This window comes from Podarcis vaucheri (assembly GCF_965113315.1).
Source record: "Podarcis vaucheri genome assembly, chromosome: 8".
In the NCBI taxonomy this organism is placed as follows: domain Eukaryota; kingdom Metazoa; phylum Chordata; class Lepidosauria; order Squamata; family Lacertidae; genus Podarcis; species Podarcis vaucheri.
Genome location: NC_138766.1, coordinates 43,503,168 through 43,570,509, shown reverse-complemented (window position 1 = coordinate 43,570,509; position 67,342 = coordinate 43,503,168). Strand labels below are relative to the sequence as shown.

Here is a 67,342-nt window from a genome sequence, read left to right as displayed (position 1 = left end):
CTCAATTGTTGCTAAGTAACAGCAGATTTTGTGCCCTCCCTTTTTTTGCACAGCAGCAACCAACAGCAACCAACAGCAAACAGAACAGGATAATGAACTGTTTAAATGATATTTCTTCATCAGCTGGCAGTAGTATAAAGGAATAAAAATGAAATACATTACATTAGATACAGTACAATAATTGAAAGGACATGCCTGTATATTCACTACCAAATTATGATACATTAATTATGACATTACCAAGTTAATAGTCCCCAAAGGTACATAAAGTGATCGTGGATCAATTCTCACTCAAAAGTGTAGTAGGCTGATACTGTTAACAGAACCCTCGTAGTATCATTAAGGCTACCAGCAGGTACAATGAATAAGGTAAAACCACAAGGAATTTTAAAGGTACAAATCCAGAACGTACAAACAGCAGCCATCTTCCCAAGAAGCTTAAGCAAAATGAAGGCTATCCACAGGTAATATAATTGTACAATATCCAGAGAATTCAAACAACAGCCATCTTACCAGAAAAAATATTGAACAATTTTTAAAACAATTTTTAAACAAAACAGTTATAATCTACTTTGGTATTCAAATGCCCAGGGTGCAGTGATTTAAACAGGTAAATTAATCTGGTTTCTTGTTGGTGCAATAATTTGATATAGTTTCTCCTCTTCCCAGGTGTTCCCAGACTCACCCATAGGACTGTGTAGAGCAGATCTGTGTCCGAGTGATGATGTTTTACAAAGTGCTCAACCAAAGGAGCCTCCATAACTCAATTCCTAATATGGGATCGATGCTCCCCTATACAGTGGTACCTCTGGATGCGAATGGGATCCATTCCAGAGCCCCGTTCGCATCCTGAGTAGAACGTAACACGCGACTGCGCATGTGCGGGTCACGTCTCACCGCTTCCGCGCATGCGCGTGACATCATTTTGAGCGTTTGTGCATGCACATGCTCCGTTACTTCCGGGTTGCCGCGGAGCATAACCAGAAAATGCTCAACCTGAAGCACATTTATCCCGAGGTATGACTGTACTGACACTGACAGCCCATGTGGTGGATCCAATGTAAAATAAATTACAAGGGCATCTTATTAAGTACACCACATCTTTGGTCTGACATGTACTAAAATTACAGATGGTGAATCTGAAGTTAGAATGAGCATCATAGATCTCTTTCGTCTGTAACACGAAAGGGCAGGAAACACGTCTGCTTACAGCACCACCCAGCTCCAGATCATTCTCAACCAACCTTTATATAGATATGAACTGTGGAAAGGCTTCAGTGTTTCTTTGTTACACACCATTCTAAGCATTTCTGTTGATGGAATATTTATTTGACTTCTATTAGTTCATGACTTCTTGCATGTATTATATGGCTTTTGTTTATGAATTAAGAAGCAATTGATAGTGTTTCATAAATATTGCCAATACAGTGGTACCTTGAGTTACATACACCTTGGGTTACAAACACTTTGGGTTACAGACTTCGCTAACCTGGAAGTAGTACCTTGGGTTAGTACCCAAGATGAGAACAGAAATCGTGTGCTGGTGGCGCAGTGGCAGCAGGAGGCCCCATTAGCTAAAATGGTTCCTCAGGTTAAGAACAGTTTCAGGTTAAGAACGGACCTCCAGAACAAATTAAGTTCGTAACCAGAGGTACCACTGTATATTATTAGCCCATGTGTTGCCTTTTGTTGATCAAAGTAACAACAGAGGTCAAGAGTACTGGTAGCTGGACCTGATCCAGGTCTGGCCATCGAGACAACCACTGCACTGTTTCTCATCTACATTCTGCAGTTACACTGTGGAAGGGCCTTTAAAATGCCTTAGGGGCAACCAATATAAAATCTTCAATTTTTGAAATATTTCAGAAAGGGAGGCAATCTATTACTATGGGTTCACTAGAACTTGATAAAAAGCATATCTTGCTGAAGTCTATATTGTAGTAGACTTGGAACAAGGACTGAACAGTTAGCTGCTGGGAGTTCTGCTGCTGTTGGTACATGAAACATTATTCCAGTATGTCCTAAGATACTTGAAAAGTATGGCTGTGTTTCTGGCTGACTACTTGGTCGACAGTTTGATATATAGATGTAACAGCTGAGCTATAGCTCACCTTCCACCAGATCATTCCTTCTTTCCCCACCTTAGACATTATTAGTTAGAGTTGTAGTTTTCTCTAGTTTGAGAATAGGGAACCTATGGCCCTCCAGATGAACCCAGAGGTGCTTATGTCTAAATAAATATGCATAGGATTGCACTGTTACTCACTGAAACTGAAATGGTGAAAGTGTGAGCTTCCAGATCTTGTTTTACTGCAATTCCCATAATCCCTTGCCATTGGTCATACAGGTTGGGGTTGATGGGAGTTGGAACCAGCAACATCAGGAAAGCTACAAGTTCCCTATCCCTGCTCTAGTTTTTCCATGGAGGCCTAATGACATAGCACTGTTGGTTTCATAATACAGAGAATTGTTTTATTCATTCATCGTTATCACTCATTTTAAAATGGGCGATGGTTTTCTAGGTGACCAGTTTAGAAATGACATAATGTTTGTTGTGATGCCCTTATCGTCAGGCTTACTCTGTTTTCCACTGCTCACGTTGCCTCTCTCTATTAAGATATGGACAGGATGAAATCTTGTTGTCAGCTTTTATTGTACCATGGCTGCACCGCAGTGTCTCTGGATACAGCAAAAGGGATACTGAAGTTATTAATTAAGCTAAGCTGAGCTGTAAGGGAATAAACAAATTGTGGAGAAGAATTTATAAAATTGGTAAGATTATGGGAGTTAAACAAGAAAAAGTAAAAAAAAAAACCTATTAGAGAACCACCCCAGCCCTCCTGATCTGTACTTAAAAGAATACATTGTCTACCATGCTAAAATACTTTGTGCATAATGGGAAAACAGTGTTGCCTGAAGGGGGCTTATTTTCTAGGGCTGCGGATAAGAAAATATGGAGAAACACAGAACAAAAAAAGTACCTGCATTGTACATGAAGAGTTCGAAAGAAACTTCAGGTGGTGGACTTTGTTGTTCTCTGCAGGTGAGAGAATGTGAACTGAAAGTACTGCCCAGTGAAACAAATAATGCTTTCAAAAATCCTTGTTATGCAGCAGTGAAGCTGTGCTAGGTGTATAAGACCATGAGAACTGTGCTTCATTGTGGCTGCAACCAAGAGGGGCTAGGAGCACAGCTGGATGGATTGCTATTTTGCTTCAGTGCACTTTTCATAATACCAGTTACATCTAAAAAGATGTATAAAGAAAGGATTCCCATTGTGCTATGTCCTCATCTACCAGGCATGAATGACATATGTGCTGAGGGATATGTTCTGCCTGCCTGTTAGCCACTAAACTAGCTTTAAGGTCTTGTTAATTATGTAGGCTTGGGGAGTCAGGCTGCATGATGCCCTGAGCCCTGTCAAATTCTTGGGTTCCTGTATCTGTGTGGGGTAGAAGGTATGAGAGCAAGCTTGCTGAATCAGTCTCTTTGTCTAGCTAATGGTTGTGGCCAGCACCATGATAAGCATCAGAATGAACTAGACTGCAAGAGCTACAACTAAGTGATGGTGCTGTCTGGGCAAATGAGTGTGTCTTCCCCACTCCTCATCTGGCTGGTAGGTGAAGAACAATAGGAGTGTCGTTGTGTATGAGCTGAGCTGGAAGAACAAGTTGAAGCTAGAGAGCCAGACACATGTTTGCTCTATGCTGGGCTCTGGGGCTCTTAACGGGGAAGCAAGATCTGTTGAGCTTGTAATGCCGTGAGCCCCTCCACTTTCGGCTCAGGTTGCATATATGTGTAAATAAACCATATATCCTAACACACCAGAGTCTCCACATAGGAAACTAAACCCTGTGCAAGTGCCCGGAACCCCTGGAGTCTCTCACCACTCTGAGATTGGGCTAGCGTGTAACAATGCAAAGCCTGGCACAGGTTACCTGAAAGACTGATCAACAAATGGAACACAGTTTTTCCACAAACCAGGTGATTATCAGTTTATGGTCACATGGCTGGGGCTTTTTCATTGGTGGTACTGGTGTGATGGAATGCACTTCCTGCTGATATATGATCTCATTTGTTTTGGCATCTCACTGGCTTTTGACGATGCAACTATTTGCATAGGCCTTCTACTGTAATCCTAGTCTCCTCTTTTAACTGCTGTGTTTTAATGGGATTGTTTTATTGCATATTCTAATTGTGGGTGTTTATTTCAATGTTTGCTTTTTATATTATGTAAACCTCTTAGAAGCCTATTTTGGCATTAAGTGGCAAAAGAACGAATAAACAAACAAACAAACAAAAGGTGGAGGTAATTTGTTCTCAGCAAGTCAGTTTATTAATGCTTGGGCCATAAGCCATTCACGTATAAGATAAATAAATACAATACAAAACCCAATACTGCATAAAATCACATTGCTGCCTAGAGTCATATATCAAATCTACATCTCTGAAATACTACATAAATTTGTTCTGCCCCCAAAGCTGTGGGAGTAACTATTGCCATTCTACAAATACACTCCAAGGAGCAGAGATTTTCTTTTTTGGCCATTGTATGTGGAAGTAGTTACATTTTACATAATAAGGATCCCAGTGGCTGATGAAGGCAAAGAGCATGGCATTTCTAAAACTGGTAATTAAATCCACTCTTTCTTTAAACTTCAGGCTATATAGTTCATCCTCTCTGGAACCACTTTTAATATAATGGCCGGGCCATTTTCCTCTCTAAATTGCTTCTGATTAGCAAGTCATTTTTATATTTCTTAACCTTTAATGTCTTGATATTAATATTCTCCTTTAATAGTTCTTATTTTAAAGAAAGAGAACTTGCTAGGAAATTGAGAGTGTTCACAGTATCCCCACCTTTAAGAGAGACAGCTGGCCTGCATGACCCTTGCTATGGTGTTTTACCATGTGGCCTTTTCTACCTCCATCAATGATTTTGCATGTGTACAAAAGTAAGACATATTTCTGTCTTTAAGCGAAAGTCAAAGTGCATCAGGACAGTAACTGGGGAACCTAGGTGGGGCTATAGTGCAGACTCAGTAGCTGAAGATAGGAGACTTACAGTCCACAGTCTATTAAAGAAACAGGAGGATTACAGGAAAAGATCATCTCATCCTCTGCATATCCAACCAATCGCTGTGCTCTGTAGGAGAGGGCATCCTGCAGACGCCATCCCGTCAGGAGGTCCATTCTGCACATTGCCAGAATCAGGTCTTTAGTGTGACAGCACTATCAGACAGGTGGTTTATTGATTGTCCTTTGCCTGTTGAATATGTTCCTCTTTCAACAAGCTTTCTCAGTGGAGACTTTTATTCCAGCTGGTAACTCTCTCTCTCTCTCATTGTGTGTGTATGCGTGCGTTGCTTTTATATACAGTATGCAGTTGTTCTGCGCATGCTTTTATTGTATTGTAAAACACTTTGGGATGCCTCATGGGAAGTGATTCATTCATGAAATAAATAAGAACAAAATAGCATTCAAATGAGATCTCCAGTAACTTGAGTTAATCTTTAGAGGAGGGTTAGGATGGAGGAAAATGCTAAATGAGAGGGAGTGATGTGCATAGGTTTTGGACGGATGGAAGAGGAGGAGGAGGAGGAGGACTGATATCTTAAAAGGACATGGGAGAGTGGTAATTTGTTAAGAGTTCTGATCTACAGAGCTACAGTTCCCAGCACCCTTAACAAACTACAGTTCCCAGGATTTTCCATGACTGGAGAATCCCCACAGAGTGATATAATAGTGCTTCAAATGTATGGTGTGGATGTGACATTAGTTCTGTGGTGTCCTGCTCACTCCCACATGTTGTAAACAGTTACAGAACAAGCTAGCTTCTTTTCAGCAGATGGCAATACCCAGCCAGCTTTTTTATAGTGTGCTGTCCAAGGTCCTGACAGACTCTACCATGTCTAAGCCAGGCTCTGCCATACCTGCTTTGGGGTTGGGGTTCAGTCCTCAGTTATGCCTCCTGTGGATGGAGGAAGAATTGAAACAGAGAAGAAATCTGTGACTTTTGAAAGATAGCTTGTGAAGCCCTATTGGCATTTCAACAGCTTATTTGTTTCTTTATTATAAAATAGTCACCTAGAAGGGATAAGTGACCAGAGACCAAATTGCAAACATGCGCTGGATTATGGAGAAAGCTAGAGAGTTCCAGAAAGACATCTACTTCTGCTTCATTGACTATGCAAAAGCCTTTGACTGTGTCGACCACAGCAAACTATGGCAAGTTCTTAAAGAAATGGGAGTGCCTGATCACCTCATCTGTCTCCTGAGAAATCTCTATGTGGGACAAGAAGCTACAGTTAGAACTGGATATGGAACAACTGATTGGTTCAAAATTGGAAAAGGAGTACGGTAAGGCTGTATATTGTCTCCCTGCTTATTTAACTTATATGCAGAATCCATCATGCAAAAGGCTGGGCTGGATGAATCCCAAGCCGGAATTAAGATCGCCGGAAGAAATATCAATAACCTCAGATATGCAGATGACACAACCTTGATGGCAGAAAGTGAGGAGGAATTAAAGAACCTTTTAATGAGGGTGAAAGAGGAGAGCGCAAAATATGGTTTGAAGCTCAACATCAAAAAAACGAAGATCATGGCCACTGGTCCCATCACCTCCTGGCAAATAGAAGGGGAAGAAATGGAGGCAGTGAGAGATTTTACCTTCTTGGGCTCCATGATCACTGCAGATGGTGACAGCAGCCACGAAATTAAAAGATGCCTGTTCCTTGGGAGAAAGGCGATGGCAAACCTAGACAGCATCTTAAAAAGAGAGACATCACCTTGCCAACAAAGTTCCGTATAGTGAAAGCCATGGTTTTCCCAGTAGTGATGTATGGAAGTGAAAGCTGGACCATATAGAAGGCTGATCGCCGAAGAATTGATGCTTTTGAATTATGGTGCTGGAGGAGACTCTTGAGAGTCCCATGGACTGCAAGAAGATCAAACACATCCATTCTTAAGGAAATCATCCCTGAGTGCTCACTGGAAGGACAAATCGTGAAGCTGAGGCTCCAATACTTTGGCCACCTCATGAGAAGAGAAGACTCCCTGGAAAAGACCCTGATGTTGGGAAAGATTGAGGGCACAAGGAGAAGGGGACGACAGAGAACGAGATGGTTGGACAGTGTTTTCGAAGCTACAAACATGAGTCTGAACAAACTACGGGAGGCAGTGAAAGACAGGAGTGCCTGGCATGCTCTGGTCCATGGGGTCACGAAGAGTCGGACACGACTAAACAACTAAACAACAACAAGGGATAAGTGATGTTGCATGTACCCCTATAATTAGTGTGTGGTTTCATATTAATCATGATATTTATTCCTTCTCCCTCCCACCATGAGTTTCTTATTTTCAGTTTCAAGTTTGCCTGATTAGAGTGTTGTGGGCTTAGTCCTTCTCACCATCTTGGAGCTGGTTGGCTGTCATTGGTGGAGGGTTGGACCCAAGTCCCAGGTTTATCTGTTGACTGGAATAGGCACATGGCAACTAGGTAACTGAAGCTACCATTCTTGTAAGTATCCAAATGGAAACTAATTACCATCTACATATGGTTAGACAATATGGTGCCCTCCGGCAGTTGGTGGAATACAGCTCACACCATCCCAAACCATAAGCCACTTTGACTGGGGTTGATGGCAGCTGAAGTCCCACAACATCTGGAGGGCATCGCAATGGCTGTTCCTAACACAGAACACAAAGAGTTGGATCTTACACTTAGGCAGTGGTGTAGCGTGGGTTGTCAGCACCCGGGGCAAGGCAAGTAATTTGCTCCCCCTAACCCGTGGATTTGCGCCCCCTAACCCTAACCCCCAGATGTTGCGCCCAGTGAGGCCGGGCCCCCCTGCACCCCCCACGCTACGCCACTGCACGTAGGAATGATATAATTTAAAAATTATCAAGATGCTACACATGAATTCTCCTTAAATTTTTTTACTGAGAACAGGTGCAGAGGCTAATGAACTCTGTTTCAAATTTACAGTAAGTCCATATCTCCCCCTCAGAGGAAATCAGTGATAGTCTTTTGCTGCAAAAAAGGGAACCTCCTGCTTCTAAATAATTTTCAGTAAAATGCCAGGTCATATTTCAGTCTGTTTAATATTTGGGAGATTAAATGGAGGCAAAATATTAAAAACAGCATGGGAATTATATCATACAAATAATGTGTAAAGCAGGAAAAAATTGCAGTTTATAAAGATGGGGTGCATCACAAATATCAGCCACTAGGTGATGCTAAAAATTCAAGTCTTTGCATCTTATTGAAGTCTATGAGAAATTGGGTGGTAAGAAGGCGGGGGTGGGGGTGGGCAGAGGAGGAGCTGGAAGCCGAACATTGAAGTCATTAACTATGAGACTATAAAAAGACAGCTCCACAGTAAGTAATTTATAACAGCCTTGTCTCTTTGGATGTGAATAGTGCTTTTCTACTGTTATGGCACTGGTTCCTGTCAAAAGTGCACAAACACTTGATGCTGAATGGACAGGTGATCAGAAACTTCTGACAGCTGGAAGAACATATGCAGGACCTGAAGAGAAATAGGAAGGAACAGCACTGGGTAAATAGCTACATTTTTTCTTTAATTGTAAATGGAAGCTATTAGGATCCTTCGAAAAATGTGTTGTATTCATGAAGGGTTTTGATTGCTCGCAACATCTTTCATAATGCAAACATTCAGAAACATCTCATTATTCAGACGGAACAGAAAAACCATACTGCAATTTAACCTTGAAGTAATAGTGATCAACTTAAAAAAATAGCAGCACCAAACCTGCTGTTATAGCAAACCCTTGAATATCAGTATATCTTTGGGGATGTGAGATTTTGCTGCAAGACGGCTGGCTAATGCTACAGTCATTTGCTGTTTGTGTCACAGTACTTGCAAACTTGAGAAGTACAAAGATGAAGGAGAAGCTTTGAAAGCTTAGCTTGTAATTCTTGCAGGAATTCAAACTTTTATGTAAATCTGATTGGCTGAGCTAATGAAATCTGGTCTTATAGCTGTTCTGTTCAGTGGGGTTCTCAAGACTTGTTCAGACTGAACATACTAATTTTCTGCGGAAGTTTGCTCAGTGTATTTATCTTCTCTGGGATATATAGAAATGTGTCAATCGTGAGAAAAATAGGTGGTATAGGAAGAGAGATTTTGTATGGGTATAAGATACGGGGTGGGGGAGTTCATCACCCTATCTCCTTCCCGTTCCTATGTTTTAAATTGCTCCTGTGCTCCTTGTTTTATTTGACTTTGGAAGCAACCCACATTGCAACTCTTGGGTCTGCCATTTACATATCTAGTTTCCCCTTTACATTTCATTCCTTTTGTCACCATCAGCTCTGCTTTATGTCATGCTTTGTGATCGTTTGGCAGGATCTTCCGCCTTTCCGAAGAATGCATCTGCAGGACTGTTTTACAATAAGTCTCCCAGACTGAAAACAGCACCTTCTTCAGCCAAGATGAACTCATCTAATCAACCCAGCATTCCAGACCTTAACTTGAGCGCTCTTGGGAGCAACCTGACTGTGCCCACCGTCAAGACCAAGGCATCAACATGTGAGCAAGTGGCCATAGCAACGGAGGTGTTTCTCATACTTGGCATTGTAAGCCTTCTTGAAAACATCCTAGTTATCTGTGCCATAGTTAAGAACAAGAACTTGCACTCTCCTATGTATTTCTTTGTGTGCAGCTTAGCTGTTGCTGACATGCTGGTCAGCGTGTCAAATGCCTGGGAGACCATAACCATATATTTATTAAACAATAGGCATCTAATTATTGAAGATGTTTTTGTACGTCACATAGACAATGTTTTTGATTCGCTGATATGTATATCTGTTGTGGCTTCCATGTGCAGTTTGCTAGCTATTGCAGTAGACAGGTATATCACTATCTTTTATGCCCTCCGTTATCACAACATAATGACGGTGAAAAGATCAGGGCTCATAATTGCATGCATTTGGACCTTTTGTACTGGCTGTGGGATCATCTTCATCCTTTATTATGAATCGAAGTACGTCGTCATGTGTCTCATCACAATGTTCTTCACTATGTTGTTCCTCATGGTCTCGCTGTACATACACATGTTCCTTTTGGCTCGTACTCATGTCAAGAGGATAGCAGCCTTGCCAGGATATAATTCTGTTCACCAGAGGACCAGCATGAAAGGTGCCATCACCCTGACTATGCTGCTGGGCATCTTCATTGTCTGCTGGGCTCCATTTTTCCTCCATCTCATCCTGATGATATCCTGCCCTCAGAATCTCTACTGCATTTGCTTCATGTCACACTTCAACATGTACCTCATCCTCATCATGTGCAATTCAGTTATCGATCCCTTGATCTACGCCTTCCGAAGCCAGGAAATGCGAAAGACTTTCAAGGAGATCATCTGCTGCTACAGCATAAGAATGGTCTGCGGACTGCCCAGCAAGTATTAGGGGAAATGTGAATTTGGGTTAAAAGAACAAAACTTCTTAAGAGGCTCTCTAGATGTTGTTGGATTTGAACCTCCCAGCTGAATGGTTAATGGGCTGATGGAAACTGTCGTCCAACAACATTTGGATGGTCACATGTTCCCCATCCCTCTTCTAAACATTTTATTGTTCCATATGGAATGCTATGTCCGGCTTGTGATAGTGATCATTTCAGTGCGGGAACCTGAAATTTCTCTCACTGAAATTACTCATTTTGGACAGTTTTCCATGGGCTCCCATAAACATGAGTGGCATCTGTTTACTATATGAAAGCACTTAGGATGGAGGAGATAACCCAGAACTGATACTGAGACACACACACACACACACACACACACACACACACACACACAGAGAGAGAGAGAGAGAGAGAGAGAGAGAGAGAGAGACTAAATAACTGTGCAAGTGGAACTACTTCTACCCCATTCTCCTTACCCCTAATTTTTTTCGGAGGGTTCCCCCAACATCCTGGAGCAAATTTGAGGGTGGCACAGAGCACACGGGGTGGAAGGGAGAGGGAGGGAGGGATAGTCCTGTTGTACAAGTGGAAGTCATTTCACTCACACAATTATTTAGTTAAACATTGACATCTATCTATCTTATCTATGGCATGTGTGTGTGTATACACACCAGTGTGCAAAGGAGCAGAATCTATATTTTTTATTTTCCTAACTAGTGACTGTCAATATATTTGTTTCATTCCCTTTGCACTGCATGAAACCCTGGTGAGTTTTAAACCAAACAATGCATTTGTTGGCATTCTTTTGTTCTGATAGGATCTGTCAGGTACAGAGTGAAGAGTTTCCTTCACAGGCTCTGATTAATACTAGGTGACAAATACAATTTGCAAATGCCCGGCTCCACGTGCCTCAGCCTCTATGAGGATGGCCAAGAGATATCAAGACAGACCCACACAGCTTTTCATGATTTTAAAAACAAGAACAGCACAACAGATGAATGTAACCAAAATATTTTCTTGCATGGAATGCAAATTCTGAAGACGTCCATTTTGTTGTGTCTGTTACTTGTCGATAGAAACGTGGCTAAAAAGCCTGCTGTAGAACTGTGATAGAAATAACTAGTCAGAGTAGACCACTGGTGGGTGAAGGATAATGGATGGTCCAACTCTGTGGCCCAGTCATTTTGGTTTACACAGCCAGCACTGCTGTTGTGTGGCACAGGGAAGCAGGATGGGATAGAAGAAAGTCCAGGAGCAGCTCCGCAAATGGCATCTCAGTGCTGATCATTGGCTTGCAAATAGCAGCGGCTGTGCCTCTTGTGTTGCTGTATCATTAAAAAAGAAAAGTGGGTGGAGCAAGACCTCTGTCTCCAACTTGTCAAGCATAGGAAACAGCTCTAGCTTCTGCAATGCGAATGTATTTTGGTATTATGACAGCTAAATTTCATTTACAGATCAGCTGCTCATCAGGTGCCCACTGACCTGTGCATAGCCCACTTGTTTTGATGAGATAACCTGTGCCCATGTTTACAAATGCACTTGAAGATACGCAAGGACACTTTTCAGTGAGGAAAAATGGTGGACTTTATGAGCCTTTCATATTAAAGATGCGTTAGAAACAGGGATGGTTAGAAACATTGTGGAATTGTAGAGTTGGAAGGGAGCGTGAGGATCATCTAGCCCAACCCCCTGGAATGCAGGAATATTTCATCCAACATGGGGCTCAAACCCACAACCTGAGATTAAGAGTCTCATGCTCTACCAACTGAGCTATCCCATTTGAAAGCCCAAATCAGAAAGAAGACCTGCAAACATGGGGCTCATCATAGGCATATACAATACCGCAAGTCTCTGGTTGCAAAAGAGCTCCAATTTTCTTTTTTTGGGAGGATGACAAAGGTCCTATGATGTAGAGACCTTGACCCTATTTGCACGAGCCTATTATTTCCTATTGAGAGTATCAACAATCAGTGTCATTAAAAACTCCTACCATGCTCAGAGTAAATGGGGCATGAATTAAGCACCTTTAAATTTCCGCTGATTTCCGCGGGAGAGTTAAGCATATGCTGAAATCTCTTTTGAATTAAATAGGATTTAATGTTGCCTAGATTAATGTCCTAGGTGGTTTTTTTTAGCACTGCAGGAACTGAATTCCAGAATCTATAGAACACATCCATTTCTTCACCCTGAGTGTGTATTTCAATGTCAAATCAAGAGGATTATTACCTTTGTGATTTTTCCAAGGTCAATACTGAGAAGCATTAAAGCACATTCTCATCTACACAGCAACTACGCAGTCAGCCTTGGGAAGTCATTTTAGAAAAATGCGGAGGAACAGACATACCTGTAGGCTCCATCGTTCTCAAGGAACAATTGCTTTTGGAAATTATGCTTTCGGGGAATTGCAGTGTTTAGGAAGGTGAGAGATGGGTTGATTTCAAGGCATTAGTCTTCCAGAAAATATAGTGGATCTGCAAGATACCTTTTTAATTTTTTTTTAATGTGTGCATTCATACATAAAATGCAGTAACATGCAATTAATAGTTTTCTAACATATACTTGAAATCCTCTTGAGCTTTCAGTACAAAGTATAAATCTCAAAGTTTCAGCAGTGAACTTTTATGGCAAAGTTTTTTCAGGGCCAAATTTAGTCTTCAGACTGCTTGTAGGTCTTGGAACCAGGAAGCAGTATAGTGTGGTGCTTGATGTATTGGAAAGAGATAATTCTTTTGGTAGGGCTTTTAACTTTGGTTAAAAACTAGGTGATGGAAGCTGTGAAAGAAACATGTGCATTATTGAATTGTGCATAAGCAGATTTGCCTTTCTGTTGAATAATATTTTCATGTTTTCCTAAATATCTGACTATGCCTTCCATCACTGTGACATTGGGAAAATGATAACATTTTCTTATTTTCATCCCTGCAACATCTATATGAATCAGGGTGTTATCTCATTCTGCTGATGGGACACTGAGGCTAGGGGATTGCGACAGCATAATGTGACAATAACATACTTACTGAACCCATGACAGCATAATGAGGTAATAACTGAAGTAGAATTTGAACTTACATGGATTTCCTTATGCTCAGGTTCAACTGCACTAGAATTGTGTAGTGAATTTGAATTTTGATGAATGACTTTCCATGATTTTTTTTTAATGACTGGACTTAGTTAATTCTTACCATACAGTCGTAAGGGTGGCTAAGGGGTCAAAAGTCAGTTAAACCACGTCCTCCTTTGTCCCTTTCCTAAATCTTTCTTTTTTCTACATTTCCCTCCCATGTTTCCAATGGAAGGGAAATAAAAGGGTGATATTTACATTATCTCCTGAGCTGGTGTAAAATTCTTCTAGGTTGGGGGAGTGGGATGGATACAGATTCTTTAACTATAAATCTTTCCACAGTCTTCCCCAGCACATCCCAACTCTTATATCATCTGCTTTTTGACCTTAGTGATTTTGGAGTTCCACAGAAGTTGCTACAGCTGTGGAGGGGTGATGGGGTCAGGCAGAATCTAATACTAGATCTTCCTCTCTCTTTCTTCAGCCCTGGTCATAGGATTGTAGCCTAAAACCTACACGAATGCATTGTGGTAGAGCCCAACACTGATGGTATTAGCAGTCTGAACTGCTGTGCCATGGTGAATTTTGTTTGTAGCATTAAGAATGGAGAGTTCATATTATTTATTGTTATATTGTAAAAAGCACAAGATGCATCCTATTTGTTCCATAAGGAAATCACAGTCTTCAGTGGGCATTCCATTTAAACATGATATAGATAATATTGAAAATTGAAAATTTCAGCTGGATAGTTTAAAAGATTTTGTTGAAATGTACATAATCTCATTTTCTCTGGAATTTTACTTGAAATAAAAATACACGTCTCTGATGTAGTTTTGAAATGGGTTGAAATGGAATTATAGAACTTTCCTGTGCTTGCCTGTGAATGATAGCACATCTCTGTCATTTTTAACAGTACAGTGGTACCTCTGGTTGAGAACGGGATCCATTCCGGAGGCCCGTTTACAACGTGAAAGGCCCGCAACCTGAAGCATCGTATTTGCGCAGGTGTGCGGTGTGATTTGGTGCTTGCATGCATGCGCAAAGCGTGATTTAGCGCTTCTGTGCATGCGTGAGCAGCAAAACACAGAAGTAACCCTTTCTGGTACTTCCGTGTTGCCACGGGACGCAACCTCAAAAAATGTAACATGAAGCAAACATAAAATGAGGTATGACCGTATCAGTAAGACTGCAACTGGCCTATTTTAGTAGGCTTGTCATCTAGAGTAAAATCATACATTTTAATTTCTCAGTTTAAATGCATGTATTAACTGCATTTTAAAAGTCAATTTTATTCTTGATTGCAAAAGAAATAGGATTGTCTCCAAATTTGTGTGAGTAGAAGGCAGTTCACGCAGAAGGCTTTCCCTTCTTCCCTTCTCCCATGCAGACCCAAAAAGTCACTCGCTGAGGCAGGGAGCATCTACCAAACAGTGCAGGATATTGTCAGGGACTGGCTGGATGACAAGGAGTGGTGCAAGGCACCTGATGGCGAGCCCCTAGGAAAGCCTCAGAGGAGGAAGGTTCAGAGCATGAGGAATGGTAGTGGGACACTGAGGACAGGTAAGAAGATGAAGGAGGGAGGAGAATGGTGGGCCACTGAAGAAGCAACAGGCTTGGGCGAGAGGGAAGAGCCAAGGGCAGAAAGCTGTTCAGACTCAAAACATGAAGCAAGAGTCCTGTCCCACTGTGTTTATGGCTACGTGAGCAATCTCCAGAAGAGGAGGGGTCATGGGGGCAAGTGTGAAGCAGGAACCATCAGTCCTGGAAACTGTGCTATGGAAGCTGGTCTTGCCTTGAGACTTCTTTGTGTTGTCTGCTGTTTTCTTGAATAAAGAATTGAACTTCCTGCTTGTCTCTATGTTTGAGTGCTGACCTATGTCTGAGCCAGCCCTGACTGATATGTTGTGTCATACAGGGCTGAAGTGGGAGGGTATCCTAAATTGCCCAAAATCAGGCAGAGAAGTCTCATCCTCAGTGTGTCTTTTCCCGATGTCATTCTGGAAGGTTAAATGTACACTGATGGTGTGGAATAAATGCTAAAAATAAAGAAGGGAAGCCATTGTATGCACAGATATCCATGTATGGATGCAGGACAATGTACTTCGGACCATGTTCATTGTGATTTGAGAAGCACAAGTCACTTAACATTGGAAAACATATTGTGAATAAAATGATTGAACAAGTCCCTGTACGGACAGTGCACAGAATATTTATTTCATAAACTTTATACACCATGAGATTATGAAAACCCACAAAGTGGTATACAAAAAGATAAAACAAAAGAATCAAGAAAAATTAACAACCATATGCATATTCCTGTACATATTTGTCTAGACTGTATTTACTAGTTATGTGGATATTCCTGTAATGGAAAATTAATGTTCATAAAGCAGAAGAGTGAAAATGCACAAACTGTACCTCTGCATTATTTGTAGTATATAACTTGTAGTTTTAGATTGTATGCACACACATTCTATTTATATGAGCACAAAATCCAATTCAGGGTTCTGCACCCTAAAGCCCACTGAATTCAGTAGGTATAAACTAACAACTGTGTGACTCGTTATCTGTGTCCATGTGTGCGTTATATGCTCAAACTCCATGGTGTGCAAATATAATTGGAAATTATATTCCTATTTAATGAGGAGGAATATGAAAGGACTGAGCTACAGGTGCCAGGAATAACTTCTCACCTAAAGTGAGGGTTGAAAGTGCCATGTGTGAGCTAATGAGCAAAAACATGGCAGGTGCCATTTTCTCTCTCTCTTTTTTAAAAATATTTTTTACTGGAATTTTATTTACAACATAACATAACCCCCCCACCCCCCAATACACAATGCACCCTCATTAAACGTGAAAATAACATACAGTGAGCATAACATACAACAATGCAAACAATGAAATAAAAGACTTCCTTTATCCCGTATCTGGCCTCCTTATTTACTTCTCATAAACTGTTTTCTTTATGAATAATTATTAAGATTTTTCTAATTATAACTTAAATATCCACAAAGTCTCCTGCAGACATTAATCGAAACAAGTCCAGGTATGTATTTTAGGGCACTGTTTTGTGAAGTATTCTCTGCATTTTCCCCATGCTTTCTGAAACTCTTGTCTAGTGTGATCTCTAACTGCCTCTGTTAATCTAGCCAGTTCAGTTTAATCTAACAGTTTGTCTTGCCATTCCTTTTTTGTTGGCACAGTTTCTTTTTTCCAGTTTTTAGCAATTAGGATCCTTGCCGCTCCTGTGGCATAGAGGAATGACCGCTCCACGCTTAAAATGGGGGGCGCCCTTTGCGTGGACGCTCGCAGCCCCTAGATCTGGAGTGGCTCCAACAGCATAAGCTTGGTTTGCCTTCCCTCAGGTGGGATACCTGGAGGTCTCCGCCTACCTCAGTCAGTTGTCCAATCCCACCTGGGGGAAGCGTTGCCAAGGAGACCAGGCCAGGTAGGGGAGGGATTTCCTGCCCACACAATAGAGGGAGGATCTTACCTGGGAATCCTCACTTGGCTCCAGAGCATAGAGGAATATTTTCTGATCTTCTCTTGCTATACCTGTGTCCATTATCCCTAGTAGAAAAGTGTCTGTGTTTTTCATAAAGTTATACTTAAACATTTTTTAAAGCTTGTCATATACTGTGTTCCAGAAGCTTTGGATTTTTTCACAGGTCCACCAAACATGTATAAGTGTCCCCTCTGTTTTACCACACCTCCAGCACAGATTTGTTTTTGTCTTATACATTTTAGCTATTTTGGTGGGTGTTAATTTACAGGCTGTAAATTTCCAGTTCTTTCGCCATAGTTCTTCCCATGCTGTTAAGTGAATGGTTTTCCCAATATCTAAAGCCCACTTGATCATTACCTCCTTGACCTGTTCATCTTTGACCTCCCACTCCAATAATGTATCATACATTTTTGATATTACCTTGGTTTTGTTTTGTAATAACACTTTTTCTAATAATGAAGGTTCATTTGAGAAATCTTTTTTCTTATCTGTCCTGAACACTTCATGCAACTGATGGCATTGGATCCAACCCATAAGGTGTTTAATTTCCTCATAATTTTTAACTACCAATTTATTGTATTTTTCCTTAATCAGATCTTTATATGTGGCCCATTCTAATTCCATAATTTTCTTTTTTATTGTAATTGCTTCTAGAGGTGATGCCCACCATGGTGTTTTCGCTTCTAGGAGATCCTTATATTTTGTCCATGTTTTATATAATGATTTCATTATGACATGGTTCATGCCATTCTCATCCCCCGGAGTTTTTGCACCACAAACCTTTGATGAAAGATGTGCAACACCTCTTCAGTGACCTTTATCTGAAAATGTCAGTCAGAAAAGAGGGCTGAATGCATAATGAGGATAACAACAACAAGAAGAAGCAACCAGAGAGAGCAACGAAAGGCAATGGAGTAAGAAAGGAAGCAGAACTGAAGAGAGAATTTGATACTGCAAGGCATAGAAGCTGGGCTGATATAGACTACACCTTCAATCATAAAATAAGACACATTGCTGTGCAGGGTGGGAGAATCAAATAACCTAGTCCCCCCCCCTCAATGTATGCACTGACATTAGTCTAAAGATCCCAGTGGTGTGGTAAATTGCAAAGAGACCTGGCCTTACAATGGACCATATGGGCTTCAAAGTGCTGTATTTGATCATGAAAGAGCATGTAAAAGTCAGTGCACAGAATAGGAACACTTTGTACTTGCTTTACTTTGTTTATCCCTCCTAGGTATTTTCAGAAGCAGATGTTTCCATGGGTAACTGATTAAAAAGTAAACAGATCTCAAGGTTATGGTGGGGCAAAGCACACAAGCTCCCCATTTTCCCACAAAAAAGGCTTATTTATAGATGGTTGAAACCAGTGCTGCTGTTCCACTCATGTAAGTTTTTCACTTGCACAGTGGAACTTCCCCTGCAGCGCCCCTTTCGCCTTCTAAATTTGGTCCAGAGGTTTGGAGAACCACCAACCCTAATCTCAAATGCTGATTCACCACACTACTGCAAATTATTCCAGCAAGTTATATTGTGTCCCAAATCAGGTTTTTCTTGTCAGGTTGCAGGAGATGATGGGGTGGTGGAGGCAAAGGATCAGGCCCCTTTCTTCCCAGGCTATAGCCCTGATCCCATTGCTGCCTTTTTGAGAAATGAAAAGATTCCGGGAACTCCAAACACAGGAACTCCTATGGCATGTCTAGTTTGACCCTAGAGGTAAAGTTTAATACTGTCACTCAGCAGCCATAATGGGACAGCTTATCCATGCACAGTTAAAAAAAAAAAAAGCAAAACACCAATAGACACTAACAAAGCAGATACCTATAGGAAAGAAACAATGGATGTGCACCTGAGGCTCAGGAGCCCATCAGAGATAATAAATGGGGCAGCACTTGGAGCAGCCCCCTATCTTGCCCTTCTCAATGCTCCCATTCTACTGTTCCTGGTGATTTGTTAGTACTAGGTGAAAACTTGTGAAAATTATGTTAGAGACCTAAATGTCTGTAGGATTTTGGCTACTCCTTAGTCAAAGGCATACTTCAACGCTGTACTTATGTTTGGTGTTCTGCCTCCAAACATTTTCTGGCATCTTTCTGTAATAGCTGATCTCTGATTTCATTTTTTTCAAAATTTATTTTTTAGAATAAAGGTTAGATGTTTTTTATTGTCGTACGTATGATTGTTGCAAACTGCTCTGATTTTTTTAAACGAATAGTGGTATGTAAATACCCTCATAATAAATGAATGAAGCATACTGCTAGAAAACAGCAAAATGCTGAACTTCACATCTCTTTATGTACATGTTGGTACAACGGTCTTTTTTTTTTAGAAGCTTGGTATCCTAATGAATAATTTCACAGAGCATCTGAAGACATGTTGGGTTGCTTATTGATTGGATAATTATTCTAGTTTCTTTTTTCCTCTGAGAACCTAATTAGCAGATGGATCTCAGGAGACAACAGCTAGCTGCAAGCAAACAAGAGGAGAAGAAGCAGAGGGGTTGGCTTAAACTGAAAGATGAAAAGAGTTAATTAAGTCTGCTTCATCTAAATGACAACGTGGGGAGAATGGAAGAAAACTGATGTGGCTAGAATCTGATTTAATAGTTAGTTTCTAATTGATTTTATTTTTATTGTATTTGCTAAGCTTATTGCACACATAAGCTTGTTTCACATAAGCAGTGTAAAAAGTGTTGAAATAATTAAGTATATGATAAAAGTTATGATGAAATCTGGAAAGTGCAGGAATCTGACCTGCGTCTTGCTACCATCATTCATGGCTTGGAAACTTCCCCAGTTGGATCACTGTTACAGTGGTACCTCAGGTTACATACGCTTCAGGTTACAGACTCCGCTAACCCAGAAATAGTGCTTCGGGTTAAGAACTTTGCTTCAGGATGAGAACAGAATTTGGGCTCCCGCGGCGCAGCAGCAGCAGGAGGCCCCATTAGCTAAAGTGGTGCTTCAGGTGAAGAACAGTTTCAGGTTAAGTACGGACCTCCGGAATGAATTAAGTACTTAACCTGAGGTACCACTGTAATGTATGTAACAAAGAGCTGCCTCTCATCCCAAAGTTGCCCCTGTTTTGAAGCGACAGCACTGGTTTCCATCTCTAGGGCTGCTTCTTACCTTTTGTCATGAACTGGTAGGACAATGGGAAGGAGGAAGAAGATCCCAGCGAGGGGTTTAGCTGGGACTGGGACACAAGCATGGGATGGGAAAGGAAGTACTCACAGGGTGATGGAGGATGGTGAGGGGATGGGGTTCAGTGCACAGGAACCAGAACAGCAGGACCCATCACCAGAGCCTGGAGGACCCCTGTCCCCATGAACATGGTGGGCTCTGAGGTTTAGAGACTAGTAAGAGACACACTCTAGGAGACTGAGAAAGGCAAGGGCCCACAGCCCAGCTCCCTAGCTTGCTAGGTGGGGCTCGCTAGCTCTGGGTGGAGGGGTATTATTCCTCAGCTGGAGTAGGCTTGGAACAAATGAGCGTCTCATGCCTCATCAAGCCCAGATGCTGAAATCAGCAAAGTACAAATGGAAGCAGAGCTGAGGCGCTGTTGGTAGCCCTTGGCTTGGATGCTCCTGGATCTCTAGGGGACTATGCTTCAGGTTAACTCTGGACTGTATCCTGACAGCTGGATTTCAGTCTTGGCTACTTGGATTAACCCTGGACTGTGTTTCCTGGACTTTGGCTGTATGGATTGACCCTTGGACTTCAAACTTTGGACTTGACATACTGACTTGCTGCCATATAGGCCAGGACACCTTTAAAATGTATATGTATTATATATGGAAATTTAGGAATAAATACTATAATTGGAATGAAACTATAACTTTCCATGCTGGGGAGGACTGTGACCCAATGCTCAATGTTCTTGCTCAGTCTGCTGTCCATGCTGTTCTCCTGTCTTATGGTTCTTTACTAAACTGGACTTGGACCACCCTTTAAATCAACCAAATGGAGGGCTGCCCTCTGATAGCCTTGCAAATGGAGAGCTGTCCTCTGTACAGCAGGACACATGGCCACTCTAGCTCAAGAGTCCATATTACTTTGGCTGCATACACACCATACTTTTATTCCTGGGAACTGCAGTTTATCCCCCACAGAACTACTATTCTCAGCACCCATAACAAACTACAGCTTCAAGGAATCTTTTGGGGGGTGTTGTGTGCTTTAAATTTGTGGTGTGTATGCGGTCAGAGAAGTCAGCTCAGTGAGTGAAGCTTTTCCTGTGTTGGTGCCTTGTTGTGGCTTGCTTTGAAAATGCACAGGTTTAAGAGCTTAAGGTAATAGCATGCTTAATAGCTGCTTTGGGTTAGTGTGGGAGAGCCTGGCAAAGTTGGCATGATAATTAACCACATTGTTAGTGCCATTATGTGGTATCCTGGAGTGATGTGAGATGGAATCCTCCACAGTAACCATGGTAGTCCTGCCATTTCGAATGGAACATGTCACCTTAGAGATCCACTCAGCTAAGAATGAAGACTGTTTAGATTTGTAGCACTGAGCTGTTCGAATTTAAAAAAGGGTGCTGGATGATACCAGCAACCTCACAACATTCACCTAGCCTGACCACCACCACCTTTATTGTATGCAGCATACAATTTTTGTTATCGAACAGAAATGGCAAACTTTGCTTCAGCGTCGAGAAAATAGCTTACAAAAGCACACAAAGCTCAAGTGACAGCTCAGTCGGTCCCAACAATTCACAAGTAAGCCACTGTTGCCAAGCATGCAGGACTGAGGGCTTTTGTCTGTGGCTGAGGGCGTGTTTAGGGCTGAACGTATGTTGAGAATAGCTGGAAATCCTACAGCACGGTGAATGCTAAAGCTAAGGAGATAAGTACAGGCATTTGTATTCTACAGGTAGGTTCGCAAACAAAAGCCTCAAATGGTAGTGAGGGCTTGAATCTTATTTGTGGAGGCGTAAGTTCTCCATTAGGAACCACTGCTTCTTATAAAACCAACAAAGAAAAGAAAGAAAAAGAAAGCAATTTTGTGCCATCATTTTTGAACAGCTTTCTCCCCCATGTTTCAGTGTTGCTCAGGCAGTTATACAAACAGATGAAGGGGATGGAGGCGTGTGTGTGCAGGTCCTGATCCAGGCCCAGGCCCAGGCCATGTACACAGGGCCCCAACATCCCCTACGTACATGGCCTGGCACCACTTCAGACCCTCATTCTCTCAATGCAGAGATCCAAAGTGGAACCAGTGTGTGTATGTGTGGACTCAGAGGGGAGGGCTGTGTCCCTCACCAGTTTAAGCCTTCATGCCATTGCTCAGATGTTACAAAATGCATATATTAACCCATGTATGAAAGTAAAAAAAAATAAATGTGGAAAATCTGACCACATTCACGCTATACTTTTAAAGCACTATGATATCACTTTAATCTGGCATGGTCTCCCTTCCCCCTCAAAGAAATCTGGGAGCTGTAGTTTAAGAGTTCTGAGAACTGTTAGGAGGACCCTGATGCTCAGAAGTCTTCCTTTGGATGTAAACAATTACAACATTTTGCTATAAGGAATTATTGGAAGTCTGTTGGGTGTTTAGGGACATACTGCCTCCATTCAGCTGTAAGAGAGAATTGGCATGATTTATTTATACTATTATTTCCAGTCTTCATTCTTAGATGGTAACCTATCCAAGGATGAACTTAAAGCAGTCAGTTTATAGAGCAGGCTCTATGGAGTTATGGAAGGTGATAGACTTTATTAGCAAGGACTAAATAGACAAAGTTCCTTTAGGCTCAGCCAACAGAGTTCTGTCGCCTGTATGCTCTATGGATGTCATGATGGCCACAGGATGTAGTGATGGCCACTGACTTGGAAGACCTTAGGATAGGACAAGTTCATGGAAGATAAGGCTGTCAGTGGTTACCAGTCAAGATGGCCATGTTCAGCCTTCACTGCCAGCGGCCTCTGAATGCCAGTTGCTGAGGAACACAAGTGGGGAGAATACTATTGCATCATGTCCTACTTGTGGGCTTTCCATTGACATCTGGTTGGCCACTAGGAGAATGGGATGCTAGGCTAGATGGAACTTTGGCTAATTCAGCAGGGCTTTTCTTATGTCTTTACACAAGAGGATGGCAAGACTAGTCGGAGGAACCTAAGTGTACCTGCCACAGAAATTAATGGAGTGCTGATAGCCACACTTGGTCACACAATTTGGATGCACAGCGCCTACATGAACAGGTCCACAAGTCTATAGTTTCATTTTATCTAATTGCAATTCTTTGTCTGTCACTTAGTTAATTACTTTGATTGGTGTACTCCTGCTTGAAGCCAGGCAGAGGTTAATTACTTTGAGTCGTCCATAATGAATTTCCAGAACTGAGTGTAAAGACAATTTAATTATGCAATCCATGAGGCACAGTCAATAATTACTGAAAGACTCACAAAATTATGGTCATGGTACATAAAACTCACACGGCCTGAACCTTCAGGTACAACCTGGATGCTTTCATAATTAATTGCTATCAACATTTGGTGCAAAATTCCTCCTTTAAGGAGCTGAGAAGTGGTTTCTGTGGTGCACTAGAATAAAGTGGAGGATTTGATATTTGGTAAATAAGGCCATCATTCATAACCTTCAGTAAAGGTTGCTGTCAAAGTCATCAAGCAGCAGCTTGTTCACCTTTTTCATTTCCACCCTTAGAATGCAACAGAAGTTTTCATTTAGATATTAAAAGATTCTCTTCATCACACACAGCAAGGAATGAATTGGGGAACCCATAGCTGCCTGAGTTTTTACATTTGCCATGAGGATCAGCATACCTATGGGCAAGTTATTCCAACCCCTACCCAGAGTCTTGTCTATTAGGAATCATCTGAGAGTGTTCACTCTCACATAGCTTGATGTCACTATGTGACGGTCCTGATTTCACAAGGTTAGTTATAGACAGAGGTGAGAAATTTGCTTAAAGTATGCAGATTGCTAAAGTGAATGAAATGCCTGAACTTGCTTTTACTTTGCGATCTACAGCAAATTCTTTCTCTCTCTTTTTGCTCTGACTCATCAGTGACTTCTAATTTTCCAAGTCAATTATATTGACCTCTCCTCATGAGCCATTTCAGATTTCTACACTCTTTTCTTTCTTTCATTCTTCTTTTCCGATTTCTAACAAAACCTTAACTAGTTCACATCTCTTTCTGCATAATAGGAGCAGCATGACATGGAAAGATAATAGGAGCTGGCTTATTTTGAACAAACATTGTCTCTTTCATCCTTTCAGTGTCATGTAATCCTCCTACTCTGTGCAGAAAGTATTTACTGCAGCCATTTGTGGATTCATTGAACTATGGTGTGCTTTTTAATTACTTGTTTTGTAAATCATCTTCTGTAATGACTTATGACGAATTGTTCCAAAGCAGTCAACATGATCAGTGGGAATGGTGTGGAAGCACCTTCCATACTGAGAATGGCAAAGGTACTAAAGGTTGCATGTATGGTGTAGCCAGTATGGTGTAGTGGTTAAGAGCGGTAGTCTCGTTATCTGGGGAACCGGGTTTGTGTCTCCGCTCCTCCACATGCAGCTGCTGGGTGACCTTGGGCCAGTCACACTTCTCTGAAATCTCTCAGCCCCACTCACCTCACAGAGTGTTTGTTGCGGGGGAGGAAGGGAAAGGAGAATGTTAGCCGCTTTGAGACTCCTTAAAGGGAGTGAAAGGCGGGATATCAAATCCAAACTCTTCTTCTTCTGCATTTAACTAATTTTAACCCAGAAATTAATGGATGTAAGCAATGGGCATTAATTTCAATGGGTCTGCTCTGAGCAAAAGTTCTTTGAAAACAACACTAGAAGTCTTTCATTTTTAGAAATGAGATGACTATCAGGCTGCACAGAGGTTTTATTATGCATTGTGTGTGGAACAAGGTGCCTGGAGAAGTTCTTCACTGATTCTCATAAAAGCAGAATTTGGGGTCAGTCAACAAAACAGATTAGCAGTAGTAGATTGAGGGCTGACAAAGGAAGCACTTATTTCCACAAGGCTTAACAAATGTATGGGATTCATTGCCAGAAGATGTGAGGAACGATTACTGTCTTAGATTATTGTAAAGGTTTATTAGGTGAATTCCTGCTTGTGGGCTTCTCAGATGCATGTGGTTGGCCACTCTGGGAAAGAGGGTTCTGAAATGGATTGATCCAGCAAAGCTGTTTTTAATTGAAACAATAATTACACGTATTCCAAGTAAGCATTAAAAAGAAAGATAATTACAAAGATCCAAATAAACATGGGTAGTCAACATGGTTGCTTTCAGATGCTGTTGGACTCTAACTCTCATCCTCCTTGACTCTTGACCATGCTGACTGGGGCTGATGGACTCCAACAACATCTCGAGGCTACACCTCCATTAAAGTGTATGAGCTGAGAGAAGCCTTGGAAGAGGTAAGCACAGAACATTCTGGAACAGAAAATCACAGTATGTGCTATTCACATTCATAGCAGGAGAACACTGCTATGCAGCCTGCAAACATGGGGATATGAGTTCCGTGATTTGCTGGTTGGCACTGACTTCTCTTCCCTGGCACCTTTGCTGGGATCAGCTACTGGGATATGTGGTTACCAGGGCATCAGGTCTGAAAACATCAACAAGGACCTGACTAAGCTAAACGTGTCAGATTAGAAGCAATCTTTCAGGAGTGACACTCTAGATATGTGGTGATACGCCAGAAGAACAACACAGGAGATTTGACATCACATACAGTACACCTCAGGAAAGGTACCCATGTTAGTCTGTTGCAGCAAGAGTCACATGGCACTTTAAAGACTAGTCAATGTATATTGGCATAAACTCTTTCTTGGAGCACAGCCCCCATCATCTGATGTACGAAATGTTGTCCTCAGTTGGTAGCTATCTATATTTATACAGATATTGAGGGAAATTATACAAACAGTAGGGTTAAAAAAAAAAAAGCACAGCGGCCATTCACAACAGTAGTACAGTAGTTGGTGGCAAGTACTGTGCCTATTTCCCTAAGTTGAATGTTGCTAGACAAAATGCTAAGTTCACAGTGGATGTTCCTGCGTACACTGTCAGAAGTAGAACTTTCATACAAGTTTAGAATACGGAGTTCAGTATTCAAATGTCTGACATTACAGATGATTTCAGAAATGCCTAAAATTAACCATGTTTTTAGATCCTGCTGTTGAAGTAGTGTAACTAATTGTAATTAATAGAAATCACATTAATGCGTTTTATAACAAGACAGAGCTTTTGATGACTAACAGCTGTCTTCAACTAAAAAACATTTGTTCCCTGGATGATTAAGTCTAAATTCATTTCTATCTTTTCTACTGAAGCTTTTCAATCAATGAACTTGCACCATTTTCTCATTGTTGCCTATTTTAGTTTAAAACTTAACTAAAATATCTTTATATCTATGTGCTCACTTCAGTAGCACACACACTAAAATTGAAACAATACAGATCTATCTAACATTAGAGTATGCAGTGTAGGTGTGTATATGTGAAATCTATGGACTCTGGACTAAGGACTCAGCCATGTATAGATGCACACATTCCCTCCTCCTCTCCTTCCCTCAATCCACACACATGACTTAACACTTCCTGGTTTGTCAAGCCATACTTTGCCGTGATGAATAAACTGGCATACTGTGGTTTGAACAATCCCTCCAAATCAAGTTTGCAAATCAGAATCCAATCGTGCGCACACATGACTAATTTCTGACCCCCCACAAACTGTATCCAAGCTAGCCTCTCCTGAACATGGTGCCCTCTGAACATCTTGAAATGCAGCCCCATCCAGTACGACTAAGGGTCAGAGATGGTAGGAGCTGTAGTTCAAAATATCTGGAGGCAACGAGGTTAGGGAAACACGATCTAAGTCATGTCTGTCACCACTTTATTCACCCTCTTCCTAAACTGAATCTCCTATGAAGATATCCCCCCCCCAGTTGCTGTGTTAGCCTAGCAGCAAAAAGATAATGGTGGTGCTTTGGAGACTAATTGATTCATTATGACCTGAGATTCTGTAGGCAGCAGTGTATTCCAGCAAGGCTGATTCACATGTGGTCTAGAAGCATAATTCAGCCACCTGGCAGGGAACTGAAGAGAACCTGTGGTTCACATGCTGTGCATATAGCTTCTAATAAAAACCAGTGTCTATGTGAGAGAGAATGCATAAGCCCAAGGTTCACTGCTGTATCCCACTGTGTGGCAAAGTAGCCTTCAGATGTCAACATCACATTATTTTTGAGATACAGTGATACCTTGGTTCTCGAACTTAATCCATTCCGGGAATCCTTTTCATTCCCGAAACGGTGTGAAAACCAAGTTGCGGCTTCTGATTGGCTGCAGGAGCTTCCTGCCTTCAATCAGAAGTCATGGAAGCTGTGTCGGATGTTCGGCTTCCAAAAAACGTTCACAAACCGGACCACTCACTCCCGGGTTTGCGGCATTCAGGAGCCGATTTGTTTGGGAGTCAAGCTGTTTGAATACCAAGGTACCACTGTACTACAAGACAAAGCAAATGGTTCTATGGCAGTGCAGCTCTGGTTGCTCTGCATGCTGTTTTTGAAGTTCCAGTGGCTAAGTCCAGCTTGGCTTCCGGCAGCAGAACAATCTCTTAAATGTACTTCTCAGCTCTGGACTTCGAAATGCATAAATCATGGGGTCAATCACAGCATTGCACATGATCAGTATACCATTCACGTGAAAAATGGACGCATAGCAAATGCAATAAGGGTTTTGTGGGCAAAATGCCATCAGAAGCATATGAAGGACAAAAGGGGCCCAGCAGCAGAGAAAAACCCCAAGTAAGACAGTTAAAGTAATGACTCCTTTCATGTTAGCTCTCTGGTGAACCGAGCTGGTAGGCTGCAAAGCAATCTTCTTGGCATGAGAGCGTGCAAGCAGGAACATATGAATATAGAGGCTGAGGATAAAAATGAGCATGAAACACAGGAAGACAGAGAAGGACACAACAGTAGCTGTTTCATGGGAGAAAATGACCACTGCGATGCCACTCCCAGCGCAGAATGCCCAAATGACCACCAAGATCACTAAAGTACGCTTCATTGTCATGATGTTATGGTACCGCAGTGCGTAGAAGATGGTTATATATCTATCAGCTGCAATGGCTGACAGACTGAAAATGGATCCCAGTAAAGATAGAATAAACATGAAATCTAAAATATCATCCATTGTTTTTTCCAAGGCTCCCTGACATGTTAGGTATCTCATCTTGCAGAAGATGATGAAGACGATGTTCTCCAGAGTCTTGTACAAACTCCCCAGCATGTCTGAAACAGCTAAGCTGCAAATGAAAATATACATGGGTGAATGCAGGTTCCTATTCCTCCCCACTGCTATGAGCACCAGCAGGTTTTCCAGTACTCCTAGAGCAGCAATGGTGAAGAAGATTTCTTCTGGCACAATGACTTTTGCACAGTCGGAGGTGTTCATTGAGAGCTCACTGTTGTTTTCCGCTGGAGGAGCATTTGTCTGTCCCAGAAGCCTTGTTGTTTCAGAACCTCGGTCGATCTTCATTGTTGCAACCTTTGGTGAGGGAAGATGCATGAGGTTGAACCCACATATATTTCAGTACTCACTGTGGCTTGACCTTCTGCAACAGCCAATGTGTCCAGCTGAGCATCTTGTTATGGTGATATCATTCAAAGTAAACCTGGAAAAATGGTTAACCAATAAGGAATGTGAAACACCAAAATGAAATAGACAGAAAACTTAGACTGAGTTCACATATATTGACTAGAGAATGTAAGCATTCTGCAAATATTGTTCTTGGCTGCTACTGGGAGTTGCCTGCTCCCTAATCCATGTATGACTCAAGCTTGAGAAGAAGCAACAGAACCCACATAGCTCAGAGCATTATGGTTGGCTTGGCTCACTCTGCTGAAATCCTAGCTGTTGCTGTGAGGTGTACAGTGCCCTGATCAGATATTCATCTGGGACGTGTGAGAGCAAAACTGTGTAAAGGAATAAATATAGAGGAGTAAAAATATTTTCCAAGTAATTGAGGCATTGTGCTCTAGCCCACGTCAGTAAGATGGAAAAAGCCACAAAGGCTGTGTATGCATTACTGTCTTAAACCACAGCAAGGTCATCCTTTTCTCAATTCGGATCAAAGCTGGTCTAGGGGAAAATGCATCAAAACACGGCATTTAATAAGATATGATAAGATTGATAGAGGATATATGTGGATTCACATGTGTTCACTGCTTCCTAAACTAGCAGGGGGAAGCACAGTGGATACAGAGCAAACTATCTGGCAAACCAGGGGTAGCCAAAGTGTGCATTCCAGATGTTGCTGGAGTCCCATTCCCATCAGCACATGGCCACTGTTAAGGGATTGTGGGAGTTGTAGTCCAACAACTTCTGGAAGTCACCGTACATACGTACATAATATATTGTTACAACTAGCCAACTATTCCGTTGTTAGGGAGATGGTTAATAGATAATAGTTAGGGAGATGGTTAATAGAATAGTCAGCCAACGTCTCTTGAGGTAAGGGATGGTGAACCTGTTTTCCTTCAGATGTTGTGAGACTCCCATATAACTCCCAGCAACATTTGGTGGGCCAGAGGTTTCCCATCCCTGGGAATGAATTGTTTGGAGGTGATCCAATAAGATTGAGATCTTATCTTCACTTTCCACTGTCCACACATTGTGAAGAAACATTCATAGAGAAGAACCTGCTATCTGTGTTGAACCTGATAAATCCTAGGAGAAGCCTAAGCAGGCTCCCCTCTAGGACATGGCATGCCCATTGGCTCTTTCAACATGTAGGGATGCAATGTTGGGAGGACAGGACCGGGGACCATGGCCCTACTCTGCCCTCATGCTGTTAGTTGATTGTGTGCGAATCTCTCTCTCTCTCTCTCTCTCTCTCTCTCTCTCTGTACACATGTGTATGTATACATATTAGTATATTGCATATGTGTGAATATCTATCACCTCACTATTATAGTGATCGTTTACTGGAGAAAGTTACCATAAAGCAAATTTATTATTTTCTTTCTTTAATAATGAACCTTTCTCAGATGCTGCAATTTGAAAAAAAACACCAGAAATTAGCCTGCTAATATAAACCTCACCCCATCACAGAGCAGTTACAAGAAACACCATGGAAGATTGACAGGCAAATGTCATTTCTCACATGATCTCACTAACCCAATTTCAGGGATAAAAAAAATCCTTATGCAAATGTGTTAAAACTTCATATCCTGAGACTTATGATATTGATTTAATGAAAAGAAGAAAATATTTGCATTAGGCATAAGTAAACTGCACAGGAAGAAATGGCCAATTCTGCATGTAGGTGGAAGCAGATTTTAAAGCCACGCAGAGGCTGATTCTGTGCATGTTCAGTCAGAAATAAGTTTTACTGATCTTGATGGTGCTCCCTACACTGAAACTCTAGGGCAAGTTTATATGATCACAAGTCTGCAGTCTGAGGCTCAAAAAGGTTGGATGAAAATGTTTTCCCTTTCCCTTCCTGGCAAGCTTCAGCATCTTTTTATAATCCTGGCACTTCTTACATGGCTGATGATATTATTAGAAGCAAATTATATGAACAAACATTGGAGCTGCTACAGAAATTAATACAATATTTATTGCTACACAAACCTCCAGTGTTCCTTGTTTACATTTGCTGGATATCAAATCTGTAAATATTGATGTCTGCAATTTAACGATGCCATCTGGCTGATCACTTGCAAAACCTTCATTAGGAGCAAATTGTACATTACATGCAAACTTGTGTAACAAAGTCTATGGCCAATTTCAGGGATTTTGTTGTTTGTTTCAAAAGCAACTTTGAGAGAAAATGTGCTTTCCCCTTTCCATAGAGAAATGGCAGGGGAGAAGGTGTTGAACCCATTGCCACCATTTGTCTGGGCAAAACTCGAATTGTTCAATACTGGAATCCTAGGGGGGCAGGGAGACAGTGGAGATGGGATTAAGGTGGAAAAGAGCAGCCAGGGAAAAGATAATGCATCGTTCTCCCTGCTGCTTCCACCTGCGAAAAGTGTCCCTCCCTCAGGAAATAGAATAATTGATTTAGGTATAGTATTTCTTAGTTCCACAACAACTACTATTCTCTGGCTGATGCACAGTATATGGTAACGAAAACAGCAGGAAAACCATAACATTTAAAATGCAATTTTAAAAAGTGGTAGGAAAACAAATCAATATAAAACAGAGAAAACAGAAACCATGTCAGCAGCAAATAATCACAGGAATAAAACAGGGGTAAAAAAGATGAGATTTAAAGGGACGTGGGTGGCGCTGCAGGTTAAACCACAGAGCCTAGGATTTGCCAATTAGAAGGTCGCGGTTCGAATCTCTGCGACGGGGTGAGCTCCCATTGCTTGGTCCCTGCTCCTGCCGACCTAGCAGTTCAAAAACACTTCAAAGTGCAAGTAGATAAATAGGTACCACTTCAGCGGGAAGGTAAACGGCGTTTCCATATGCTGCTCTGGTTCACCAGAAGTGGCTTAGTCATGCTGGCCACATGACCTGTAAGCTGTACAGCTCCCTCAGCCAATAAAGCGAGATGAGCGCCGCAACCCCAGAGTTGGCCACGACTGGACCTAATGGTCAGGGGTTCCTTGGCATTCTTCTTACCTTTACCTTTTAAGAATAACGGGACTTCACCTTGCAGCAAAATCACATGAAAGAAGCCTCTTTGGCAGCGGCGGAGTATGCCTGCGCTGCCCAGGGAGGAACTGCTCCTGAGGGGCGCGGGGCACGGAGGGTGCCCTCCCAGCTGCGGGATAGCTGCTCGGGTGCAGAGAGCAGCGCACGCGCCCTGCAGCCTGGGGCGGAGCCAGCTGGGGCAGGACGCTTCGTGGGGCCTCTGAGGAGTCTGCCTGCCTCCTCCCAGTCAGCCGCCCTACAGATGAGGGGGAGGGGGCGGGTGGACCGTTTGGGGCAGTGCGGAGCCTGAGGGCGCCAAAGCCAGCAAGTCATTCCAAGAAGAGAAGCGTGGCTTGGGCGCACTGAGTGCCGCCCGGCATTTTGTCACCTGCCTCCTCCAGCCGGGAGCATGGGGCAAGGGTGCACTGCCTGCCCGTGACTTCCAAGCCTCCCCCCACTCAGGAGTCAGGGGAGGTTTGGGAATCCCATCCTGAGCTGTCAAAATGAAGGGAGAAGACTGCCAGCAAAGAGGCGCAGCTCCCCCTTCCCTGGCAGCTTGGGGATGGTAGGCTTGGGAGTTGTGGGGCGGTGCGCTGAATGTCACCTCCCCCCCAGGGATGACACCCCGGGCAGGCCCCCTTGCTCCGCCACTGCTCTGCTCTCCACCATATAAGAAGAATGCCAAGGTGGGGAGCTGGGAAGGAGGAGCAGAACTTTGTTTGCTGGGAGCTCCAGCTTCCACTCCAGGGCTAGAATCACATTGCTTGAAGGATGTGCTGGTGGAGAGAGGAGTAAACAGCTGTGTGCTGTTTTCTGTGTCTCTCTTTACCAGCAGTTTGTCTTGCGTGTGCCAGTAAGTCATGTGGGACAAATGTATCAAATCAAAAACTTGGGGCACTCACCCTGCTACTGCGGAAACCAGCCCCAGACAAGCAGGCAGATGTTGGCAGGCAGACAAGGGGGAAACAGATCACTGAATCAGGCCCAAATCAGATTGTGGGAAGGGGGTGGCGGCTTGCACAACACTAGAAACAATGCCTCTTGCTTGCCAGGTTGGAAGACAGAGATATGTGTGTTTGTGTAGAAATCCCTGAGTCTTGCATGTCTGGAATGTGCCCTTTTACGAAGGTGAGAGCCGCATTTGTTGCTCTGCCCACTTTTCCTCTGTTCAACTCTGCATTTTGCCTCCAGCGCCAACCACTACTAGAATGCAGTCCCCAGAAGATTGTTCATAAGATAATCTGAAAATGGCACCTCACTCCTCTTTAATAGGCTATTTTGCCTTGGGGCACATGGAGACACGTACTGCTCATGTACTAGTTTATTGGGCTCCATGATCTCATGAATTTAAAAAGCCAACAGGCAAAGAAATACAAGAAGCAGAGCTGCCAATTTTGAGACACTTAATATAAGTATCCCATGAGATTCCCTATCTATCGCTCAGTTTTAATACAGACTAGAAATGAGGTTCAATAAGTTAAGAGGTCAATAAATCCTGAAAATAAGACACTGGGCTATGTGTGAAAATGGAAAGGCACTTGTCCCCTGAGGCCATGTCAGTTCAAGTGACTCAGAAAAGGTTTAGGACTATAAAGGCAGCAATGTACTTTAAATCACATTACTCTGAAAGCTGTTTATTTGAATGAAACCAGCTAAAGCTGCTGTTCAACAAGGTTAAAAAGCATACCCACAGGCAAACAAATTAATAAAGCATTGCTCTCTTCCCCTCCAACACTACTGGAGCTCTGTCAGTCAGAATCAGCATAGCCAATGGTCAGAGATGTCGGGGGAGATATATAGTCCAACAACACCTGAAGGACCAGATATTTCCCCATCCCTGATCCACATACTTGAGTGGATAACACCTTAGTACTGATACATTACCCACCACAAACATCAGAACTGGGGTAGGATTCTGGGACTATGGTAGGAGTCACTCTTATGGCCTTGATCTGGCTTGGTTCACTCCCTATTTACATTTTTTAAATGAGCACATTCATTGCTTTCGCATAATTTATGCCATGCTTCGCTCATATAGTTCTATCCCAAAAATGTATTCAGAAAGTAGAACTTACAGAAAACTCTGAGAACATTTTAAACAATTGATTTCCCCCACCAGCTTTATGTTTTAATTTTCCTAAGTCCTTGCAATTTGCTTCTAGATAATGTGTCATTTCATTGATCTTTTAGTCTCTTCTCATGGTTGGTGGTGCCTGTTGTCAGTTTTTGTTCTTTAGACCTCTAGGCATAGGCTAGATAATGTACGGCTATAATTATGATCTGCACAGTTAGGTGTGAATGATATATTGCAAAATGACTACCTATTGATTACTTTCTCTGCCTTTTCTAGGTATTGCAAAATAACTACAGTAAAGTACTCTACAATGCCAAGGGGATAGATTTACATTGTGAAATATTTCACAAAGATCATATTCTAGTAATATAGTTATAATTATGCTGCATTTAAGAATTGCTTCTTCCTCCATTAGTACTGTATCATTCAGAACATCACCAGAAACACTTGTCCCCATTGACATTGGAGTAAATTGCTCAGCTTGAAAATTTCAGACATGAACCTTCTTCTCACACTTGAATCATCACCAAAACAGCTGGATGCCTGCTGGATGCCTGCATCTGAGAAGGTTCAGGACTTTTGTCATTAGATTTCAGTGGAATTTTGATCACTTCCTATTCTGTTATGAATATAACAGGGCTGGAATAATAACTCAGCTTGGAGGTGACTTGCAGAAGTTGCTTCTGATTGCTCCCATGCAGTGCTGCTTAAAGCACAAGTCAGGCTTTTGAAAATGGCAGCTGAGCTTCCTTTGTCCTAGATTGCAGAGTTAATAGCAGCAATAGATACCTGCATTGCTTTAATTTAATTTCCCCAATATTTCCCATGTATAATTTGAGACATGCATCTTAAAAGCCTTATTTGAACACCCCACACCAATTTTCCAGTGTTCATAATTAAGTAGCTTTTGTACTGATGTGCTCATTCATGACACAACACTCCTCAAAAATCTCATTTCCTAGCCCAAATGAGTTATACTTTAATGCATACTTAATCTCATGAGTCCATCCCACTACCCATAGATTTGTAGCTGATTCAGAAACATATAATAGAGAGCAAATCTGAGTCACTAATTACCTTCTCAGCCTTGGACCTAGTATCTGGCATATCTGAACTTGCTAGCATCACATTGTTTGAATGGCAGAGACATTATCCTGGCAGGACCCAGTTATTCTAATAGGAGCCAGAAAAAGTCTGGATACTGTGACAAAGTGGCAGTAATTTGCCCCAGGTTATCAAGAAAGATCCTTTGGTCAAAATAATGAATTGAATTCAATGCTACTATCATTTCAAATGGAGTCAAGATGAACCCCTGGTATATGCATTACATTGTGCTATGGAAGTTGGAGCAGTAGCATATTGAAACAATTCAGAGCTATCCATTATGTTCCACAAACAGCTGTGTTCATGAATAAGGGGCATGATGTGAAAACAAGAGGGATTGCTGGGGAAAAAAGGACTAGCTGGCAAGCCTGTTACTTATGTGTGGAAATATCAAGTGGGTTTCACACAGATTCTCATGAAGAACAGTTTGTGAACAGTATGGGACACTAGCCGTGCATGAAAGGGAGGGAGGCTCATTTTTGATGGTGATATACTACCTGACAATGTTTATTCCAAGGACATATATTTGCCAGCAAAGGATTTTGGGGGCCCTGGGGCACAGACCAATAGCAACAAAATGGTGGGTTGTGTAAACTGAAAGTACTCTGAAGTGCATTTGATCTATATGGGTGATTCATGTGAAGTGAAAAATGATGCTGCTGTTTGGATAGTGGGGCCTTTGTAAAGCTCAAGTCAGCAACTACCCAACGTCGCTACTCTTTGGAGCAAGCCCTGAAAGGAATGCAAATAGTGTTTCAGGAAAGGGGAGGAGTTAACTACTTCCCATCTTAGCCAGGACTTCCAGAAACATCTGTGTCTGTCATGTCCCCTCACTGCATTGAGCTTCATCTCAGATCAGCACAGTGCCTAGAAACTGGAGGCAGCAGGATCCACATGCCTGCTAAACTTTCATCATTTCATTTTAGGAATATCCTTCAACCCTCTGGTTGTAATAAATTAGAACAGTGCGTCCTTGATGTTGAGCCATGAGTTCATGTGGAACATTCTCTGCTGTACATAAATAATAATCACAGGGAAATCAGTATAGTAAATTAGCTCATTGTTTGAACACCACACAGATTTGCTGTTTGAGAGAGAATTCATTCAGTGAATCTAAGTTGCTGGGAGGTATTTGAAGGGTTCTTATTGCTGATTAGTTTCATACTGTGGTTCGACAGCTATCACAAATGCTTTGTTTAGTTAGCTTGCTGTTCTTTCAAGGAAAGAATATGCTGGAAATATATTCTTAATCATTTTTTAAAAAATCAAGTTATCTATTCTCAAGGCTGCTTTGAATGTACTCTGCTTGCCACCCTCTGTTAAAATAGCGTGGAATGCCTTCCTAAAATGCCACATGCTAGTCGGCCATTCATACAACCATTCCCCTTAAAATATGTAATCAAATCTTTTCTTTTTTAAAAACCAGACTGCTAAGCATTTCAAAAAGGCAAATTAGAAGTTTAGAACTTTCATTGCTATTCACACACAGCTACAGTTCTTAGCACCCTAACAAGCTACAGTTCCCAGGATTTTTTTTGAGGGAAGTAATATGCCTTCAAATAGTGTGTTATGCAGCCATGGTAGCTATTAAGTCTCCATGAAAAACCACAGACATCTTTGCAGTGTTTAACAAAATCTTCCCATCACAAATATATCATCAGTGAGAAAGCATTTCCGCCTTGGAAGTTGCAAGAAGACTGAATTTTGGCTTTTTAAATGTCACTTAATGTTGTCTGTGTGAGCATAGCCGGCCCAAGTGGAATTACTGGAATCACATCTTTAACCTTTTCCTACAGAGAGCAATAAGAATGCTTAGAGTTGAGTATTTTAAAATGCCAAGCTGTGATATATATATATATATATATATATATATATATATATGAGAGAGATGTTTACTGGTGGAAATAGAATATAAATGTAACATCAAAAATTGCAGTTCCGGAGCTGAGGAAACCCAAATTCTTAGTAAAGAATAAGTTATGCAAGCACAACAAGTGTATACTACTTTCCTGCATTCATAGTTAGCATGATTGCTACTTATCTGAATCTGACAGTAAATACCTTAAGAAGCAGGACTTGTTAATAGTTTGTATTATAAGTAGCACAGAAGAGGAATGAGCATGAAGTGGGGACATCTAATATTTCTGGAAATAGTTAACTGGGTAATAATATGCATACAACAACCGTGTAAATCATTAGTGTATGTGCGAGGGTAGTAACATGTCTTGCTTCACTATCTTGGTCCTCTGCAGCCTTCTTCCCACCTCCCCAAAGTTCACCAGGACATTGGCAACTGGCAACGCTAGAATTCCCACAGCAGCTATCTCTTAAATCTGGAAAGCAGAGAGGACATTGTGAGGAGCATCTGTTAGAGCTCTGCACCAGGAAACACACATCCTGTTTAGTTGCTCTCTCCACTAAGGGGTTTTATGCCACATGGGGAACCTGCTTGAGCAAAACGGACTCCTCCCTGCAGACATTCAACCCCCAACACTTGAGGGGCTGCAGGAATGGGGGCAGGAACGTGCAGTAGGGATTGAGCCAACAAACAAATTCATCCCTGCATTCTGCTTTGCATGATGGCAATTGTGTATGTGAGTGATAGACAGAGGGAGAGGGAAAATGAATGACTAAATAGGACTACAGCAGATGATGTGAGGACCTTTGGCTTGCTGAAACTGTAACTAGGTTATGATCAACTCCTTGATAAAGGGCTGTTAATGCAGGCCTTTAGCAATGTCTCCTAGTCCAAAGAAAGAGGAGAAGAAAGTTACAGAAGAACCTAAGACGAGACAGCTGGTTGAGACTAATGGCCCATCTGTTCCAGTATCCTGTTCTCACAGTGGTCAACCAAAGGCCAGCGAGAAACCTGCAGGCAGGACATGAGTACAAGAGCACTCTCCTTTCCTGTGGTTTCCAGCAGTTGGTATTCAGAAGCATTTTGCATCCTCTGACTTTGGAAGTAGAGCATAGATAGCAGCCACTAAAAGCTTTATCTTCCATGAATTTGTCCATTCCTCTTTTAAAGCCATCCAGATTGATGGCCATCCCTGTCTCCCGTGGGAACGACTTCTATAGTTTCACTATGCACTGCATGAATAAGTGCTTTCTTTTATCGGTCTCGACTTCTCCAACATTCCACTTTGTTGGATGTCCACATGTTCTATTATTCTCTGTTTCTCCATGCTGTGAATAGTTTTATAAACTTCTATCGTGTCATCTTTAACTTGACTTTAAATTAAAAGGTCCTAATTGTTGCAACCTTTCCTCAAAGGGAAGTCATTCCATCCATCCCCTTGATCATTTTGGCTGCCTTTCCCAAACCTTTTCCAACTCTACAATATCCTTTCTGAGGTGAGCCAACCAGAACTGCATACGGTATTCCAAATGTGGTTGCAATATAGATTTGTATAATGGTGTTGTGATATCAGCAGTTTTATTTTCCATTCCTTTCCTAATGATTCCTCACATGGAATTTGCCTTTTTTTTTGGGGTAGCTGTCACACAATGGGTCAAAATCTTCTTCAAGTTATCTGTTGTGACCCCAAGGTCTTGTTAGTCATTTAATTTCAGTGGAATTAAGATTTTTTTTTGTGTTCCAATGTGCACCATGTCACACATGTTTACAAGCTGAACCTATAATCTACAGGAAGCGTTAGTTTTATACGTGTAATTATCTTATAGCTTGTGAAACCAAGTGGACTCTGGTTCACAAAAGTGTATGTATGCTATAATAAATCTATTAGATGTTAAGTTGCCACAAGGCTATTCGTCATTTGGACTCAACAGGCTAACTGAGCTACCTCTGTGGATGCTATTTATGAAGAAGCAATCAAATATTCAACCCTGAAACCACGGCCTTAAATGGTAGAATCCAGGGGGTAAATTATATCTTTTGATTTATTGAATGCATTAACTAACTGCCTCTAAGTTTACAGTCACAAAGTAGTATGAAAGAGAAAAATAAAATACTCAGTAGTGAGGCTACTGGAGTTGGTTTTCTGCCTCACCGTGTAATATCAGGTGCCTCATTAGAAGGGTGGTACAAGTCATTCTCATTTTCATCTAAAAGAGGATTTCACCGTTATGATACAGATTTTTCTCTCTCTCCTCCAAACCTACTACTGAACAAGAAGTCAAAGCAGTGAGTATCTCTGCTCACTAGAGAACAAAGTTTCTGACTTCAGATCATGAGGGAATCATATAACTTCATAGAATAGTGGCCACACATTCCAGTCTGCCTCCCCTCTCTTTCAAAATTGTTTGATCTCCAACTTTTAAGTACTTGAAGGTGATGTGAAGAACTCTCTGCACATTCCCAAGGGGATTGTAGCTTCCAAGGCATTATGCCACCTCGTTTCCGGCTTGCCTTCTGCCCGTACATAAATCATTGACATTTAGGAGATCCACAAGGAACAAGGGGAGCAGAGTTGTAGGGTTATGGAGTAGGGAGATTGGTTGCAGCAATGAGCAGCTCAAGGAAATAAATGTAAAAGAGTTTCAATAATGTTGCCATTTTCTGGTGGAGTTCAATCGCGTACTGTAAAGTTAAGGTTGTGCAATGAAAATTGGTTTGCAGTTCTTGTGCCGTAATCCCACTACCCTGTCCTCCCCAAATTGGACTTTCTGTGATAAGAAAAGTGATGGAAAAAATGTGTGAAAATGTTGTTTGATGCAGCATCAGCTAACCTCATCGCAAACAAATTGAATACTCAACAAATAGCTGTTAAAGCTGTTGTCAGAATGAATGCTCTATAAACAGGTTATCTGGAAGCAACTCAGTAGAGTTGGGTCGATGGTTCAGCACTGTCTCTGTTGCACTGCAGAAATAATTACGTAGTATAATTCTCCAGAAATCTTAGGAATCATTTTGTAAATGAAGGCAGGCTCAGCTCCTACATGTAGAGCAATGCAAATTGTACACTTCATGTGATACCAATTTCACGTAGAGAAGTGAGCTGGCTAGCCAGAAGGTCTGCAAAAAGATTCAGATGCCCAGCTCCATGTGGACCCAATTGCAGAAAGGCCAAGAAAGTAAATGGAGAGATGAAACAATAATTTCAAAGAGAAGCGTGGGGAGAAACACAATAAATATTTCAATTGAGATTTATACATACCTTCCAGTGATCGCAGCACAGATTTCACAAAGGACAGGGAAATGTCTGTAACAGGACTTGCTGGAAAAAGGAATTTGTGAAACATTCACAGAGGTGAAGAGTCCTTATCTCAAACTCTTCTACAATTCAGTACTTTTTCTCCCAAGCAAAAGAAGCAACACATAGGTCAGCATGATGGCAACTGCTAGGAGGGAAATTGTTTGTAAAAAGTGAACAGTTCCCTTGCGTAAGAAATAGATGAGAACATCTAAATCAGAGAGAAAGGCAATGGTTGTGTTATTGCAGCCTTGAAGAAACGTCATTTAAAAATAATTTATCTGCTTTGTGCCAAACAACTCTATGGAGTCAAAGAAAATAGAAATCTAATTAAGACCAGCCTGGCATGGAGATAAAGAAGGGGCAAAGTTTCACTTGCTTTGTGTCAGTGTGTATGCCTGTTGTTAAAAGCCCAGGAGGAAGACAAGTCCCAGGCGCCTTTCAATGTGACACAGCAGCTGCGTCTCCACGCGACTTGCTGCCATTGCTGGGGCTCTTCTTGTCCAGTATCCCAATGGCCAGTGGGAGACATCATGTTTTCTCCCACCAGCCATGGGATTTGAATCAGGCCCACCTGCAAATTTGACCAATTGTGGGGGGCCCTGGGGGTGGAGCTGACTAGAGACTCCTGTTGCCCCCTCAACGGGCAGTGAAGTTGGTTTCGGATCGCCCATCCTCCCTCGTTTGCATGTTTAGATCCACCCAGAGGAAATTGTGTGGGTCTGTGGTGTGGAAGTATCAGTTGCTGTATTCAGGGCCAGGGAGGAATTTTTCCTCCAGACAAACTGAGCCTGTCTGGTTGTTGTTGTTTTTTTTTTTTTGGGGGGGTGTTGCTTTTTTGTTTGCTACCTCATAGCACAACTTTGGGCAGACAAGGAATTGGGCATGAGCCTTAGTCATGGGTGGAGGGGGTGGGTTTGTAAGCCACTGCTTTTCCACGTCCAAGGAAATGGGGTATCCATTTTCGGGGTCCTAGGGGAGGTGCTTCTGTCTGAGTATGGATCTAGACACAGGTTAAAAACACTGTAAGTCAGAAATTAAATCGTTACAACAATAGAAAAAAAAAAGTCTATGTAAAAAATCCATATAAACTCCTTTTTGCTCTCTGGTGTTAGATGTTTATAACGCATTCAAAATATATTATTGTGACGAATGTAGATGAGTCCCAGATGCACAGACAGGCCACAGCACTCCCCAAGCTGGCAATCCTGATGATTGTTCCCATTTGATGTATGTCATAGGGCAATCCTAACTGAGGACCGACCCCAATGCTAGCCAGCCAGCCAGCCAGCCAGCCAGCCAGCCAGCCAGAGATGGGCTGGTGATTCCAGGATACACTCAATGCCTAAGCCCACTTATATTTGTAATCAAAAAAAATTGTGGCCTGTTAGGTTCCAAGAACAGTGTACAGTGGCTATTTTGCTTCCACACCCCCAGCTTCATGGGTGGCAGGCTCCCTGGGCTTGGGCACGCAAGCAGAAAAGGTAACAACTCAAAGTTTAATCAAACTACAAAGAAAAATCCTTTTAGCTGGTTCATGTGATGTACTAAGCCAGTCCTTATGTGGAGGCTCACATACTTGTTGTGAAGCTTGCTGGAGTGGATTGGGGTGGTGGTGGGCTAAAAAGGCCCACCGTTGTTATCTCTCCATTTGAAAAGTGATTTCATCTTACAGATTAAAGTGCTTTGCCTCTAATGCTTTTGCACAAAGCCTCCCACGTTTTTGTTCACCCAGCAAATATTTTAATTCATTTCTGTTCAGCTCTTCAATAATCATGCTTCTGTCAAAAAGCTTCCAAAGATAGCTTTCTCCTCTGATAGCAACATTATTTTCAGCTTCTTATTTATTTTATTCACAGCTCACTCCGTTCCCAAGGAGCCTCTGTTCAACTTCCAGGAGTTTCTTATCCAGCCATTAACAGGGCCAAATTGGCTTTGGCAGTAGAACAGTAGCATACATACCTTCAGACCAGGAATGGAGGGATATGTAAATGTCTGTTCTCCCTGTTTTTCATTTTTCCAATCATAAATTCAGTTCTCCTCATTTCAGCAACAGTTTGCAAATTGCCTTAAAAATCATTTTAAAAAATGCTAAAAATCTGTCAGCATTTTAGTGCAGATTTCTCCAAAAAGCACATTTTTGCAATCATTTTCTTATAATGTGCATTTTTGTATGATATTTTCACCAGTGTGGTCATTTTTATGCATATTTCAGCATAATGGTAAACACTGCTTGATTAAAGAAATGGATCACAAAATTCAGAGAAGTGCGAATTTTGAGAGATGACTGTGTTTTGGTTTTCATATTTTGAAAAAGGTAGATTTGATTGCTTCGGCTTTAAATGAGAATTGAATAAATTTTCTTCTTCATCCCTACTTCAGACTCATCTCTTGACACAAGAGTTAAAACAATGTTAAACCAGGCTTGGTAAAGAAGTGCTGGAAGTCTGAGAGGGTGTTTAACCTTTTCCCACAATGAATGTCCTTCCTAGATCTATCCAACTATAGCTTGGTTTTTTGTTTTTTTTTAACCTGCAGCAAATAGCATCTTCTGGGAAAAGGTTGAATACCCCCCTCCCTGCAGCATGGTTGATTTGGGTTAAGAAAGAACATGCTTTGTGATAAACACACAAAAAGAATAAAAAAATTCCTTCCAGTAGCACCTTAAAGACCAACTAAGTTTTTTTATTTTGACTATGGCAGACCAACACGGCTACCTATCTGTAACACAAAAAGAAAAATGCTTTACTGTAGTTTGATCCAAAGATATTTTTCATGGACATCTCCTCCACATTTTAAAAAGTGGTCCATAATTTATTTTTCAATACTGGTGGGTGAGGTAGGAATTATGTGCATCATTACCACCATCTTCCTATGTATCCCTCAATCTTTCAGTTATTTTTCTCCTATTTACTTGTTAATTTAGTCAACTGTGCCTTATATAGTTTGCACATCCTGGCAACTGATTCTTACTTCAACTACACTTAAGGTCAGCAGGCTGACTTAGGGCAGGCCATGTGGTATATACACAGCTCTATCCTCCTAGCATCTTGCTGCTGCTCTCCACCCCACCAGTGGTTGTCATCAGAGGCAGACAGCTCACTTTGCCTAATGGCAGAGCTAGGCCTGGATGCTGAGCACAGGTTGGTTGTTGTCCTCTCTATGGGCTACCTCTACCAATCTCTTTCTCTCATTCTGTGGCCTTCATTCACGGAGTTTACTTGACTGCCTGGTCATGAGTTGACCACAGATATTGAGCAGTAACTCCTTACCACACAGACCACATTTTGATGGCACGCTTGGAAGAAGAGAAGACTATATTTGAGGGTTTGGACTTTTTGATGCTCAGATGAAAGAAAGGCATGCAAAGTTAGGTTCTGTATGATGTTTGATGTGCCATGACACTTGGGGATCTTAGCTAATGTACTGCAACCAGGGGGTAAGTCAAAGCAGATACATACTCATATGAAAGGAGAAAGGGTGGCAAATAGGGAGGGGGAAAGAAACCTTACCAAGATGAATAAGTCCCCCACAGTGGCAAACATCAAAGTGCTGAAGATTGGTTTATTGGGTGGGTGGGTGGGGGAGTTTTCCAGTAAATGTTTGCAGTGCCTGGTGTGATTTGAGTAACTGCTCTCTATCAGATGCAAAGATACCTTTTTTATTATTATATTAGAGCACTGTAGTTGCTTTGAGGATGAAAGAATTGCTCAGATCAGACTTAGAAAAGATCATTGCCTCTGATGAAGAGCAATTGCTTGAAATGTACCAAGTGGGGTGTGCTTCAAAGAAACCAATCCTTAGCAATGTTGGGATCACTACCTCTCTTTCTTCCTTCTTTTTGGCACTGTTTAGTAAAATAAGAGCAACCATGACATATCTACAGATCATGTTGGGTGTGATTTACCACTAGGAAAATACACAGTTCAGAGAGTGTCATTAACAACAGCTTTAGAGAGATGAAAAACCAAGACTGATAGTGGACTGATAACCCTGTGACCTTCCTAAGTGAGCAGAGATTTGAACCTATGTTTTCTCATGAAATGTGAATAGAAATTTATCACCATTTTTTTTTAAAAAAGTTTGATCATTTTTTTGTTTTTAAAAATGATGCCTCAGGCACAGATATGTACAACACCAATGGGTTTTATTTGGATATGAAGTTCCACTTTTATTCCTGTTTACAGGAGTCAAGCCAATTTAGAAAGGAATATGCAAGAAACGCATACTTGCTATTGTCCTAGTGAAGCGATGAGAAAGTGGTCTTTGGGGGAGTGTGCTGAACACAGAAAACAAGTTTTATTGTTCACCATATGGTGCCACAAATAATATAATAAAATCCAAGAGCAGTGAGATAGTGAGATGCAGTGCTAACAAGCTCTTACAAGGTGAACAATAACAGTATAAAAGTGCCTCTTTGTAGATTTTAGTGTGGGCCTTTGTTGTTGGCATCCACCTGTCTCAAGATACAATGGAAGAATGTGCCTTTGTGGGTGAAATCAAACCATTGGAGAGTTACAGTGCCTGTTGTGGCTGTACAGACCAATACAGGAGAGACATGCTTTGTTGCAGCTGGGGAAGATGAAGGCGGCTGTTTGTGCTACTGCAGATGCTCCACACATTTCTTTTTTTCTGCACTTCTCCCAGCAGTAATTCCTTCTCTGGTCACTGTTTTGGTGTATGATTTCTTCTAGCAATTAGCACAGCAATTGCACATGTCTACTAAGAAATAGGCCCGATTGAGTTCAATGGAATGTGCTTCCAGCTACATTGTGTACAGAACTGCAGCCTTAACTGTGTGTTCTTGGGTATCACTGGATGAAGAAAACATTGATTTTTGATTAATCAGGCAACCTAAAAGTGGAATTTTGTTAAAACTTTTGGAGCTGGGATCAAAAGGTTTATATGGACAGCTCTGCATGCACAATGGGATTTCTGAGGTCCTATTTAAAAAGTCACTTTCTCTGGTCAACAGGCCATTAAAAAAACTTGAGGATACCTTTTAAAGGCTATCTGATACAAGGAGTAGCAGTAGCCTAAAGGTGTCAGGGTTTTACCAGTCTGAGGGCTGCACAATTTCTTGGAGACCACACAACAGCGGGAGAAGAGTGGACAGAATACATATTTCATCAAGGGCATATTCCAGCTATTGAAAACACTCCAGGAAGACATGAGGGGTGTGGCCTGGGGGAAGAAAGTGTGACCAAAGAAGCTGTGTGGCTTGGGGAGAGTCCCAAATGACTGACAGAGGCCTGGAGGACTGCATTTGGCTTAAGGGTCTGAGGTTGCCCACCACTGCCTAAAGTTAATTTGGTAAACAGAGCTGTGACAGCCAAACAAGGCTGATTGGTTAAAATACAAATGGACTTTGTAAACTCACTGGCCTGGGTTTGCCAACCAAACAGCAGGGATGTTTGCTTCCTATCTTTGAGAGAAAGAGGGTTTTTTGGTTCCACAACTGCCAACCTCGTGGAAAGTTCTGGACATTTAGCCTCTGTGGTATACTTTGTATATTTAGTATACTTAAATTGGTTAGAGAAAAACCAAACAGAAAACTGCCATATCTCCTAAGCAGATAATATTCATGCAGCTCAAAAGGCATGTGGGCTGCATAATTAAAGATTTTGGATTATTTATGATCCTGGGTTGTATAAAGGCTCTATTTAGTTGCAAACCAATTTTAATTGCTTTTGTTAGTGACCTGCAGGGACCTGCAAAGAACCTTGTTAATAAGCTGATTTATCAACACATATACGGAGCCTGAATTCAGTAATCATCGCTCAACAGACGCAATTATAATAACCATTATGATTCATGTTTGCTCTAAAAAATGGTAATAAAAAAAGATGAATTTCAAAAAGAGCATGATTTAAATCAATTATTTAAATGTGTCTTTTTCCGTGTGACTTTAATGATTAAGTCAGTGATTTAAATTGTCTTGTTTTAAATCAAATCACACTGCAAGTACCTTTTGACCTAATACAAATATTGAAAGACTGAAGGCTGTCATTTCCCCAAACAATCTGTATCCCTCTGTTAGAAGTACTTTTAGAAAGTGCTGTTGTAGGATGTGGCTGAGTTGTGTGTTGGAAATTAAAGAATAGTTTTATATAAATCATGAACTCTTGTGCATAATAGCAGTAATAATGTGCACTCCTGACTCCCAACAGGGATAATTTTCAAGAATTATTCCAGTTTCCCTCCTTGTTCGTGGACCACCCATGACTTATGTGGTTGGAAGGATCAAACAGCTCTTTGCATTAGACCTGTCTCTCCATTTAATGCTGCTATCTGAAACCGAAGTACTTTAGAAAGTTTACTTGGAAAGAGAAATTTTTAATAAGCAATGTGATATTGAAGTGCAATGTAATATTTTAGAGCTCATCATTATTAATTGTCAGGGTGTTACTGTGTATTACTCTTCTAAAGCTCTGCAAAATTATAGCCTTGCTTTGTGACTGATTAGTTAATCTCTTTCTGTGAGTCATATTTGACGTGGGGAAGGATTATACAACTGCATATACAAGGCTGATGTCAAGCACAGACCTTTCCCCAAGTTGCTTTCTTCAATAAAGCCTGACTCGGTGGTAAGCATCATTGAAATGAGAGGCGTTTTACTTGGGGTAACGGTATATAGAATGAAAAAGAACCCACAAGTCTTTGATATTCTAACCTAATCGCTCCCATGTGATCCCTAGAGAAGAAATGCTGTGAAGTGTCTTCACTTCGAAGTACACGGTCGTAGTTGGTTGCTTTTACTGGGCAGCTGTTATGCTAGGATGCCCACATTTCCACAGGAACATGTTACATATGGGCATATCTCAAACCATACCACAGTCTGAGGCACCAAAGTATGAATCTCATTACTGACACACATTGTAGCTATACATTCAAGGGACTGTATGCATGTCCCCTAAATAGGCAGAGGAGGAGAATATGCCAAGATGCTGGCTCACTATTCTAGCTAAATTTGCCTAAGCTTAGGGATATGGGTGGCGCTGTGGGTTAAACCACAGAGCTGAGGACTTGCCGATCAGAAAGTTGGCGGTTCGAATCCCTGCGACGGGGTGAGCTCCCGTTGCTCGGTCCCTGCTCCTGACAAGCTAGCAGTTCAAAAGCACGTCAAAGTGCATGTAGATAAATAGGTACCACTCCAGCGGAAAGGTAAACGGCGTTTCCGTGCGCTGCTCTGGTTTGCCAGAAGCGGCTTAGTCATGCTGGCCACATGACCCGGAAGCTGTACGCCGGCTCCCTCAGCCAATAAAGCGAGATGAGCGCCGCAACCCCAGAGTCGGTCACAACTGGACCTAATGGTCAGGGGTCCCTTTACCTTTACCTTTAAACTGCATACATACATTAAAATAATTTAAAGCAACCCCCCCTCAAATCCTGGGAACTGTAGTTTATTCCTCACAGAATTGCAATTCCCAGCACTCTTAACACTTGACAGTTCCTAGGATTCTTTATGTGTGAGAGAGTGAAATGTATTGTGTGTATGCAGCCTTAAACTATGCTATCCTGGGTAACCAGGGCTGCACCTGAATTTAGGATTTTTTTTGTAGTTACGCAGGATTTGGCAGTGTAGCTCCTTGAAGAAAGGGTGGGATGGAAAAGAAATAAATTTATCTTGTTTGCTTCCATTGTTTCTGGGTATTTCACAATTTTCTTCTACTCTGTATATTTCTATAGCCTCATGTTTTGAGAGGGCAACCACAGTTCATATATTTGATAAAGCTTCTGTTATTCAATTTGCTTTGCCACTTTCCCTCTATCAACTTCCCACTGCTTCAGGTGTTCCACAAATCCAGTGTAAATTCTTTCTTCCTCTTCAAATGCATTTAAAATATATTCAGCCTATGAAATCTATGCAGGTCAGGTCCATACCGCTCAACAAATATGTTAGCAACTATCTTTTCAGAATGTATGACACTGCCAATAAGCATAGCTGTCAACGTTTCCCTTTTTTTAAGGGAAATTCTCTTCTTCCGAATAGGATTCCTCACAAGAAAAGGGAAAAGTTGACAGCTATGACAATAAGTAGGGATGCCATATGTCCAGGAAATCCAGGACATGTCCTCTTTTGGGGTCCCAACATGCCCATCCAGGGGGATTTTACATTTTAAAGGGAATGTCCAGATTTTGGGGTTTATTGACAATTATTTAATGGCTTTGGGTTTCTTCCCCCTCAGGCGTAGTCTCTGGTTATGAGTGTGCAGCCATCAGAGGAAGGTACATAAGCTGGAGAAGGGGTGGTGGTCCCCAGTTGCTGCAACTGCTCCATAGAGCATGGATCTGGGAATAGCTGCCCAGACACTAGACTGGTGTGCATAGGAATCCAGAGCTGTAGAAGCAACTCTTTGAAAATAAAGAGTTAACTCTCTGGCATGTGCACTCCCCAGCTTGTGCGCCAGGATGTGGGATTTGGAGGAAGAGTGACAACATCCAGCTAACTAGGTGTGTGATTCCTGCCTGGTGAAAAGGTAAAGATAAAGGACCCCTGGATGGTTAAGTCCAGTCAAAGGTGATTATGGGATTGCGGCGCTCACTGGTGGACGAAGATGAGGGTGGGGTGAGCGGTCCGCCCCAGGTGCCATCTGGGTGTGTGTGTGTGACATCATGGCTGGCCCCACGCCAGGACGCTCAGTGCTTGCCGCGCACCCCACAGGACGCTTGCTGCTCGCTGCACATGCTCCAGGAAGCTCACCGCTTGCCACGCACCCCCAATGCGTGCCACGGCCCCTGGGATGCATGCCAGCCACGCCCCTGGATGTACACCACTCCCGGTGCCAGAGCTGGCGGCGCTCATCTCACTTTCAGTCCAAAGGAGCTGGCGTTTGTCCACAGACAGCTTTCTGGTTCATGTGGCCAGCACGACTAAACTGATTCTGGTGCAATGGAACACCGTGACAGAAACCAAAGTGCATGGAAATGACGTTTACCTTCCTGCCACAACGGTACCTATTTATCTACTGGTGTGCTTTCAAACTGCTAGGTTGGCAGGAGCTGGGACAGAGCAATGAGAGCTCACCCCGTCGTGGGGATTTGAACTGCCAACCTTCTGATCAGCAAGCCTAAGAGACTCAGTGGTTTAGACCACAGCACCACCCGTGTCTCTATATCCTGCCTGGGGCAACACCTATAACCCATCACATACATAGGGATTCACTTTTTAGCAGCCGCACCTGGGAACAGGAGAATCTACCAGTTTCACTTTCTCTTAATTTATCATTTTTCCAATCTTAAGTTCAGTTATCCACATTTCCACATCAGATTTTTTTTTAAAGTATTGTTTTGGAAATTGTGAATTTTGTAGATTTCCATTTAAATGCAAACTGAATCAAATTTCTCCCCCATCACAAACTGCACCCCAGTGATGCTTCAGCAACTCAAAGCACGACCTGCCTCTAAAATTCATACTTCTGAATTGCTTCTAGCTGCCTCTCTGTCCCATTGTTCAAAGTATATCTTCCCATACTATCTATTAGTCACAACCCTGCTCTCTGCTGCCTGGAGGTATGCAAGGTTGTTTATACACAACACAGTACACATTAGCCAGCCATAGGGGTCATCAGCAGTAGTCTGAAGGAGGCAGTCTTACTCATGTATAGTATCAGCGAAAGTTCCCATCCTCATGTCCGGATTTCCATGCATGAGTAAGGCAGATCAATGCCATTCACACATTGACAGGAGAATGTACCTAAAGCATGCAGTAGTACTGAGAGGCCAGGGCCCCACAATGTGTTCTCAATTGCCCATTTGTAAACTCAAGCTGAATGCCTGAAGATCAACCACCATTCCAGTGCTGGCTTTCTACCAGTATTTCCACTGAAGTAAGACGCAGTAACATGAATCCCACCTTCTAGAATACAACCTAATTATTGCCTTGCATATGCACTGACTCCTGCCTTTTTAGGCTCTTCCAAGTCTTTATTTTGATTCAGGTTTGGATGACACAAATGATTTTCTGTGGTTGTTACAGAATAAAGGGCAACCCTTTCGAATGTGGAGGCTAATATTTAATTTCTCAATATCAAAGAGCTGAAAAACCTCTGGGAAAGCATGCTATTCACTAAGATGTTAAAAACTCCACGGGAGTGGAGAAGGAAGAAATGAGGAAGCTGATACTGTAAAGCCAGAATCATCTTCCCACAAAATATCAGCTTGATTCTGAATGGTTATTATCCTTACCTTTTCTTCTTATCCACATGACTTCCATTTTATACCTATTTTATATCTCTATTTGGTTTTTTGTCGTCAAAATACACTGCAGATGTCTGATCTCCCTGGAGACATAGAGATGTGACGATAGACTGCTCTGCCTCCTTTCTTTTAGCAAATGTTTTGTGTCACTGGGGAAGTGGTAATTCTGTATTGATTTTGGATGGTTGTATGTGATGCCAATAAAAGGTTTGATGATTTTTTTTATACCTGTAATGGGAATTGTAGTTGCTTGTGTGTAAGTCACCGACTTCCCTAAACTGCTTGTTGTTTAAAACTTTCCCTAACTGAAGCGCACCCCTGTGCGTCTGCTTCAGTCGCTGGCAGAATCCGTTAGTGGGTGTTTCCTAAATTTTTTCCAACATAAGAATTCCTTGACAGCCAGTCTCCACCTAGCCTCTCTGCACGGAAGCCTTCTGCGCAGAGTAGGCGTGCCCAGTAGTGGTCCGGCACTCTCCCCGCTGATCTCACTGGAGGAGTCCCTGAGCCTTCCCTCCAAAGTGCTCTCCTTCCCTCTTTCCTTCTTGGTGTCCCCTTGATTCCCTTCCCCCTAAGAAACCCTCTCTCTCTCCTTGCTGGTTCCCCCTCCTGCACTATCGGGGCGACTTCTCTCTCTGCTGGTCTCCGATGTCAGTTCCCTGACAATACCCATGTTTGATTTTCCACTCTTATGGAAGAAATAATATTTTCATGGCTGTGCATGATCTGCTCACAGAGGAACTAATATGGGAAAGGTAATGGTCATTACTAGTGTACACTTTGTACACTTTTGTAAATCTCTGCACATTCAATTGTAAATCTAAGAACATCTAAATAGCCTTTGCCTGCTGCTCCACTTGACTTCTTGCAGCAGACTTGTGTAGGTTAGATGCCTAACTGAGACAAGATTTAGTCATTAGTCTTTATCTTGTCTACATTTGTAAGTGACCAGTTGTAGGTGGCTAGAGCATTCATTATGACTGAAGCAGCTCTCCGTGGAGAAAATTGTCCTATCTGCATGGTGAGTCACTGCTCTGCATGCTACTATTTCTGGGTGGAGTGATTCAAAGCACTCTGCACATTGCAACTGTGATGCAGTGGATTCACTTGTTCGTGGAAGAAGCTATGTTCACAGCTATTTGATTAGCCATATGAGGGATGGGAAGCTGCAATTGATTTGTGATGCGAATTGCTTCTGGACAGGAACTGCAGTTGCTTGGACAGTGTTCTACACAATTTAAAATCATTTTAAAGGCCTTGATTCAGACACTGAAAAACATTCCAAAATCTGCATTAAGGGAATACATTTTATTTGGCCAGCCGAAATGTTTACCACATAGTGTGCTGTCGTTTTAGTCCTCTAGAAGTCTTTGTCAAGCCAGCTGGGGAACTGGGAGGAGCAATTAGCCACGGTTGGACCTATGCATGGCATCTGCATTTAGCCACAGTCTTAAGAAAGAAGGTGCGAGGAAGTAGGATATGTTCAAAAGAGGCTCTGTCAGGTGCTTTGCAGGTTTCAGGCTGTATGAAGGTCTATTGTGAGGCAGAAAATAAAAACGTTTTAGAAATATAAAATCAAGCTGCTACACAGATCTGTCTCCATATTTAACGTGTAGGGTGAGAATTTACTTACTTTTGCACATGTCCCTGTGCAAATGTCACAATTCTTTGTCAGATGATAGGCCAGAATGACCTTCTGGTATTTTCCAGTCCTTTGATTTCAGAGATCAAAATGGGTATTCTTAGGTACACAAGACCCATGTTATGTAGGATGGTGTGCATTCCAATGCCAGCATCTTGAACTGTGTTTTAGGATAGACTTCCCTTCCTCTTTGGAGTTTTGTGAAAGTTTGGCATCCTTGGGCCTCTCTTCTTTTCACTTCTTTATTTTATTCATGTTCATTCTATTTTGCTCTTGTGTTTCTTTCAACGTAAATCGTTCTATCTCTGTAGGGAGTCAATGCTCATCCAGATGCTTTGATGTCTTGAATTTGAAAGATTGACAAAACTGGCAGGTATATCAACGCTGCCTTTCAGTGACAAATGAATCATTCTGTAGCTATTACAAAATGACTGAAGAAGGCCGTATATTGTTCTCCCTAATTCTTAACAGAATGCTGATAACAGATGCGCTAATAGTTCCACTCTTGGTTCCAAGGCCATTTCTTTGCATGTTCTTAAAGGATGCCTTTGATGAGTTGAAAACTCTTTTTACTGCTTATATGTTTATGCACCAAGTACAGTGACAGAAACAAAGTTGGCACAGGATTCCAAGGACAAAAAAAAGTATTGTTCTATAAACCTTTGCATAAGTGTTTAAGAAGGATTCTTGGTGACAAAAGTTCTAGGTCATTGATGAATAACTTTCACTATACACTTTTTAAAAAACCATGCATACTAACGCTTCCCAAGATATATTGAAACTAATGTCCCCATTTAAATGTTTGCAATATATATTTCAAAGAAAAACTGAGTTAACTTTCTAAATGTATAATTGTTACCATTGCTGCTTTCAGGGCCAAATGCCTTTGTGTTTAATATGGGATCAATTTAAAGTTTGTCTTTCCATTATTATTCAACAGCTGCAACAGCTTTTCTTGAGGCAGACAAATGGTTGAGTCATTGGAACTGACACTTGACCCAAATGGAAGGGAGATCCTTGCTTGAGAGAGGATTGCTGTCACCAAACCCCCCCCCAAGCCATTTTTAAATTGGTCAGAACAACTTAACTTTAATTGGAGGGAGGAACTGAAAATTGTCCTTGAGTAGCTAACAATTTTATCCAAAATGGACATTGCATTTTTTGTTCTTTACTCTGGCAATTTCTCCTTCTGTATGGGTAATGGCAATGGATAAAGAGAACATATCATTTCTGGGTTGTTGTTGTTTTTTAAATTTCTCCTAGAACCTCTTGAACCTCTAAATATGAAATTTATCCCAAGTGCCTTATCTCCTATGTGACAATTGTACCATAATATGCATTTACATTTGCTGTGAGGCACACTCTGGTCTAACAGCCCGTTGCTAGAGGACTGCAGATTTCCATGCACTTTCATTGAATGAGCAGCAGCTATTGAGTGAAAATGGCTTGGGCACCCTAGTTTCATAGGATGATTAATGAATAAATATTTATTAAAAGTTGGTTAATAAATACACTAATAAATATACATTCATTGGGAAACGTTTTTCACTAATCATACAATTTGAGTTCATTCCTCACCAGATGTTGTTGTGTTACAGTGCTTACCAGCAGACACCAGAAAGTTAGTGTCATAAATATGGTAGTTATATTCTTCTCATATGAGAAATTCTAAGGGTGAGGCCCCACGGTTTACCTTCCTTTGGATGGGAGTAAATGTGGAGAGAAAGCAGAGTAAATGTGGAGAGAAATGGCATTCATATCTTTTGTTCTCAGATCAAAGAAGATGTTTCTTTCCACATCTCTCTTCTAAACAGACCCAAAAGGCATTAATTGCCTGCCACCTCTTCCCTTCTCCGAAGGACACCAGAGTTTTATAGAAAATAAGCAAAATCAAGAAGAACATTCTCTCTTCTCTCACTTTTCAGAGGCATTTGCACTTTAAACAACCTCCTGTAGCACCTGCAGTTCAATCTCTGCCCCAGGAAGAGATAGGGAGGAGGCAGTCTCTTGGAAACCAATTAATGAGCTGTTTTGGCAAAGCTACAGGAGGGCAGGGGCACTTTATATCTCACTGAAGGGAAAGCGCTGGCTGATTGAAAGCCACAACTTGCTTCCCAATGCGGCTTGCTTTCTAGACTGTTGCCTGTCCCAGATGTGTCATGCTTGCTCACCTTTGCCTTGCTGTGGAGACTCAGCATTGCAACATAGCAGTGAAGATAAAGCACTCTATCAAGTGTGATGAGGACTCCCACTTATGGTTTCACTTTTCATTTTCTTAGCAGCACTCAAGAGGCCAAATTTGGAAGTTCTTACTCTCTTCTGCCCCCTGCCCCCCACTAAAGAATGACTCCCTGCCCCCAATACCACTCACATCTCTAACTGAGGAAAAGAAACACTTTACTTCTATCACTTTACCTCAGCCGGAGAGGGATCAGCTTACTCAAGTAAGCAGGGTCATCTCAATGCTTGATTTTATTGACTTTTATTATATCATTTTGCACTGGTTAGAAAATAAGCATTTAATATGGGTTGTATTTAAAGAACACTTTTGTCCAAATCCAAAATAACAGAATTATGTCTTAAAGTGAAAATCTGCACCCACTTATTTGGAAGTAAACTTGGCTAAAGTCAATGAGACTTCCTTCTGGGTAGATGTGTATAGGATTGCAATCTTTATGTTTACTTTGCTGAGCTCATTTTGGTCCTAACAAAAGCAGGATACAAGTTGTTATTGTTTTTATTATATAAAAGAAACTGTGCTAAGCTTTTCTTTAATTTTTTATTGCTTAGAAGTGTCAGGCATATAGCTGTGATGGAGTGAAGGAGGATTTATTTGTCCAGCTTCAAAGGATTCCGGATAAGTTGAATAAATTCTTCCTTCTAAATGTAATGATGCTTTCATTATCCTGGAACATTGGCGGTTAATTGTGCACACCATTTTGTAGAAATGTATTTCTTTTGAACTTCATTGAATGCCATCTAATTTTTGTGTTGTTGTTTTGTTTTTTTTTGCATTTCCACATTTTTTCATTGGTCCATAGCCACATTCATTATTTCCACTGCGGCATTTATTGACTGGCTTCTTTATGTGCCTTAATTCTTAGTAAAAGCAGTCATTTTGATGACAGCATGAACAACGTTGGTATTAAGCGAAAGAATAACAAGAGTGAATCCTGCAGAAAAGGAATATGCTTCTGCAGTGTCCTGATGATGTGCCAGTCAAATTGATACTTTGTCACTTTTAGTACATTGAGAGCAAAATAAAATGGGCAAAATAAACCAGGGAGCTAAAATAATGTATGTTGATTACTGAGAGTCTGTCTTCAGCACTCTTTGTAAGTGTACTGTGTTGCCCTAGCAGTATATTAGTCCCAATATTTACAGAACCACGTCAGGATAATAATGGTTCTTCTGTAAAATACTGGGTGGTAGGTGAATCAAATAGGCGTTGTGCTTCATCCTTTTAGCTTTCTTGCTTTCCAAATTGCACCCAAATCTCAGATTTAAGAAAACTTTGTTTAGGCTTGGATAATAATGAAAGATGTTGCTCTGTATTAAGCTAAGTTGGTGGCAGATGCAAAATACTGCTGGTTGACTGTGTTTTGAATACGGTTTGACTCTATGTCATGCTCAGTCTTTCCTAATATGTGTGTGCACATGCATATGATGCTTATCTCTTTCCCCATGAGTATTCTTCACATTTCACTGCCCAGAGTTGAATAGTCAAGCAACCACACTGTGTAGCTTTCTTAGTAAGAAAAAAAAGGCAACAGCAAACATAAATGTTAAATCATTATTTACCTGAATTTCCCTAAAGAAGGACCAGCATGGTCCAAAACACATTGGAATAATGTGCTTTTGTATTTTTTCTCCTCCTTCCAATATCTGAGTAGTAACCAACTGTTGTGGAAGGTTGTAGGAGTTGTAACTAAGGTAGACAAGAAGGCCATGCTAGAGTGAAGAATATGACTATTTTTTGTATTTTTTGATGTGCTCAAAGTAGCTGTAGTAAGTTGTGAGTAACACTCACTTTGGGAGCATTGTGTCCTTTTTATATATCATGCAACTTCTTACTTATTTAGGAAAACCACTCATGAAACTACTTTTTGCCCTGTGGAGGATGAAATACATTCACCCTTTGGGCATTTTTACTCAGCTCCTAGGACATGGCCTGGTCAGTTTATGGCTACTGTAAATGAGGCTATCTTCTCATATGCTCTAAGAAAAGGAATAATCCTTGGAGTGGGCTGGAGGGGGGGATTCCATAATTTGGAGGCCATGAACAGGAAAGCCCAGTCTCTCATTTAACACCTTTGAATACCAGTTGATGGGAATCGCAGGTGAGAGACTGCTGTTGTATTCAGATCCTATTTGCAGGTTTCTCATAGGCATCTGGTAGTCACTGTGAGGACAAGTTTCTGGATGAGATGGGTCCTTAGCTTTATCCAGAAGGGCCCTTATTGTGTTCATAATACAGAGAAGGACCAGAGTATCTGCTTTAGTAATAGAGCATCTGCTTTGCATATACAGTGGTTCCTCGGGTTACATACGCTTCAGGTTACATACGCTTCAGGTTACTGACTCTGCTAACCCAGAAATACTACCTCAGGTTAAGAACTTTGCTTCAGGATGAGAACAGAAATTGTGCTCCGGTGGTGCAGTGGCAGCAGTGCTGCTTCAGGTTAAGAACAGTTTCAGGTGGACCTCCGGAACGAATTAAGTACTTAACCCGAGGTACCACTGTAGAAGGTTCTAGGTTCAGTCCCAGGCATTTCCAGGTAGGCTGCAAGAACCTGTCTCCAGTTCTGGAAAGTAATCCTGGTGATTGTAGAAAGTATTGAGCTATTGTATTGACTGGGGGTCTGACTCAGGATAAGGCAGCATTCAATGTTCTTGGCACTATCTCAGTGCCAAGATCCATCCCTATTTCTCTTTTTCTTAAAAAAAAGGTCTAGTTTATTCCTCTTATGACTTTCTGTTTCCAGTTCATTCCAGCAGTAGGGTTATATAAAATGAATTCTCTTCTGCAAAAGAAGTTACTGTACATACTATGGAATAAACAGTGTCAAAACTGTGTCATGTTTTACTTCAAGATTACTAAAATAATTTGACACTTTCTGAGGCAATGCATATGAAAACACATTTTGAACAGCCAGAGCTTTAATTGTTCCACACAGTTCCATTTACCAACAGAGCAACTGTTCTGTTTGCCCATAGAAATGTTTCTTGTGTGGTGACATACATGAGTTGTAAATATACAGCACTTAACAGCTGCTTTTATTACAGCCTGTTCTATAAATATTGCATTCATTCAGTGGTTCATTCTCTCTCTACCTGTTGATGCTTCAGAGGCTTATGAAGTTTTGCAGTTTTATAATAGTGGGTTTAAATTGCAGCTAAGTTCTGCTTTCTTTGTTTCTAGGTGTGCAGTTTAGATCTTTATGGACTTGTGCATGCAAGAGGACCAGTGTTCCTTTAATTAAGGGAGTAAGCTGGCAGATATCTTTTTTTGGATGGATGCCTTGAATGGAGGAAGAGTGAACAGTCGTACGTAATTTCATGGTGCGACTGTAGGGAGGTTGTCTCCTCATATGCTTCAGCCCAAACACTGGCATCCAGCACTGAGGGCCTTCTGGCGGTTCCCTCACTGCGAGAAGTGATGTCTAGTCAAATGTACATCCCATTGATCTAAATAGGACTTACTGCCATGCAGACACATTTGAGCTGCCTGGTAGGTCGGTTGCTTTCATATATTTTTTTGTACTTTTGCACCAAAACAAACTCTTGATCCCTTCTTTCCAACATTTCACAATATTACCCTTCTGTGTTATTTATCTGGCTGTTTCTTATGGCAAAACAACAATTCCTCTCTGTTGAATACCATTATTTTCATCTTTCACCCACCTCATTTTCTCTGCCTTAGCTCATCACATGTATCTTGTCATCTCTTTAGTATTAGTTTTACCAGCAGGAAGCACTATTATTTCCCATCTAGCCGTGCTTGTATACATTAATGAATAATAATGGTGATGATTACAATAAATCTCAAGGATTCTACCAACCAGAGCACTTTCAATTAATCTGTGATTGCTAAGATAAATGCATAAATTCAAGTATATGCTTCAACCCCCCTTACATTTGATGAGTATGGATTGCAAAGCACATATACATGCATATGTGTTCTACTGAAGTTTTTGGAACTTAGGCTAAAGTAAAAAGATTTTAGCTTGTGTCTGTAAAGGAGAATTTATGTGTATATTAAGAAACTACTGTTGTGATCGTTCATCACAATACGTTCATAAATATGAAGTTCAGTTGTCTAAAGCATGTGCAGGCAGGTTTTATTTTGTGGGCCAGTGCACAATATTCTCCTACAAATCTACTGGCGGTAATCTATCCGGAAGAGGAAATTAGCCAGCACCAGACATGTTTTACAATAATTACATGTAATTATCCACTTGACTGATAAGCTCATTTCAGTTTAATTCTGCTCCATGCAAAGGCTATTGTGCTAAGCATTTTCCGTTAATAAGTTGCACCTCCTATTTGTCAGTATGTGGTTGTTTTCCAACTGAGAAAGTAACAACTACCTTCTGCTGCATATCTAAATGTGATGAAGATGTCCCGAAGGAAGTGTTGTATGTCGTGTAGCATGTGTTGATCTGTTAATTAGAATTTGGAGTGGCAATACCGATTTTGCATAGTTTGAGGGCAATGACTTCATGCAGCGTACATGGTTGTGAAAAAAGTCCCTTTTTGATGCATAGCTGCTGATAATAAAAAAGGCCTACCTGCTGCCACAAGGACAAACTGATAGAATAATGCCACACACAGCAAGCATTTGGAATAATTACACAAGGTGGATCTCCAAGTAATTATCACTCTTTCCTTCATGCTGGATATCACCTGTCTGAGGTGTTTGACCAATGCAAAAGTTATTCAAAGTGTTGGTGCTGACCTTTAAAGCCCTAAACCGCCTCGGTCCTGTATACCTGAAGGGGCGTCTCCACCCCCATCGTTCAGCCCGGACACTGAGATCTAGCGCCGAGGGCCTTCTGGTGGTTCCCTCATTGTGAGAAGTAAGGTTACAGGGAACCAGACAGAGGGCCTTCTTGGTAGTGGCGCCCACCCTGTGGAACATCCTCCCTTCAGATGTGAAGGAAATAAGTAGCTATCCTATAATAATAATAATAATAATAATAATAATTTATTATTTATACCCCGCCCATCTGGCTGGGTTTCCCCAGCCACTCTGGGCGGCTTCCAAAAGAATATTAAAATACTTGAATATTAAAATATAAAATATTAAAATACTTCAGATGTCTTTAAAAGACATCTGAAGGCAGCCCTGTTCAGGGAAGTTTTAAATATTTAACGCTGTATTGTTTTTAATACTTGATTGGGAGCCACCCAGAGTGGCTGGGGAAACTCAGCCAGATAGGTGGGGTATAAATAAATAAATAAATAAATAATAATAATAATAATAATAACCTCCCTTATAAAGACATTTTTTTCTTTTCCTAATGCCCACTTGAAGCGATAATCAACAAGCCTAAGATCGTGAAAATAGAATGTCAGATGCAGATTATCATGGGACAGTGTAAATTGGAGCACCCATTGTCATCCCACCACGAATCCTTTTCCCTTGCTGGTGCCTCCCACCACTCCTCTGCGTCCAGCCAGACCATGACACCAGAGGACTGAATGTCCCCAGGCTCTGGCCATGATGAAAAAGCCATATTCCCCTTGTACTCTGCCTCAGGGCCCTTATCTGTAAGGGATGAGACAGCAGAGATGGCTAGAAAGTTCCTGAGTTTGGAGCTAGCTGTTGATGAAGCACTACTTCAGATTTATCCTGGTGAATCATTTGCTGGACAGCTCCTCTGCTATCCGGAGCACCTTGATTCCTCAACAGCTCCCTGGCTTCACTGAGGAGCCAGAAGTTTGAGCCACAGAGTAATGGTGATGGGAATGGAATCACAGAAATGTGTAATGCCCATAGCTTATTGCTAGGGTACAGCAAAGTTTGCATGCAGAAGGTCCAGGGTTCAACCCCTGGCATAGTCAAAAAGCTTCACTGAAAACAGCACTGAGAAAGACCTCTGTCTGAGGCTTTGGAAAGCCACTGCCTGCCAGAGTAGACAATACTGGCAGAACAAGTATAAGAGTAAATAGTATTTGAAATACTAGTTTTGAACACGAGTCCAATGTTCTGGGTAAATTCCATAAAGCTGAAAATTTGGTCCTAATCATAATTGGGACGTTACCCAAGCCACAATGTGATAGAACCTCTTTGATGAGCATAGCATGTAGATTAGCTTTTATCAGTTCATGACACTGATTCAGTGCCAGCACTGCTAATCTTTTTTATGCACTCACATGATCTTAAAGGAAGCCAGTATGAAGCAAGAAAATGAAACAAATTGGCTAAGAAGTTAAGTCATTATGGAACACATGGGAGAACTCTTGGGGGGCTTCTTTTGGTGGGAAAAAAGACTGCTGGGCTTTAAAATGTCACCACTGTCATACTTCCCTTCTCTCTGCAGGATAAAGTCAGGGTTGTTCATTTCAAAGAAGTTTTCTCTACCATTGAAAAATGTACAAAAGTTTCAAGAGTTATTATGCTCAACTGACTATTTTTTTAAAAGAAAAAAGGCTATTGCTTGCAGAATGTGCAGATCTCTGAAGATGAAAGTGTAATTTTTTTTTGTTCTCCATGGACAAAAATATATTTCGTATGCCCAAACGCAGACAGGGATCAGTGTCAACAGAGGCCAGGCTAGCCAGTGTCAAGTGCTGAGGACAGTACTAACTTTTCACCCATATGATATCCCCAGATGTTCCTCTTTAATTTATTCCTCAGAAGTAAATGGTACTGTGCAGTCTGTAGAAAAAAGTAAGGAAGTGCATTCTGAAATGCTTCCTCTTTGAAACTAGAGTGACTATTTTCCATGGCCATATGGCCTGCCCTGGGCCACTCAAGGTACCCTGTTGTCCTTGTATGCAGTAAAGGGTGCTACCCCATTGCCAGAGGTAAAATCCAGCTAGATTCTGGGATAAAACAATGTTTAGGTTCATACCACAGTATTAATACTACCAGTCTCCTTTGCATTAAGGCCATGTTCAGTGGTAATGCATAGAAGACAGTGAAATGAATGCTTAGTTTCAGCTACTCAGAAAATGGAAGTTCCAGCTGAACACTGAATGACAATGGACTCATTCCAAACTGTTACTGCTTGGGGCTGCCAGGGTCATGTCAGTTGCCTCTAAACTTTGGTTGATGTCATGAACACTGCATCATTTAAATTCTGCACTTGGATTCAGTCAATACATTTAGCTCTGCTCATGGATGGCAACGTGTGAAGATTTACATAAATACATTTTGTACATTTACAATATTGATCTCAGTACTGAAAACAATGTTCACTCTTGAGCTTCTTCTAACATGTTGATATTGAAGTAGAATTTTGGAAACCACACACTTCTCATTCAGTGGATGTTTTTTGGTTTTCCCAGTGGAGTCTAAATCTCAATTTCTTGTTAACCTATTGAGAAACAGCATGCCTGAATAAGGAGTTTGTAAATGTCCACATCAGAACCACCACTAATTGGCATCCCTGAGGGACATTTCAAATTGGCGAGAGACTGGCATAGCTGCTTGTAATTGGCATTTGAGGGCATACCATGAGCTTTTTATAATTTGGATTCATCTCAACTTTACTGCTTATTCCACAATATCCTAGAGAATAGTATGCATTGTCAATAACAAGTGAGTATTTCACTCTCACAGTGCTTAAACCAATGTCCAACTGAAAACAGCAAACCAGAGTTTCAAAAGAGCCAAGTACTTGCATTTGGAGCTACATATTTTGGAAATTTCCATCACCATGGCCATGCTCACTTGGTCTGATGGGAGTCCAGCAACTCCTGAAGGGCCACAGGTTTTCCATCTATATTTTAGAAGACTTTATTTTGAAAGCATTTTAAACAACTTTGGGCTTTGTACTGTTGTGACCACAGGGTAATAACCTTCAAAAGCCGAATTTAGCAAACAACTGGGAGATAGAACATTATTTTCCATTTGCCCCAGCCTCACTAAAACTTTTCATACCAGTAAATTGGATTCTAGTAGCAATTAAGTATTTTTTGAGTGGAGTCCTGGTTGAACTCTTGCCATTACAAATGCAAGACAATGCAATGCAAATGTGAAAAAATTAATGTGTTCTCTGTGTTCATTAATTTAATAGTTATGTACTTTCTTCCAGGCACATTATTAAGGTCTTCTTGCAAAAATAATTTTTTAAAATTTAATTTAATGCATAACATAATTGTAAAATAAGGATCACCTAAAGAACATCTAGGGATGCGGGTGGCGCTGTGGGTTAAACCACAGAACCTAAGGCTTGCCGATCAGAAGGTCGGCGGTTCGAATCCCCGCAACAGGGTGAACTCCCATTGCTCGGTCCCTGCTCCTGCCAACCTAGCAGTTCAAAGCATGCAGTGCAAGTAGATAAATAGGTACCACTCCAGTGGGAAGGCGTTTCCGTGCACTGCTCTGGTTCACCAGAAGTGGCTTAGACATGCTGGCCCGGAAGCTGTATGCCGGCTCCCTCGGACTATAGAGCGAGATGAGTGCTGCAACTCCAGAGTCATCCATGACTGGACCTAACGATCAGGGGTCCCTTTATAATAATAATAATAATAATAATAATTTATTATTTATACCCCACCCTTCTGGCTGGGTTTCCCCAGCCACTCTAGGCGGCTTCCAACTGAATATTAAAAACAGTACAGCATCAGACATAAAAAACTTCCCTAAAGAGGGCTGCCTTCAGTTGTCTTTTAAAAGTAAAATAGTTGTTTATTGCTTTGACATCTGCTGGGAGGGCGTTCCACAGGGCAGGTGCCACTACCAAGAAGGCCCTCTGCCCGGTTCCCTGTAACCTTACTTCTCACAATGAGGGAACCGCCAGAAGGCCCTCGGCACTGGATCCGGGCTGAACGATGGGGGTGGAGACGCTCCTTCAGGTATACAGGACCGAGGCCGTTTAGGGCTTTAAAGGTCAGCACCAACACTTTGAATTGTGCTCGGAAACGCACTGGGAGCCAATGCAGATCTCTCAGAACCGGTGTTATGTGGTCCCGGCGGCCACTCCCAGTCACCAGTCTAGCTGCCACATTCTGGATTAATTGCAGTTTCTGGGTCACCTCCAAAGGTAGCCCCACGTAGAGCGCGTTGCAGTAGTCCAAGCGGGAGATAACTAGAGCATGCACCACTCTGGCAAGACAATCTGCGGGCAGGTAGGGTCTTAGCCTGCGTACCAGGTGGAGCTGGTAGACAGCTGCCCAGGACACAGAATTAACCTGTGCCTCCATGGACAGCTGTGAGTCCAAAATGACTCCCAGGCTGCGCACCTGGTCCTTCAGGGGCACAGTTACCCCATTCAGGACCAGGGAATCCCCCACACCCGCCCGCCCCCTGTCCCCCAAAAACAGTACTTCTGTTTTTACCATCTAGCTAATAACTACACAGGGGGATTGGTTAAAAGCAGAATCTTTCTGCTTCCGTTGTTGAGTGGAACTCAGCACTGGTGAGGTTTCAAGGAATCTCATGCCGCAAAGGAGACTTCTAATTCAAAGCATGTCCAAAAAATGCCTAACCCTTACTGTAAATATAAAAATGGGTCCCCACCATTGACGCTTACAATAAGATGCACTTTTTGATATCTTGGCTATGCTAGTTTTGCAGATTGTTGGTGCATTTCAAGTTGAATATGGCAAACTCAAAGCCCTCTTCAGGGAAAGAAGCTGATTTAAAAAATACATGAATCCCCACTGTGGAATTGCTGCAAGTGCTAGGATTAGAGTGGTCATGTGTTCTAACTGACAGTGGCTAGGCTGTCAAAGGATAGTACTCTATTTGTAGGGCTGTTCAGGCCAAATCCAGTTTAGGAACATAGGGAGTCTGAACATTGGTCTATCTAACTTGATATTATCTACACCACCTGGCTCTCCATGATTTCAGACAGGAGACTTTCGCAGCCCTACCTGGAGATGCCAGGGAGAGAACCTGGGACTTTCTACAGGTCTTAGTTAAAAAAAATTACCCATCCTGGGCTAGATGGATAACTTGTCTGACCTGGTATGAGACAGTTTCCTATGTGCTTAGAAAGGTGAATAGGGCAACATTTAGGTTCACAAGCAACTATTGTCTAGTACGTCAATTGGCCCAGGTAATATTTTCCACCATCTGTAATTCTGCAAGGTTTTTTTTAAAATGAGTTTCTGAATATATTATTTTATATTTTATTGTTTATATGGGATGAATTTTACAGAAGATTGTAGGCCACTTTCTGGAAGAAGTTCCTCAAAAAGAGGGCTAGGCATTTTAAAATAAATAAAATAAACAAATCTATCAGCTGTAAGAAGTGAGAAACATTTGGGCAGGCTGTCACAGGTAATACTTGAAGAATTGCTTTGTGAAACAGCATGTGCTAATCTCTGTGCAGTAACTGGTTGCAAGCAGCTTCAAGCACAGGAGGAGATGTGATATTTTTGCAACTCTTTGTATGCAAGCATGTACATATTTTTGTTCTCTTGCATCTCAAGTTATTTCTGCATATATAGCATTTTATGTTTTCACATTCTTTGTACAACAGAATATAATTTATTGCTTTATGATTGCCCCTGTGCGTTTCTGCACCAAGTCAATATTCTTTTTTTTATTAATCCAAATATTATTATTAGTTTTATTGATTTTGATTTATCTGGGAGTAAACTCCATTGAACTCAATGAGACTGATGTCAGAAATGATTTTGCTGTTTTTATTGTGTGTCTTGGTCTGTGGGTGTTTTATTGTGCTGCTGTTTGTTCAGTTCTTTTTTTATTTCATTGTTTTTAGCTGTGTTTGTAAATACTTTTTAATCTCTTGTTCTCTGGTTGGGAGAGTGCTTTTTAATGGAAAAAACAGCCTACAAATACTCTACATGAATAAATTAAAAATAATATGGGAATACAGTATTTTAATAGCTTTTGCCATTAGTACCAGAAGTAAATTAAGTATGGGATTTAGTAGATCTAACTTTCAGAAGCCATTCAGCTGAAATGTTTTCTGAAAGATACTCAGAAACAAATGAGAAAAAATAATAGAAGAACATTATTATCCTGATAGCTATAAAATTAATAGAAGAACCATATTATCCCAGTAGCTATAAAATGCCAATAGTAACTTGCCTGGAAGCAAATAGACCTTTCTCTCACTTTTGGAATACCAGCCCCACCTCCAGACTATCAGTATTTTGTGGAAGGGATTCAATTACACACTGGAAATTTAGAGCTGTGCAATTAAAGTGGATAAATATGCTTTGATTTTCTGGCACAACATAGCCACTTAAACACTCCACAGACTTGATTCAGATAGGAAAGTGATAAACAACTGACTAATGGGAATACACAACTGACTAATGGGAAGATGTATAACCACAGCACAAGGTAATCAGGATGTATACTTATACTGTCATGAAAACTCGCCGCAAACAAATCAGGATGAATGCTCAATAAAGAATGGACATAGTTTAATCGCTGAATATGCCTTATACCAGCAAATCAGGACGAATCGTGAGTAAACAGGTCATGTGGAGGTTTGCCCTGGTTTGATCAGAAACATTTTCTGTGATGCCCATTTGGAACGGCATCTTCTGACTCTTAGGAGAAATAGCCAAAGGAATCTACTTTGATTCTAGCCTGCTGTCATGGTAACAACAAGCCTTTGATCAAATGAGCATTAATTCTTAGTTTAAAAGTCAATATTGGTTCCCCCCTGCCCCACTGAGGACTATCACGGAAAAGTTCAAAGCATTTTCTTGACTCTGCCATATCAGTTGCATAGCAGTTCTCTTCTAAATTGGTAGCCAACTCCCCTTGTTATTAGAGAGATATTACTTTCCAAGGCTTATGATTTGTCAGCCAAAGAAGCTTCTGTCACTGCTAGGGAAATGTTCTCCTTTTTTAAGGTTCTTGAGCTGGTCATTATCACCCAGAGTCATTGCCAACAAGAGATCTCATTCTTTTGTTGTTGTTGTTTAGTCCTTTAGTCGTGTCTGACTCTTCATGACCCCATGGACCAGAGCACGCCAGGCACTCCTGTCTTCCACTGCCTCTGACAGCTTGGTCAAACTCATGCTGGTAGCTTCAAGAACACTGTCCAACCATTTCGTCCTCTGTCGTCCCCTTCTCCTTGTGCCCTCCATCTTTCCCAACATCAGGGCCTTTTCCAGGGAGTCTTCTCTTCTCCTGAGATGGCCAAAGTCTTGGAGCCTCAGCTTCACGATTTGTCCTTCCAGTGAGCACTCAGGGCTGATTTCCTTAAGAATGGATAGGTTTGATCTTCTTGCAGTCCATGGGACTCTCAAGAGTCTCCTCCAGCACCATAATTCAAAAGCATCAATTCTTCGGCGATCAGCCTTCTTTATGGTCCGGCTCTCACTTCCATACATCACTACTGGGAAAACCATAGCTTTAACTATACGGACCTTTGTTGGCAAGGTGATGTCTCTGCTTTTTAAGATGCTGTCTAGGTTTGTCATTGCTTTTCTCCCAAGAAGCAGGCATCTTTTAATTTCGTGACTGCTGTCACCATCTGCGGTGATCATGGAGCCCAAGAAAGTAAAATCTCTCACTGCCCCCATTTCTTCCCCTTTTATTTGCCAGGAGGTGATGGGCTCAGTGGCCATGATCTTAGTTTTTTTTTATGTTGAGCTTCAGACCATATTTTGTACTCTCCTCTTTTACCCTCATTAAAAGGTTCTTTAATTCCTCCTCACTTTCAGCCATCAAGGTTGTGTCATCTGCATATCTGAGGTTGTTGATATTTCTTCCGGCAATCTTAATTCCGGCTTGGGTTTCATCCAGCCCACCCTTTCGCATGATGAATTCTGCATATAAGTTAAATAACCAGGGAGACAATACACAGCCTTGTTGTACTCCTTTCCCAATTTTGAACCAATCAGTTGTTCCATATCCAGTTCTAACTGTAGCTTCTTGTCCCACATAGAGATTTCTCAGGAGACAGATAAGGTGATCAGGCACTCCCATTTCTTTAAGAACTTGCCATAGTTTGCTGTGGTCGACACAGTCAAAGGCTTTTGCATAGTCAATGAAGCAGAAGTAGATGTCTTTCTGGAACTCTCTAGCTTTCTTCATAATCCAGCGCATGTTTGCAATTTGGTCTCTGGTTCCTCTTTCCCCTTTGAAATCCAGCTTGCACTTCTGGGAGTTCTTGGTCCACATACGGCTTAAGCCTGCCTTGTAGAATTTTAAGCATAACCTTGCTAGCATGTGAAATGAGTGCAATTGTGCAGTAGTTGGAGCATTCTTTGGCACTGCCCTTCTTTGGGATTGGGATGTCGGCTCTATTTGGCTGTTAATATTCTCCTGCTTTCTTCTTACCTAGAGTAAAATTGAGGACACAAGATGCATACCATTCAGATCAAGTGGGCTGCTGAGGCCCTTTATTATGGCCAAAAATGATTAATAAGGTGGATA

The 67,342-nt window shown here is 41.5% G+C and overlaps 2 protein-coding genes across 3 annotated transcripts; one reads left to right on the top strand and one right to left on the bottom strand.

The window, feature by feature from the left end:
* The first annotated feature begins 8,368 nt into the window (after window positions 1–8,368).
* MC5R (melanocortin 5 receptor) lies at window positions 8,369–15,679 on the top strand. Of its 2 annotated transcripts, XR_014222980.1 has the most exons (3): window positions 8,369–8,564; window positions 9,375–11,950; window positions 12,300–15,679. XR_014222980.1 is itself a non-coding variant. In XM_082236067.1 (2 exons), exon 2 carries the CDS (start codon window positions 9,461–9,463, stop codon window positions 10,436–10,438), a length of 978 nt encoding a protein of 325 aa, XP_082092193.1. In that variant the 5' UTR covers window positions 8,369–8,564; window positions 9,375–9,460; the 3' UTR covers window positions 10,439–15,679. The 2 variants fall into 2 exon arrangements, 1 of the variants encoding a protein (XP_082092193.1); XM_082236067.1 differs by having other exon boundaries at window positions 9,375–15,679.
* Window positions 15,680–25,493: 9,814 nt separating this feature from the next.
* Window positions 25,494–40,083, bottom strand: MC2R (melanocortin 2 receptor). Its single transcript, XM_082235190.1, has 2 exons — window positions 39,924–40,083; window positions 25,494–28,656 (listed from the first exon to the last, which is right to left on the bottom strand). Exon 2 carries the CDS (start codon window positions 28,548–28,550, stop codon window positions 27,561–27,563), a length of 990 nt encoding a protein of 329 aa, XP_082091316.1. The 5' UTR covers window positions 28,551–28,656; window positions 39,924–40,083; the 3' UTR covers window positions 25,494–27,560.
* Window positions 40,084–67,342: the final 27,259 nt, after the last annotated feature.

Coding starts and splice junctions, on each gene's coding strand:
- MC5R (XM_082236067.1), top strand. CDS start 9,461: ATGAACTCATCTAATCAACCCAGCATTCCAGACCTTAACTTGAGCGCT.
- MC2R (XM_082235190.1), bottom strand. CDS start 28,550: ATGCATCTTCCCTCACCAAAGGTTGCAACAATGAAGATCGACCGAGGT.